This window comes from Nicotiana tomentosiformis, chromosome 10, assembly GCF_000390325.3.
Source record: "Nicotiana tomentosiformis chromosome 10, ASM39032v3, whole genome shotgun sequence".
NCBI lineage: Eukaryota > Viridiplantae > Streptophyta > Magnoliopsida > Solanales > Solanaceae > Nicotiana > Nicotiana tomentosiformis.
The window spans coordinates 44,658,113-44,730,201 of NC_090821.1; the positions used below are offsets into that span (position 1 = coordinate 44,658,113).

General features: G+C 38.9%; 1 protein-coding gene across 1 annotated transcript; it reads left to right on the forward strand.

The window, feature by feature from the left end:
• The first annotated feature begins 33,606 nt into the window (after positions 1–33,606).
• LOC138900099 (uncharacterized) lies at positions 33,607–35,905 on the forward strand. The gene is made up of 2 exons (XM_070186806.1): positions 33,607–34,032; positions 35,828–35,905. Exons 1-2 carry the CDS (start codon positions 33,607–33,609, stop codon positions 35,903–35,905), a joined length of 504 nt encoding a protein of 167 aa, XP_070042907.1.
• The last annotated feature ends 36,184 nt before the right edge of the window (positions 35,906–72,089 follow it).

Sequence of the window (72,089 nt, forward strand, 5' to 3'; positions counted from 1 at the left end):
CTAGCTTTGATTGTGTTTCAATATACACTTATATGGCCGTTTGATTCTTAATACTATAATAACATTTTTTACTTTGTCTTCTAATTTTTTTCAATCTCTAATGCTCTTTTTATGGAATAAATTTATGTACCCTAAGATTTTTATTAGCTTGAAAAATAATTTAACTCATATGATAAATTTAAAAAATAATTAAATTGGATTCTCTTGCTAAATAATTAATTGAAAGATTTAATTATTCAGCCTTAACACAAAAAATAATTTATCTTATATTGATTCAAATTCTTAATATTAGTTCATCTCTTATTTTGAAGATTTAATTTTAATTATAATTTTATCCACCATAAATTTTCTTTTCAAAGAGTAAAAAGATCGATCTGACATTCCACTTTTAGATCTTTATGTTTGCAGAATCATTTGTGGTATTGACTCTTACCAACCATTTTTCTTTCTATTTCTCACACATTTATATTTTTAAATATTTTATTAGTTGTTGTTTAATAATCGAGTATATTTTTCAATATTACACGAAATATTGATTAAAAATATATTATTTGAGAGAGAAAATAGTTTAAATATTAATATAAAAATATATTATGGGGATATTGTTTCTCAATTTCAATGCTTTATGCAATCCATTTAATATTACTTTTATTTTTTCTTAGTATTGGATATTATGAAGTGGTAATGTACTGTCAATATGGAGGATTCTTATAAAATTGATTTTATTAAACCTTCCTACATAATTTTAATAAGAGATTAATAGACAATTTTTTTTTAATTTTAAAATATTAAATATTAAAAAATTAACATAGAAATTCTTGTAGTCCAAAAAAAATATGTTATTTTAGTTATGTACTTTCCTATGAGTTCTTCTATTTAATATTTTAGGACTATTTTGGTCTATCAATATTATATTCGTGCTTTTATAATAATATTGCTCTCCTTTTTCTAAATAAATTTGGATAATATGATACATTCTCAAATTAAATTAGTAATAGCACATTATAATATGTTTTCAAATTAAATTAGTAATAGAAAGTTTTAAGAAGTATATCCTAAAAGTATTAGGATTACATGACTAAAAATATGTATCTATCCCGAAAGTAATCATACTAATAGGAAACCTAACGTGTTCCTAAAGGTATTAGGTTTACATGCTAACATGTAGTATTATATGTCTATGTTCAAAATTAATTATACTAATAGGATTCCTAAAAGTAATCATGTAGGATTCCTAACTCGTAGTATTATTTCCTAAAACTAATAGGACTACAAATATCTAGAATTCCAGTTATGTTTTTTTATTGTGAGTTATTATGCTTAATATTATAAGGTTATTTTTGTAAACCAACATTATATTCATGCTTTTATAATAATATAGATAGTTAAATTTTACGTTCAACTTATAAACTTTATATTAATAGTTGAATTTTACATTGACATAAAGGGCTTCATGTTCTCTTTCTTTAAAGAAAAAAATTGTATTAATAATTGAATTTTGCATGCACTTATTTGTATCAGTAGTTGAATTTTGCATTTACGTATTTGTAAACCTATTATTAGTAGTTGAATTTTGTATTCACGTATTTTATTAGAATTATAAATATAATACCAAAGCAATTTATATTATACGCCGTCTTTAATTTGTATGTGGTGTTTGTAGGCATCTGTTACAAGATTAGTGTGTTGTAAGCCATAATCTGGAAGCTTTCTTATTTATAATGGTTTTGGTATAGAATATAAAGTAATTGAACTTATGTGCTCTTTATCTTACAAAATTCTATTAATTTTTATATACTTCTTTGTTTCATATTTTGGATTTGGCTTGGCTTATTTTATTTTTGACATCTCAAAAACTTCTGTTAATTTTCATATAATTTTTGTTTCATATTTTGGATTTAACGCATTTCATATTTGACTTATTTATACATTTTATACAGGTTGTTTGGACAAATACTGTTCATAACAGAAAATTAGTTAGACATCCGATCTAAGTCTTATTAATTAAATATTATTTTTTCTATGTTGCATAATTGATAAATGCCAGCCAAATTGCTTGTTTTAGAGAAATTATAAATTAGATTGTCTCATGTAATGTCGATTTTACACTAAATAAAGTATCGTTTAAATTATTTTTCCAATATTTAGGAATAGACATCAAATTATTTTGGAGTTTAAAATCAACTAAAGTTTGTGTATTAAATTCATTCTTATTTATACTAAATAATATAAACATATTTGTAATTAAAAAATAACACATGAAAATCACGTTTAAATTTTCTCTCACTTTCAATTTCTTTTAGTTTAGGAGTCCTTTATTTTCCTAAAAGAATGAATAAATATTAGATGTTGGGTCAACTGGAATCCATGAAAAAATAGTGCGTTATCTTGCGTAGATCAAGAGTGCACGTCCATTAGTGATAATTTTGACCTTATTTTTCAAAAATATAGATATAAAAAGGAGGACAAATAAGTAAACATTGAATGGACTTTTTAAATTTGTAGATGTAATTCTTTAGCAATTCAATCAGATATTTTTAAAAATAAATTAATCAACATACAACTTTCTAGATATATCAATTACTTATATCCATCTAAACTATACTCCTTTAAAAGTACAAATCCCTATAAAAGAATATTGATCAACTTTTTACGCTTTGACAATATACACCATTTAAGACAAAATTATAATTATAATTAGTTTAAATGTTTTAAGTTTTTTCTTGAAAAGGCATTTTAATGCTAGCTAATATCTAAGACTTTTAAGTTAGCTAAAAATTGCTACTCTAAGTTTTGATATATTAGCAAAATCTTGGCATTCCTTGCATTTTTGTAAATTAACAACTTTCCTAGAAGTTTGTATCGTATGAGAACATTAAGGTGGTGAGAATTACATATCAATTAATATTTATTCCCCAATAAAAGCAATTATAGCAATAAATAATTAACCCAAATAGCCGCACATCCAGACACCTAAACGAAAAATAGCCAATGGAGGTATAATATATGCATAATTTATGTATTATATGTGTATAATTGTGTATAATTAATGTAGATATGAGTAGAAAAAGTAAATAATGAATATGACTAGCTATTTGACAGGCTATTTATGTAAAGATCCCTATAATTAATCCCAACTCAATGATTGCTTATTAAAAATTTAAATTTATTAAGGTGGTATTACTTTAGAAACAAAATGAAGAATTGTTTTTAAAAACCAAAATCACTTGAATAGGCCGCATATATAAATGTATATCCACAGAAATTGAAAACTATAGATGGAAAATCTAGAGATGAAAATTTTCATACTAAAAATTTTAATATTTAAAAAATAAAAATTATATAGGAATTATCAACCCCCCTCCCCCCCAAAAAAAAAATATTTTTGAACTATTTGGTTTACTTGGCGTGATGATTTAGTTATTTTTTAAAAAAATAATCCATTTAGATAGGATACACGCGCAACGCGCATATGGTAAGACTAGTTCCTTTTAAAAGAACACAATTTCGGGTACGTTTGTGTTGTGCTATGACAATAAGTAAAGCCCAAGCACAATCATTAGATTATGTTGGTAGTTATTTAGGTGAACTAGTTTTTTCCCATGGTCAATTATATGTTGCTTTATCGAGAGCGATAAGTTCCAACTATATAAAAATATTGATTCGGCCATCTATTGCAGATAACAATGAGTTCAATCAACTTATAATGTAGTGTACAATGAAATTATTCGACAACGTTTGTATAAATGTATTCTGCTATGTAACAGTACAGCCCATTAGTGATATTGTCCGCTCTGAACCTAGGCCCGCACTGGTTTAAAACGTGTTATCATGGTCTAAAGTCTGTTTACTTATATACCCAGCATGCATCTCTCACGTGTTTTGTCGATGTGGGATTCGCCTAAGGTGTCACATACACCCTCTTGGGACTCAGCGTCCTCGCTGAGGTTTGCCCCACCATTGTTCAAGGTTGCACGCGGAGTGGCTCTGATACTATATGTAACAGCCCAACCCACTAGTGATATTGTCCGCTCTGGACCTAAGCCCGCACGAATTTAAAACGCGTCACGAGGGTCTAAGGTCTGTTTACTTATATACCCAACATCTCTCCCGTGTTTTGTCAATGTGGGATTCGCCTAAGGTGTCACATTATTCTACTACCATCTGTATACTTAAAAATTTCCTGGCCAAAATATCTTTCACTTGCATGGTAGTGATGTTTGTAGGAGTGCTTGCCCATTTATAATCGGAGGCAATTGCGAGCATGTGATTTTTGATTCAAAATTGTTCCTAAAAATTTTTCAACTAGTAATTTAGTTAGTTTTAATTTTTATAGGACTTTTAGGAATTTTTGTTTATTTGTTTGCATAATTAATTATATTTTTGTATTTTTATTGCATTCTAGTTGCATTTCAAATTATATAAAATCATAAAAAGTATTTATTGTATTTCAAAAGTGTTTAGGGTAATTAATGACATAATTAGAGAGTTAACTAGGTTAATTAGTGAGTTAGGAAGCCAATTGTTCAATTAAATTATTATTTGGCTATTAAGGTAACTGAGCTTCATATGAAATTGGGTTTAATTTGGCTAATAGTTAAAGAGTACGAGATGACCATTAAGGGCCACACATGCAAAATCAGCCTTGCCTATTCTCAGTGGCCCAGACCTTGCAGTCACAATCCATACTCGTCTTCCCCAAAACTGGTCTGTTAACGACCTAAAAAAGGTTTCTCACGACATTTCAAACGACGTCGTCACACTTTCTTTCTCTGTAAAATGACATCTTTTCACTCCATTTCGCTCAATCTCTAAGCGCCCCAAATTCCTTTTCTTCTCACTTTCCTTCCGCCATGAACCACCTCCCTCTGCCACTACCGCCACCGTGCGCCGCTGCCGGTGGTGGTCAAAAACACCCCAAATCGACACCATAGCTCTGTTTTCTTATCCTCTTTCCGAATCGTCACGACCAAAAATCCAACTAGTCGTGATGTCACCTAACCCAACTCGTTAGGTAAACCAATTAATAATAACACAATCCAAATGAGATTAATGAGGACAAGAGGGGTTGCTCTGATGGTAAGCAACCTCCATTTCCAACCAAGAGATTGTGAGTTCGAGTCACCCCAAGAGCAAGGTGGGGAGTTCTTGGAGGGAAGGATGCCGAGTGTCTATTGGAAACAGCCTCTCTACCTCATGGTAGGGGTAAGGTCTGCGTACACACCACCCTCCCCAGACCCCACTAGTGGGATTATACTGGGTTGTTGTTGTTGTTGTTGTAAATGAGATTAATGAGAAATAAATGATGAAATAACGGAACTATTATACAATAATCCAAGTACTGTTAGTACAAGTCATGAGCCACTAATACTTAGATTTACAAAACTGAAATGAAATAATTACAAAATTTGTTTGGAATGTACATGAACAGAATTCGAATCTAAAGCTACCATGGACAAGTGATAATCATAACTGGAACGCGGATATATCTTCAATGCAAGCTCCCACAATACACAACAACATCAACTCCAAGATCTGCACGCAAGGTGCAGAGTGTAGTATGAGTACAACTGACCCCATGTACTCAATAAGTATTGTAACTAACCTCTGCGAGGTAATGGAAGCAAGAATTATAAATGATACTCGCTACCACCTGTACAACTCATAATTTCAACAAGTATAAAGCAGATATATGATCAAATCAGAAAATCTCAGGTAAAACCACCTTGGTGCTCACAGTTCTTTGTTTTGAAGTGTTCTGCTCAGTAAACAATCCAGCATATAAAGAAAGAAGATATACAAGTAAATCAGGTAAATAATCAAGGAAATTACAAGTAAAGATGAAATGTGATAACCACATATCAGTCCGTTGCGGCGTGCAACCCGTTCCAAATAACAATAAGCCAATAACGCCTGTTGCGGCGTGCAACCCGATCCAATAACAGTAACCAGCTCTCCTAGAGCTCATATTAACCAGAAACCCGTCGGTTTCTCATAATCCGCGTGTACACCATCAAGAGAGAAACATAGGAGGGTGGCCCTAGAGGGATAGATCATTATCCACACGCTGCACGGATAACTCACGTGTTGTACGAATAACTCACGTGCTAATAATATCAATCGCACAGACAACTCACGTGCTAATATAACAATCCATCTGGCATGGTCACAGGTACAATATTATAATCCGCCCGGTATGGTCACATGCATAACAAAATAATTCATCCGGCGTGGTCACATGCATAACAATACAATCCTCCCAGCGTGGTCACATGCATAACAACACAATTAACCCGGCATGGTCATAGGCATAACACCACAATTCGCCCGGCGTGGTCATATGCATCCAGTCCAACTCATATCACACAGAAGCAAGTATACAAGAACACATGTCTATGATGAATAAATATCAGATTCCATGCTCCTAGACTGGTATAATAACATGCTTAAGTGTAGACATGTGCAATGTGTGCTATCATAGCTCAAATCAGCAATTTTATCACAAAAATAGCAATTACCAAGTTTATTCAGGAAATTAGCTCTTCATAACCTCAAACATAGCTCAAATAGTTCACAACAATGTTACAAATATGAGAAACATTATAGCTTAAAGCTTAACAGTCAATTCTAGGCATATCATAGCCTAAGCATTACCCCGAGCATAGATAAATACCCTAGTACTCGCACATGGACTCAAACCCCACATATGGACTATTGTTGTAGAAACATTGATATTTGTTGATTAATGGTAAGTTGTAGCATATGGGCACTTGTGGTGCAAATTGTTATTGTGATGTGATATCGATGCGCATGCGGTGGTATAAGGATAGGGGTTAATGTGCATGAGGAGGCATAATGTGGGACTTATGTGCGTGTTTCTATTAAGAGAATTACTTGAAGCCACGCCGCGTCATACGGTGGGTAAAGTACGTGTAGCTATTTTGGGAAAAATATTTTCAAAACTATTTAAATGTAAGGCTCACGTGGCGGTATAAGAAAATATTGTGATTGAAATTGAGAATTGTGCATACGAGGCAGTACCTCGGTTGTGATTCTAGTTGTATACAAGGCGGTACCTCGGTTGTGATTCTTGTTGTATACGAGGCAGTACCTCGGGTGTGATTCTTATTGTATACGAGGCAGTACCTCATTTGTGATTCTTGTTGTTTATTTCATGTTGTAAAGAGTTATTGGTGGAACACTTCTTATTGCTTTTATTCTTCCTTATCTTATTAGTTTGATCCGTATTTAACTATGGTGGTTCTCTTTAATTGCTTCCTTTATGTTATCTCTATGCTTGCAATTTCGGCCTTAGTCTATGTTATTAACTTGTTTCGTATTATTTATTTCTCCGCCTTCCATTACTTCTCGTTATTATGTTTTCATTCTGTTTATTATGTCCTAGTAGGTGTCTTGACCTGGCCTCATCACTACTCTACCTAGGCTATGCTTGATACTTACTGGGTATCGTTGTGGTGTACTCATACTACTTTTGAACATCATTTGTGCAGATCTAGGTATGTATGCTTATGCTGGACGTTAGTGTTTGATTGCATCTGTTATCCTGAGACTTCACGGTATACCTGATCACCGCCCGCAGGCCTCAGAGTCACCTTCCCTTATCTTTCTTTTCTATTTTATTTCTCATTCAGACAGTGTTGTAATAGACATTCTTGTTTGTTCTGTAGAGCTTATGACTCAGTTCCACCTGTTTTGGGAAGTATATTTTTGAGATCCTATTTTTTGAAGTTTATATGAGTTTATCAATCTTGCTTTAGTATTTCTGATGATTATTTATGTCAAGTTATTATTAAATGTTAGGCTTACCTAGCCTTAGAGACAAGGTGCCATCACGACATCTTAAGGAATGAAATTGGGGCGTGACAAGTTGGTATCTGAGCTGTAGGTTCATAGGTGGTACGAGTCATAAGCAGTTTTAATAGAGTCTCGCGGATCGGTACAAAGTCATCTGTACTTATCTTCGAGAGACTACAAAATTGTTAAAAAAAACTCCACTTCTTTGATTCCTTATTGTGTGAATTAGTTGACTTCGAAATGTAGATCTTTGACTTTCTATTCTCTCACAGATGGTGAGGACACGCATTGCTGGGTCCGACGATCAGACACCCACGCCCCCTGTAAGAGCTGCGAGAGGTCGGGGCCGAGGCCGGGGCCGGGGCCGGGGCAGAGGCCGAGGAGGGGCACGTGGTGCAGCTAGAGCATCCGCCTGAGCTGAGACAGAGGAGCCACCAATAGCTCGAGTGGGGGGACAGGCACCCGAGGCGCCTGTTGCCACCCCTACACTTCTGGAGACCCTCGCACAGTTCTTGAGCATGTTCGGTATGCTAGCTCAAGCAGGGTTGATTCCATTTGCATCAGCCACATCTCAGGCTGGGGGAGGAGCTCAAACTCCCGCGGCCCATACTCCAGAGCAGCGAGTCCATGTTGATCAGGTCCTAGAGGTTATACCAGCGTACCCTGTTGTTCCGGTCCAGCCCAAGGTTAGGGAAGTGGCATCTGAGGAGGAGCAACTTAGACTTGATAGGTTCAAGAAGTATCATCCTCCTACTTTCAGTGTCTTAGCTTTAGAGGATGCACAAGATTTACTAGAGAAGTGCCACTGCATTCTCGGCACCATGGGTATTGTGGAGACGAGCGAAGTTGCTTTCACTATAAATCCAGCTGTCGGGGATAGCATATCAGTGGTGACGAGTTTACGAAGAGGGTAGCCCAGCCGATGCAGCTTACTTATATGGACTCAGTTTTCAGAGATGTTCTTGAGAGATTTTGTTCCTCAAACCCTTCGGGACGCATGGCGCGCGGAGTTTGAGCAGCTACACCAGGGTACTATGTCAGTGTCAGAGTATGCTGTCAGATTCAGTGATTTGTCCATACATGCACCTACTTTGGTTTCTATAGTTGGGAGCGAGTCCACCAATTCATTGAGGGGCTCAACTATAGTATTAGGTTCAGCATGGATCGAGAGTTGGAGATAAATACCCCATATCAGCAGGTGGTATACATCGAACGAAGGTTGGAGGGTATGCGGGATCGTGAGAGAGAGAGAGAGAAAGGTCAGAGAGGCCAAAAGGCCTCGAGGTACTGGAGGATTTAGTGGTGGCCGCGCTGCAGCTACAACCCGTCATGATAGAGACTATGCGATCCGTCAAGTTCATTCAACACTACCAGCTTCTAGTGGTGCTCCGATGTTTCCAAGGTCTCAGGTTGCACACTTTGCTCAGCCGCTTTCTAGTGCACCTCCTTGCACGGGGTGCCTTCAGCGGTCTGTCCAGCCGACCAGGCTCGAACTAGTCCCAGCAGCCACGCCCATCGAGGCTTTGAGTGTGGTGATACCCGTCATATGGTGAGAGATTGCCCCAGACTCAGGAGTGGTGCACCTCCATAGACTACTCAAGCTCTACATATTCAGCCAGGTCTACAGACTTCACATGCCATGGTTGCTACTCTAGTTACCACTCCACCCGCACAACCAGATAGTGATAGGGGACGGGCAGGTAGAGGTCATCCTAGAGGGGGAGGCCAGGCCAAATTCTATTCTTTTCTGGGTAGGACAGAGGCAGTCATCACAGGTATGGTTCCGATTTATCATAGAGATGCGTCAGTCTTATTTGATTTGGGATTCACTTATTCATATGTGTCATCTTACTTTGCTCTGTATTTGGATATATCTCATGATTCTTTAATTTCTCCTGTTTATGTGTCCACGCTTGTAGGAGATTCTATTATTGAGGACCGTGTGTATTGGTCGTGTTTAGTTGTTATTGGCGGTTTTAAGACCACAATTGATCTATTGTTGCTCAGTATGGTAGACTTTGATGTGATCTTGGGCATGTGCTGGCTGTCTCCCTATCAATGTATTTTAGATTATCACGCCAAGACTGTGACATTGACTATGCCAGATTTTCCACGGTTAGAGTGGATGGGTGTCACGCCCCGAACCTGGGGGGCGAGACCGGCACCCGATGCCTCACCTATCCTTGCGTACCAACTTGCGACTAAGGGACTCTCACCATATAATGCCGTACTTTGTCCATGGGCCACATTGCAAGACAATTTGCAAATACTGACTAAACATCAATATAAATATGGGCCGACAAGGTTGTCATAACTACTACAGTTGGAAAACCAATCAAAATATACATACAAGGCCTACAAGCTCAACATACTGCACTAACTGACATGATATGTTTACAAGCCTCTACTGATGGATATACTGTGATCTAAATAGGGGCCCAACCTACTCATAATATATATACATATATACATAAGATGTACATAAAGCTCTAAACCCGGCAACTCCAAAGGGCATGGAGCTTACCGATCAAGCTGAACTCGGGCAACACCTAATGAGGAGGTCTACCCGTCTATCTGTCTGAACCTGCATGCATGAAATTCAGCGCCCCCAGAAAAGGTACGTCATACGAAATAATGTACCGAGTATGTAAGGTAATATACTGAAAGCTGAAACTTAACTAATAATATAATAACTGAAAGTAACTGGGAGTCAAAGATAATCTGAAGATATTCTCACCTACTGATAATGACTCAACTCTCTCAATATAGTAAGTAAAATAGTTGTCCGGCCTTATAAGGCTCGGTATATATATAACTGCTCAGCCGTAGTAGGCTCGCTTATAGGCGCTCGACCATACTAGGCTCTGTATCTCGGCTAACTGGGCTCGCTCATAGGCGCTCGACCATAGTAGGCTCGGTATATAACTTACCATCTGATCAGAGGTTTCCCAATAGGGACCTGTCCATCGATTATAGCTCGATGGTAGTGAAAATAATGTAATACTGTATATATAGACTCTCTGCTCTATTGACTAGAAAAAAATAATACTCAATTAAATATAAAGTCCAGATAAGGGAGAATATTGTAACTTATGAGACTAAGATAATGTTTATAAATTTGGGAGTATGAACTTCTCTTTATGCCTCGTTATCAAACACATGTAATTACGAGGTCATGCCAAAATTAAGGAAGGGCTTAGCCTTAACATACCTGAGCCGGTTTTCTGGACAATTCTTTTAACACACGACAATTGCGACAAAATTCGTGACGGCAAAATCGAAGTAGGGAAAAATTCGTATGATATTCTTGAGAAAGATTATACCGGGCTTCTTTAGAGTCACGTTGCTAAGATGCTTAAGGAATATTTTTGCTTAAATTATTGAATTCTTGCGTGAATCTCCATTGCCTAACAATTTGATGTAAGACCTTTCTTTTGAATTAGATATGTTTTGGGATTTAAATGGTATGACTAAGCCATATACTACTTAAATGTGCCACCTTTTCACTCATAGTATGAGTCATAATTTGGACAAGATTTTGCTTCCACGTTAGCTTTCCTTAGTCTTTATCCAAAGATCTTAATTAACCATCCACCAATTTCTTAATCAACTTATTAATTCCCTACTAATCTAATATTTAACCAATTACCCACATAATTAAGAATTATCTCAAATTACTTAAAATATTACTAACTTGACAAACTTTATGTACCCTACTATCATGGTCATGTGGTAGCTTGTATGGTACTAGTCCATAAGTACCAGGTATTTTAGCTCGGGCCGTATTTTATCCCAAAATGTCAAACTCTGACGAAAATTCATTTTCTTCGATTTGCTTACCATCTCATCTTCACGAATTTATTCATCACTTGTTTGAAATAGCATAATGCTTATAATCTCCAAATAATCTTATCTTTGAACTGAGATCAATTATCTTATGACATTTTCACATATAATACTACAAGGTGTAACATCGTCGTAATATAATATTGCGGAGCGTAACATCATCGTAATGTAATACTGTAGGGCGTAATATCGACGTAATACTGCTGGGCGTAATATCATTCCCCCCTTTGGAACATTCGTCCTCGAATATTGACTGATGCACTTATCATTCTCATAACCCATAGCTCTTATGATTACTTTAATATTCTCCTTTCCATTTAGGCAACTGTTCATTGAATAAATCCCAAGGCCATGGCATTCCCCCCTTTTAAGCCTCTTTCTCCCACCACGACTTGTAGTTAGAATCCTTCTAATCTCGTATTTGTTGCTATCTTCTATCATGCAGCCTGTACAACTCTAACTTTGTATGTGCGCCTATGCGACGCTTCTCTCCTCTTTCCTCCAGCTCTTAGCCAATCTCTAGGTCTCACTTTGTGAACATATACAAAATTATGTCAAGTTGTCCCTCTGGGCGTCATTAGCTTTACTACATCAAAGTTGGCCATACTATACCATAACTCTTACTTCGATTTATTGTTACTGAGGCCTGCGACCAAACTCCAGGTTACTCTCGTTTCTTATCCTATATGCATAAAGCTAAGTCTTTTAACGCTTTTTTATTACTGTTCATCTTAAGACTGCTGGCCTAATCGTATCTCGTACTTTGTATCTTTTACCCATCCATCGCCGATTCACCTCAATGTTGATCTACAATCTTCCATTGATAACTTGAAACTTCTTACGTAATACATTGCCACTAGGGCTTATGTTGCATTGAGGAATATTTGAAGTGATTTTCCTGATCCACTTAGGGGTGATAGTGTACTTCAATAATCGTATTTTATAGCATCCCAATGTGATTCACCTTACATTATTTTAATTCCGTACAATCCATCTCTTCAAATCATTACTCAATCGAAGGCTCAAACGTCATCCTTTATCTATTACAATTACACCTTTATTCTACTATCATGGCAACATTCTATCTCTTCTAAATGCTACTAGTCTTAGATTCCTTTGAGTTCATTCAAGCTATACTGAGCTTTCTACAACTTAGAGAAGCCATCAGCTATCTTGTTTTCATGGTCTTAATCCCGAGGACTCATCCGTTTCTCGTTACCTTCTCACTCACACTTTCTTGTCCTTACTTTTGTCTTCCTAAAACCTTATCGCTCTATTATACTTTAGTTTGTGACCTACATATATTCATTTATATTGCTCGCAACCTTGCTTGCACCATAGATATTATTGTATTTTTCTGGAACATCAAGCGAGACATCACATCATCTCTAACTCTTCTTTTACTCCCTTAACTAGACCTCTCGATACCTAGAAACCATAGGCTGGAAGATATGCCACTGCCGACGACGCTATCATTCCTGGGTACTGGATACCTGCCCTTCTAGCCTTCTATCCATAGTATGGACTATTCACAACCTTCTGTATTTGAGTATCTCGTACGTTGTTTACTTTTGCCTTAAAATCTCGCATCATATCTTCTATCTCTTTCATAACCCTCCCTTCCACAGAGGTATCATTCACATCCACCACTTGAAGCTCTATTATAATACTTGCACCTCTGGCGCATACACAATCCGGTGGGAGCTTTATACTGGCATCTTATAAGGCTGGTATTCTTCTAACTAGATTTATTGTAGAGCCATTATAGAATATAACTACTGTACCATCTCTCTTGTACCTATGATATTAAGAGTGATTCTGCAATGTTCTCCATCATGATGTCTATAACATTCTGGGTCCAATAATCACACTCATGATTTACTTAGTTGATGTAATTCTTTAGTTTCCTCTTCCCTCTGATCAACCTTTATGTTGGCTTAAGCTATCTTCCGATCTGCGGCTCATGGTATTACTTTACCCTTTCATGGACGCTATGGAAGATCCAGGATGCAATCTTCTAACAATTCAATTCTTTGTCTATGACCATGACTCAATTCTTTCTTTTAACTTATACCGGAATCTTCTACGGCTGTATGATTGTGAACATATATGGTGCGTGAATAATACTTCGAACTCTTAGGTGCGTTCATAACGTAACTAACTCTGGATCACTAATCGAATAATTCGTTTCGTTCCATCTCAACTTTCTTCAAACGTAAGAAATTACTTTTCCTGGTCTTTCTGTCCCCTTTATGCGTGCATACTTAGCTTATCTTAGTGCCCACGCATATTAGAATTTGTCACAACCCAAACTGATGGGCCGCGACGGGCACCCTGTACCTTACCCAACCGAGTACCAACGTCATATATCATTCTTATCATACTGTCATTTGCAAATGGGCCAAACGGGCCGTCATAGGTTAACCAGAATAAACATAGGGGAATACTCAATATAGGACGACCAAATCTGATATAAAAACTTATACATGTGACAAATGGCCTATAAGACCAAACTTACACTGAACATAGGCCGACAAGGCCGAACAATCTTTCACGTACACGATATATGTCTACAAGCCTCTAAGGATACTTAATGTCATAAGGTTGGGACAGAGCCCCGCCATACCAATCAACACATGTCCTAATCATACTGACCAATAACAACTCCGGAGCAAATGGAGCGCACCAACATCTTCCGCCGAGCTGATAGCCTACTTGGAGGACTCTCGACATGTCTATTGAGACCTGCGGGCATGAAACGCAGTGTCCCTAGAAAAAAGGGGCGTCAGTATAAATAATGTACCGAGTATGTAAGGAATGCAAATAAGTAAATAATAGACATGAGAGAAACATGGAGTAAAAGACTCGACATGTACGTTTTCATAGCTCTGTGAATCATTTCATTTTTTATAATGTCATACATATGCATATAAATGCCATATCATGCATAAGTATGTGTGTTCATAACATCATCAAGCCTCTGAGGGCATCCCATCATATCATTTCGGCCACTATGGGAAAATCATCAACGTATACCAGCTGATCAGGTGGTGGTGCGTATATATCGCCGTAACCTTTTCCCATATCCCATATACATATATATACATATATACCCGTATATACCGCCATCTGGTCATGGGTCAATGTATATGTATAAATGCATGAAATGCATAAGAAATACGTTAATAAAATTTTCTCGGAATGTCATAAAAATAATATGCTTGTCGGATAAATTTTATCAAATACATATTTTTCTGAGACCCATGAACAGAATATATAATAATAATTCACATGGGGAATCAAGAATATAGACACCCCTAATATTTTTATGAATAGTTATTTATGGAAATTGTGCATTTGCTCGTTTCGTTCGTGTCGTATAGATCATGCCAAAAAGAAAGAAGGGATAGCCTTATCATACCTGAACCGGTTCTCTGGACAATCCCTCTAGCACATGGCAATCGCGATAAAACACGTGACGGCAAGACCGGAGTAGGAAAAAAAATCCGTATGATATTCTTGAGAAGATTGCACCGTACTCCCTTATAATTGCAAAATCTCATGTTGCTTTGAATTGTTGAAGATCGTATCTTGCTTATGTGATGTTTGTGATTTACGTTTGTAACACACAAATAATTACGTTTGAATGCATATAAGAATAAGTTTTTTTTGACTTATGATTCTTAAGAATGAATATATATCTCTTTTTTATTAAATAGGTGTGACTCAAGTTATATGTGTCTTTCCTTTATTAAAAGGAAATGTCTCACATTCTTAAGACTTGCCACATAGTATAGTGACTTAAGAGTCACAATTCATGGATTGCTTTGCTGCCAGGTGGGGATGTTTTATCTTAACCACATTCTTTAATTAATCACCCACAACTCCTTAATTAACTAGGTAATATTCCATTACCCAATAATTAACCAATTACCCACATAATTAAGAACTATCTCAATTTACTTAAAATACCGGGTATTTTAGCTCGGGCCGTATTTTATCCCAAAATGTCAACATTTGGCGAAATTCATTTTCTTCGATTTGCTTACCCTCTCTCCTTCACGAATTTACTCATCACTTGTTTGAAATAGCAAAATGCTCATAATCTCAAAATAATCCCATTCCTGAATATACGTCGATTCACTTACGACGAAATTTTAACGTACAAAAATACAGGATGTAACATCTCATTTCCGAGTTTTCATTAATTTACTTATGGCATACTTTTACGTACGAAAACCTGGGGTGTAACATCATTCTCACCTTTGGAACATTCATCCTCGAATGTTGACTAATGCACTATCATTCTCATAACCCATAGCTCTTGCGAATACTTTAATACTCTTCTTGCCATATAGGCAACTGTTCTTTGAATAAATCCAAAGGTCAGGGCATTCCCCCCTTTAGGCCTCTTTCTCACACCACGGTCTATGGTCGGAATTCTTCCAATCTCGTAACTCTTGCTACCTTCTGCCCTGCAGTTTGTATGACTCTGACCTTGTAAGTGCGCCTATGCGACTCTTCTCTCATTTTCCCTCCAGCTTTTAGCCAATATCTAGGCCTCAATTTGTAAACATATACAGAGCTTGACAAGATGTCCCTCTGGGCATCTATAGGTATACTTGAAGTTCTTTGCTCGGTACTTTGTGGAACTTACGAATATTGCTATATCTTATTTCAAAGACCCGGTTATCCATTCGTATGACTTTACTGCATCTAAGTAGGTCATACTATATCATAACTCTTACTTTGATTTATCGTTACTAATGTCTACTACCGAACTTCAGGTTACTTTCGTTGCTTATCCCATATGTATAAATGTAAGTCCTTAAATGCTTCCTCATTACTGTTCATCTTAAGAATGACGGCCTAATCTCATCTCATACTTTGTTGATTCACCTCAATATTGATCTACAATATACCATTGATAACTTGAAACTTTTTATGTAATACCTTGCCATTAGGGCTTACATTGCATCGAGGAATATTTGAAGTGATTTTCCTGACCCACTTAGCGGTGATACTGTACTTCAATAACCGTATTTTATAGCATCCCAATGTGATTCACTTACGTGGGTATTTTAATCCCGTACAATTCATGAAATCCTCTTCAAATCATTACTCAATCGAAGGCCCAATCGTCATCCTTTATCTATCACAATTACACCATCATTGTACTATCAGTGCATCATTCTATCTCTTCTAAATGCCATTAGTCTTAGACTCCTTTGAGTTTATTTAGGCTATACTGAGCTTTGTATAACTTAGAGAAACCATCAGCTCTTCTTGTTTTCATGGGCTTAATCCCGAGGACTTATCCATTCTCATATCCTTCTCACTCGCCCTTTCTTATCCTTACTCCCGTCTTCCTAAAACCTTGACGATTTACCTTACTTTAGCTTGCGACCTACACATATCTCTTTATACTACTCGCAACCTTCCTTCAACTTGATTGCATCATAGGTTTCCTTATGTCATCCTGGAACATCAAGCAAGACATCATATCGTCTCTAACTCTTCTTTACTTTCTTAATTGGACCTCTCGATACTTAGAAACCATACGTTGGAAGATATGCCATTGACGACGTAGCTACCATTCCTGGATACTGAATCCCAGCGCTTCTAACCTTCTATCTGTAGTATGGATTATTCGCAACCTTCTGTATTTGAATATCTCATACGTTGTTTACCTTTACCTTACTTAACTTAAAATATCGCATCGCGACTTCTATCTCTTTCATGACCTTGCTTTAACACAGGTATAATTCGCATCCATAACTTGAAGCTCTATTATAATACTTGCACCTCCGGTGCATACACAATCTGGTGAGAGCTTCATGCTGACTTCTTATGAGGCCGGTACTCTTCTGACTGGCTTTATCGTAGAGCCGTTATAGAATATGGTTGTTGTACTATCTCTCTTGTACCTCTGATATTAAGAGTGATTCTGTAGTGTCCTCAATCACGATTTCTATAATTTTTTGGGTCCAATAATCAGACTCTTGATTTACTTTGTTGATGTAACTCTTTAGTTTCCTCTTCCTTCTGATCAGCCTTTATGTAGGCGTAAGCTATCTTCCGATCTGTGGCTCATGGTATTACTTTAGCCTTCCATTGGCGCTATAAAATATCCATGATACAATCTTCTAACAATTTAATCCTTTGTTTATACTATGGGCTCAATTCTTTCTTTTAAATTATACCGGAGTCTTCTACTGTTGTATGAATGTCAGTATATATGCTTCATGGATAATATTCCAAAATCATAAGTGCGTTCATGACGTAACTAAATCTGGATCACTGATCGAATAATTCCTTTCGTTCCTTCTCAGCTTTTGTTTTAAACACAGGGAATTACTTTTCCTGGTCTTTCTGCCCCTTGTTGCGTGCATACTTAACTTATCTTAGTGCCCATACATATTGGAATTCCATACCACTCATATGATCTTGAATATCACTTCTAATATTTTTTTTTAACTTCATGTCCGTTAGCCACGGTAGGCGCCACTTTCTTATGGAGTGCATACAACGTTGTTGTGAGACTGTAGTTACAAGATCACTTCCTCTTTAGGTCACTAAGCTTAGGTCGAAGCCTTCTTCCTTACTTCCTCAGCTAGTCTTTCATTGTAGTACTTAGGGAAGACCCTTTGACTCTTGTGATGCTGCGAGCTTATTACATCGTATTCCCGATAGAATTTTTGATATCTTTCCTTGCCTATAATTATCCATAGTTACTTATTTCCACGTCCTTGTGCTTGTAGGGTTGCTTCTGAACTGATATTTTGACTGTCTTCCCAATGGCATTCTCTTTTATTTCCGTAACATTCATACGATACCTTTAACTACCCCAACTCCTATCTAAATATTTCTCAAGGATCACGATGTCGTATCTGCGAGATTGAATTCCCCATGTTGGGGTTCACCCTGTTTATCTTGCATGATCTATTGATTTGTCTGTATCCTCTTATCTAGCCATAACTAGGCTCTTTCTGAATCAACTGCTAATTATTCGTTGGTCCATTCTCATATCTATATTCCGCGTAATCTTCTTGGGTTATCTCCTTTATCTTAACTTACGTCTTGCACGTGCTCCTTATCTATCAATAACATCTCAAGCAGGAACCCTTACTTCCTCTACTTGACGTCGTGCTTGCATAATATTCTGGAATCGTAGCACATCTATAGGATTTGAATAAGTGCAATCTCATCCCCTTTTCATTTTTGTCGCACTCTTCCTTTACCATTCTATAGTTACTAGAATTACTTAATTCTGACTTAATGCCACATAACTCCATATTCCCCCCTTTAGGGAAGTACTAAGATTTAGTGCTACGATGATCTACGTATAGATGTTTTACCTCTTCATCTTTGGCATTTTTTTCACCTCATCGATGATCCTTACTTGCCTCGCAGAAATCCTTCTGTACCAAGGATAACAAATCCCTTACTCGCGAGGGTGACACTTAGTGTAACTGGCATATACTATCCCTTAAGCTTAACTTTACTCACCTTGCTTGATTTAGGGAAGCGTCTTCCTGAATGATCTTTAAAGGGTATTCTTCTGTCGTTCATTCCATTAGCGCCGGGACGCAAATCTGAAATTCTCATAATGCCGACTATTATCAAATCACTCAGTCCCTAATTCATGTTTATCTTATCTTGTTCATCAGTCCATGCTGATTTCTTATTACTCTAGGGTCTAGCTTTTCCTTTTGGTAATCACGTTGGACTCACAAACTTATTTCTTGAAATGAGGATATGAATTTACGGCCTATACTCTTTTGTTGTCTCAAGGCATGTCACATTTCGTCTTTTCCTTTACTTGACTATATACTCTATAATACTGTCATCTTTTTGGTCTACCGTTGTCATCCATGTATCACATCTTACTTATAATGGTTCATTAGCTCTCTTCTTATTTCCCTGCTAATATTTATGTCTATCACTTTATTCTGAAAACTTCAACAAGACATTCTTTTGCTTTTAGCTCCCCTTGCTCTATCTACTGGCTCTTCGGGTTGCCTAACATTCTCTCTCTACTAGGGACGGGAGCTACAATAAGATAATATTTATCCCTTCAAGGCTTCTAGTGCCTGTCTTTGTAGTATTCATATCTAGCTGTACTATTTTAGAGTGCACCCTCTGTGTGTCTTACAAGGAGATCTATTAGCACATTTGTAATATTCTTCGGAAATGTCAGCTAACGCTAACAATCCATTCACTATTTTGGGTTACCCTAACCCCAGTTAGATCCTGATATTCCGCCTTCTCTCATACTACTTCTGTTAGCCCCCATAGGGCATAAATGAGATAGGTATAGCCAATTGTACATACCTCTATTATTGTTGAAGGTAACTCAAAAGGCTTATATTCCTCTGCGATAATCTTCATTAGCTGGGTAGCTCATACCCTTTTTCATCTTGCTTCTTTTACTTGCTAAAACTTGTATCTACCTTCCGATTCTCTTATTCCTTTATACCATAAGAGTGGATAGATATTCTTGCCTTAGGGATCCTTATCAAGAAGCTTACACATCTTAGTACACACATGATCTGTAGAATACCTCATATTTATCCATCATAAGCATGATGCAAAAATTTAGTTCTTCTGACTTAACTCTTCCATAGCCACATTCAATCCCTTACCAACCATCTTTCTAGATGTAGGCATCGTCGTATTATGAATAAGATAGAGTTTAGGAAATTGAGTTCTTACAATTGAGCTCTACCACACGATCTAGAGTAAGAAGAAAGAGTGATAGTACTAAATGCCCTGTAGCCTCCTGCTTATAAGTGTGGTTCACAACACACCCATAAACAAGACTTTACTAGACACTGCTTGTAGACTCCCTAGGACAGAACTACTCTGATACCACTTTTGTCACGACCCAAACTGATGGGCCGCGAAGGGCACCCAGTACCTTCCTCAACCGAGTACCAACGTTACATATCATTCTTATTGTACTGTCATTTGCTAATGGGCCAAACGGGCCATCATGGGTTAACCAGAATAAACATAAGGGAATACGCAATATAGGACGACCCAATCTGATATAAAAACTTATACATGTGACAAAGGGCCTATAAGACCAAACTTAGAGTGAACATAGGCCGACAAGGCCGTACAATCTTTCACGTACACGACATATGTCTATAAGCTTCTAAGGATACCTAAATGTCATAAAGGTTGGGACAGAGCCCCGCCAAACCAATCAACACATGTCCTAATCATACTGACCAATAACAACTCCGGAGCAAATGGAGTGCACCAACATCTTCCGCTGAGCTGATAGCCTACTTGGAGGACTCTCGACATGTCTATCGAGACCTGCGGGCATGAAACGCAGCGTCCCCAGGCAAAAGTGACGTCAGTACAAATAATATACCGAGTATGTAAGGAATGCAAATCAGTAAATAATAGACATGAGAGAAACATGGAGTAAAAGACTCGACATGTACATTTGCATAGCTCTGTGAATTATTTCATTTTTTATAATATCATGCATATGCGTATAAATGCCATACCATGCATAGGTATATGTGTTCATAACATCATCAAGCCTCTGAGGCATCCCATCATATCATTTCGGCCACTGTGGGCAAATCATCAACGTATACCAGCTGATCAGGTGGTGGTGCGTACATAAAGCCGTGACCTTTTCCTATATCCCATATACATATATATATATATATATATATATATATATATATATATATATATATATATATATATATATATATATATGTATATGGGATATATAATGTCATCTGGTCATGGGTCAATGTATATGTATAAATGCATGAAATGCATGAGAAATACGTTAATAAGATTTTCTCGGAATGTCATAAAAGTAATATGCCTGTCGGATAAATTTTATCAAATACGTATTTTTCTGAGACCCATGAACAGAAGATATAATAATAATTAACATGGGGAATCAACAATATAGACACCTCTAATATTTCTATGAATAGTCATTTATGAAAATTGTGCATTTGCTCGTTTCGTTCGTGTCGTATAGATCATGCTAAAAAGAAAGAAGGGATAGCCTTAACATACATGAATCGGTTCTCTGGACAATCCCTCTAATACACGGCAATCGCGATAAAAGACGTGATGATAAGACCGGAGTAGAAAAAATAATCCGTATGAAATTCTTGAGAAGATTGTACCGTACTCCCTTATAATTGCAAAATCTCACGTTGCTTTGAATTGTTGAAGATCGTATCTTGCTTATGTGATGTTTGTGATTTACATTTGTAACACACAAATAATTACCTTTGAATGCATATAAGAATGAGTTTTGTCTTATGATTCTTAAGAATGAATATATATCTCTCTTTTATTAAATGGGTATGACTCACGTTATATGTGTCTTTCCTTTATTAAAAGGAAATGTCTCACATTCTTAAGACTTGCCACATAGTATAGTGACTTAAGAGTCATAATTCATGGATTGCTTTGCTTCCACGTGGGGGATGTTTTATCTTAACCATATTCTTTAATTAATCACCCACAACTTCTTAATTAACTAGGTAATGTCCTATTATCCAATAATTAACCAATTTTTCACATAATTAAGAATTATCTCAATTTACTTAAAATACTACTCTCTTTTAACACACTTTATACACCTCACTATCATGTACATGTGGTACCTTGTATGGTATTAGTCCATAAATACCGGGTATTTTAGCTCGAGCCGTATTTTTTTTCCAAAATGTCAAACTTTGACGAAATTCATTTTCTTTGATTTGCTTACCCTCTCTCCTTCACGAATTTACTCATCACTTATTTGAAATAGCAAAATGCTTATAATCTCAAAATAATCCCATTCCCGAACTTACGTTGATTAACTTACGACGAAATTTTAACGCACAAAAATGCGGGATGTAACATCTCATTTCCGAGCTTTTATTAATTTACTTATGGCGTACCTTTACGTACGAAAACATGGGGTGTAACAGAATTCCATACAATGCATATGATCTTGAATATCACTTCTGATTTTTACTTCTCGTTCATTAGCCACGGTATGTGCCATTTTCTTATGGAGTGCATATAATGTTATTGTGAGACTGTTGTTACATGACCATTTCCTATTTAGGTCACTATGCTTAGGTTGAAGCCTTCTTCCTTATTTCCTCAGCAAGTTTTTCATTGTAGTATTTAGGGAGACCTTCTGGCTCTTCTAAAGTTACAAGCTGGTTATATCGTTTACCCGAAGGAATTTTTGATGTTCGTAATCACCTATAATTATCCTTAGTTATTTACCTTCACGCCCTTATGCTTGTAGGGTTGCTTTTGAACTAATATTTTGACTGTCTTCCTAGTGGCATTCTCTTTTATTTCAGTAACACTCATATGGCACCTTTAACTACCCCCAACTCCTATCTGAATATTTCTCAAGGATCACGATGTCATATTTGCGAGACTGAATTCCCCATGTTGGGGTTTACTATGTTTATCTTGCACGACCTATTGATTTGTCTATATCCTCTTATCTAGCCACAACTAGGTTCTTCATGAATCAACTACTAACTAATCGTTCGCCCACTCTCATATCAACATCCCGCGTAATCTTTCTTGGGTTATTTCCTTTGTCTTAACTTACGTCTCGTACTGGCTCCTTATTTATCAATAACATCTCGGGCAGGAACCCTCACTCCCTCTCCTTGATTTCGTGTTTGCATAATGTTCTGGAATCGTAGCCTATCTGTAGGCTTTGAATTAGTGCAATCTCATTCCTTTTTTTTTGGTCGTATTCTTCCTTTACCATTCCATAATTACTAGAACCACTTAATTCTGACTTAATGCCACATCACTCCATATTCCCCCCTTTAGGAAGGTGGTAAGATTTAGTGCTACGATGATCTATGTATATATGCTTTACCTCTTTATCTTTAGCTTCTTTTCACATCATCGATGACCCTTACTCGCCTTGCGGAAATCCTTCTGTACTAAGGATAACGAAATTCCTTATTCACGAGGGTGACACCTAGTGTAACTGGCACATATAGTCCCTTAAGCTTAACTTTGCTCCCATTGCTTGCTTTAGGGAAGCGTCCTCCTGAATAACCTTTAAGGGTTATTCTGTTTTCCATTCTATTATCGTTAGAATGCAATCTCTGAAATTCTCATGATACCGACCATTATCAAATTACTCAGTCCCTAATTCATATTTAGCTTACCTTGTTCACCAGCCCATACTGATTTCTATTACTTTAGGGTCTAACTTTTCCTTCTGGCAGTCGCGTTGGAGTCACGAACTTATTTCTAGAAATGAGGATACAATTTTATCGCCTATACTCTTTTGTTCTCTCTAGGCCTGGCACCTCTCATCTTTTCCTTCCCTCGATTATAGACTATGTAATACTGTCATTTTATCATTGCCTTTCACCATAGGGGTGGATATATATTATTGCCTTAAGGCTCTTTATCAAGAGGCTTACATGTCTTAGTACACACATGATCTACTGAAGACCTTACATTTACTCATCATAAACATCATAAAAAATTGAGTTCCTCTAACTCAACTCTTCCATAGCCACATGCAATCTCTTACCAACTGCCTTTCTAGATGTAGGCATCATCGTATTATGATTAAGATAGAGTTTAGGAAATTGAGTTCTTACAACTGAGCTCTACCACACGATCTAGAGTAAGAAGAAAGAGTAACAGTCCTAAATGCCCTGTAGCCTCCTGCTTATAAGTGTGGTGCACAACACACCCATAAATAAGACTCTACTAGACACAGCTTGTAGACTCCCTAGGATAGAACTGCTCTGATACCACTTCTGTCACGCCCCGAACCTGGGGGGCGAGACCGGCACCCGGTGCCTCACCTATCCTTGCGTACCAATTTGTGACTAAGGGACTCTGAACATATAATGTCATACTTTGGCCATGGGCCACATTGCAAGACAATTTGCAAATGCTGACTAAACATCAATATAAAGCTGGGCTGACAAGGCCGTCATAACTACTACTGTTGGCAAACCAATCAAAATATACATACAAGGCCTACAAGCTCAACATACTGCACTAACTGACAGTATATGTCTACAAGCCTCTAATGATGAATATACTGTGATCGAAACAGGGCCCCGACCTACTCATAACATATATACATAAGATGTACATAAAGCTCTAGATCCGGCAACTCCGTAGGGCATGGAGCTTACCGATCAAGCTAAACTCCGGCAACACCTAATGAGGAGGTCTACCCGTTTGTCTGTATGAACTTGCATGCATGAAATGCAGCGCCCCCAGAAAAGGTACGTCAGCACGAAATAATGTACCGAGTATGTAAGGCAATATACTGAAAGCTGAAACTTAACTAATAATATAATAACTGAAAGTAACTGGGAGTCAAAGATAATTCTAAGATATGCTCACCTGCTGATACTGACTCAACTCTCTCAATATAGTAAGTAAAATAGATACCCGGCCTTATAAGGCTCGATATATATATAACTGCTCAGCCGTAGTGGGCTCGCTCATAGGCGCTCGACCATACTAGGCTCTGTATCTCGGCTATTTGGGCTCGCTCATAGGCACTCGGCCAGAGTAGGCTCAGTATATAACTTACCATCTGATCAGAGGTTGCCCAATAGGGGCCTGCCCATCGATTATAGCTCGATGGTAGTGAAAATAATGTAATACTATATATATAGACTCTCTGCTCTATTGACTGGAAGAAGACAATACTTAATTGAATATAAAGTCTGGATAAGGGAGAATATTATAACTTATGAGACTAAGATAATGTATATAAATTTGGGAGTATGAACTTCTCTTTATGCCTCGTTATCAAACACATGTAATTATGAGGTCATGCCAAAATTAAGGAAGGGCTTAGCCTTAACATACCTGAGCCGGTTTTCTGGACAATCCTTCTAACACACGATAATTGCGATAAAACTCGTGACGGCAAAATCGAAGTAGGGAGAAATTCGTATGATATTCTTGAGAAAGATTATACCGGGCTTCTTTAGAGTCACGTTGCTAAGATGCTTAAGGAATATTTTTGCTTAAATTATTGAATTCTTGCGTGAATCTCCATTGCCTAACAATTTGATGTAAGACCTTTCTTTTGAATTAGATATGTTTTGGGATTTAAATGGTATGACTAAGCCATATACTACTTAAATGTGCCACCTTTTCACTCATAGTATAAGAGTCATAATTTGGACAAGATTTTGCTTCCACGTTAGCTTTCCTTAGTCTTTATCCAAAGATCTTAATTAACCATCCACCAATTCCTTAATCAACTTATTAATTCCCCACTAATCCAATATTTAACCAATTACTCACATAATTAAGAATTATCTCAAATTACTTAAAATACTACTAACTTGACACAATTTATGTACCCTACTATCATGGTCATGTGGTACCTTGTATGGTACTAGTCCATAAGTATCGGGTATTTTAGCTCGGGCCGTATTTTATCCCAAAATGTCAAACTCCGACGAAAATTCATTTTTTTTGATTTGCTTACCATCTCATCTTCACGAATTTATTCATCACTTGTTTGAAATATCATAATGCTTATAATCTCCAAATAATCTTGTCCTTGAACTGAGATCAATTATCTTTCGACATTTTCACATATAATACTACAAGGTGTAACATCATCGTAATATAATACTGCGGAGCGTAACATTATCTTAATGTAATACTACAGGGCGTAATATCGACGTAATACTGTGGGGCGTAACAAGGGGTACATTGGATATCTATTTAGGTATTGACTTGTTGCCGGGCACTCAGCCCATCTCTTTCCCACAACATCTTATGGCCCCAGCAGAGTTGAAGGAGTTAGAGGAGCAGTTGCAAGAGTTGCTTGATAAGAGTTTCATTCGGCCAAGTGTGTCGCCTTGGGGTACTCCGGTCTTGTTTGTGAAGAACAAGGATGGTTATATGCACATGTGTATTGATTATCGGCAGTTGAACAAGGTTACAATGAAGAACAAGTATCCATTGTCGCGTATTGATAACTTATTTGAAGAGTTACATGGTGCCAAAGTGTTCTCGAAGGTTGATTTGCTGTCGGGGTATCATCAACTGAATATTCGGGATTCAGATATTCCGAAGACTGCCTTTAGGACTCGGTATGGTCACTACGGTTCCTTGTGATGCCATTTGGGCTGACCAACGCCCCAGTAGCATTCTTGCAACTCATGAACAGTGTATTCCAGCTATAACTTGATTCATTATTCATTGTTTTTATTGATGACATCTTGGTATACTCCTGCAATCGGGAAGGTCATGAGCAGCATCTGAGGATCATGCTCCAGACTTTGAGAGAGATGAAGTTGTATGCAAAATTCTCAAAGTATAAATTCTGGCTTGATTCAGTGGCATTTGTGGGTCATGTAGTGTCGAGTAAGGCGATAAAGGTAGATCTGAAGAAGATTAAAGCAGTTCAGAGTTGTCCTAAACCTTCTTCAGCTACTGAGCTTCAAAGTTTCCATGGTTTGGTCAGGTATTATCACCATTTCATAGAAGGTTCCCCATCCATTGCTGCACCTATGACTAGATTGACCTAGAAGAGTGCTTCTTTCAGATGGCTAGAGGAGTGTGAGGTGAGCTTTCAAAAGCTCAAAACTGCTTTGACTACAGCCCCAATGTTGGTGTTGCCTATGGGTTCGAGGTCTTACATTATGTACTATGATGTGTCATGTGTTGGCCTTGGCTTGGTGTTGATCCAAGACAGTAGGGTGATTGCCTATGCATCTCGGCAACTGAAGACCCATGAGAATGATTATTCGGTCCACGACTTGGAATTGGCAGCTATTGTTCATGCATTGAAGATTTGGCAACACTATTTGTACGGTGTCCCTTGTGATGTCTATACCGACCACCGAAGTCTTCAACATATGTTCAAACACAAGGCTCATAACATGGGGTAGCGGATATTGTTAGAGTTATTTAAAGACTATGATATCACTATTCTATATCATTCCGAGAAGGCCAATGTGGTGGCTGATGGCTTGAGTCGAAAGGCTGAGAGGCTGGGCAGTTTAACATATCTACCGGCAACATAGAGGCCACTAGCCATAGATGTTCAGGCCTTGGCCAATCAGTTTGTTAGATTGGATGTTTCGGATCCCACTCGAGTTCTTGCTTGTGTGGTTTCTCGATCTTATTTATATGACCATATTAGAGAGCGTCAGTATGGCGACCCCATTTTCTTGTCCTTAAGGACACGGTACAGCATAACAATGTCAAGGAGGTTTCTATTAGATATGACGGTGTGTTATGGATGCAGGGCCGGTTATATGTGCCTAATGTTGATGGTATACGTGAGTTGATCCTTCTGGAGGCCCACAGTTCGCGATACTCCATTCATCCGGGTGCTGCTAAGATGTATCGTGATTTGAGGCAGCACTATTGGAGGAGGTGAATGAAGAAAGACATAGTGGAGTGTGTGGCTCGATGCCTAAATTGTTAGCAGGTGAAGTATGAGCATTAGAGGTCAGGCGGTTTGCTTCAGAGACTTGATATTCCCGAGTGGAAATGGGAAGGTGTTACCATGGACTTCCATGTTGGGCTCCCACGGACTCAGAAGAAATTTGATACAGTATGGGTGATTGTGGACATGTTGACCAAGTCGGCTCATTTCATTCCGGTAGTGACCACCTATTCTTCAGAACGATAGGCTTATATCTATATCTGGGAGATTGTCCGACTTTATGGCATGCCGGTATCCATCATCTCTGACCGGGGTACGTAGTTTACATAAAACTTCTAGAGAGCTGTGCAGCATGAGTTAGGCACACGAGTTGAGTTTAGTACATCATTCCACACCCAGATAGACGAGAAGCCCGAGTGCACCATTTAGATATTAGAGGATATGCTACGTGCTTGTGTTATGGATTTGGTTTGGGGGGGGGGGGTTTCTTGGGATCAGTTCTTACACTTGCAGAATTTACCTACAATAACATCTGTCAATCAAGTATTCAGATGGCTCCTTATGAGGCCCTATATGGGAGACAATGTCATTCACCAGTTGGTTGGTTTGAGCCGGGAGAGGCTAGGTTATTGGGCACAGATTTGGTTCGGGATGCCTTGGAGATAGTCAAGTTGATTCAGGATCGGCTTCGTATAGTCTAGTCTAGACAGAAGAGTTATGCTGATCAAAAGGTTTGTGATGTAGCATTTACGGTTAGGGAGCAAGTGTTGCTCCGGGTTTCTCCCATGAAGGGTTTGATGAGGTTCGGAAAAAAGGGCAAGTTGAGCCCTAGGTATATCGGACCTTTTGAGATCCTTGAGAGGATTGGTGAGGTGGCCTACACACTTGCATTGCCAACTAGTTTATCTGCGGTTCATCCGGTGTTCCATCTTTATATGCTCTGGAAGAAATATGGTGATCCCTCTTATGTTTTTTTAGCAAAGTCCAATTGGACAAGGGTTTGACTTATATTGAGGAGTCGGTGGCTATCTTGGATAGACATGTCCAGAAGTTGAGATCAAAGAACATTTCTTTAGTGAAGGTTCAATGGATGGGTCATTCAGTCGAGGAGGCGACCTGGGAGAGCGAGCACAACATGCGATGTCATTATCATCATCTATGCATCACTTCAGGTATGTCCTTATGCATGTTTGAGGATGATCGTTTGTTTTACGAAGGGGAGAATGTGACGACCCGATCGGTTATTTTGTGTAATTGTGCCATGTTTCCCCTTTTGATGCTTCACACATGTGTGTTTATGGTTTTATGACTTACGGGGTTGATTAGTTTCGTTCCGAAAAGTTTTCGGGTTGATTTGGACCCTTTGATTCTTGACTTAGAAGCTTAAGTTAGAAATATTGACCAAACTCTGACATTTGTGAAGACGACCCTGAAACGGTGTTTTGGTGGCTCCGATAGCTTTGTATCGTGATTTTGGACTTGGGCGTATACCCGAAATCGAATTTGGAAGTCCGGAGGATGATTTGTGTTGTTTTGCCGAAATATGGCAATTAGAAGTTTAGAATTTGACCGTAGGTTGGCTTTTGGCTATCGGGATCGTAATTTGGTTTTTGGACTTGAAATAGGTTTGTTATACTATTTATAACTTGTGTGCAAAATTTGGTATCGTTTGGAGTTGATTTGATAGGATTCGAACGCTTAGTTGCAAATCTAGAAGTTCTTGAAATTTACATTGGAAATCATGCGTTTTAGTGTTTGATTCATAGTTCTAGATGTTATTTTTGTGTTTCGATCATGCGAGCGAGTTCTTATGATGTTTTTAGACGTGCGGGGATGTTTGGTTTGGAGCCCCGAGGGCTCGGATGAGTTTCAGACATGTTTCAGAGAGTTTTGGACTGATCACGAAAAATCTGGTGTGCTGGTGCTCTGATGTCGCAATTGCGAGCACCGGCCTCATATTTGTGAACATAAAAGGGGATATCAGGTGTCGCAATTGCAACACCTTGTTCGCATTTATGAAGATTAGGCCTGAGCTGGGTAGTTCGCATTTGCGACAAAATTGTCTTATTTGTGAAGGGACAGGGTTCGCATTTGCCAACCCATTTGTTGCATTTGCGAACCCATTTGTCGCATTTGTGAATTCCCTGTAGGCTGGGTTGTTGCCACATTTGCAAGGAATCCTTCGCAATTGCGACATTGGGTTCTCAAGGGTTCACAGTTGTGAACCCACATCTGCAGTTGAACAAAATGTTAGAAAATCGGGATTTCATATCATTCTATAATATTTTAGAACCCTAGGCTCAGTAGGAAGCGATTTGGAGAGGGAATATTCATCTACAAACATTTGGTAAGTGATTATAATCGATTTTCAACTATATTTCATCAATATATATAAGATTTAGCATCAAACTCATATGAATCAAAGAGGAAAAATTAGGAAATTTTGTCAAGCTTTTGAAAAATAAGAATTTGAGTTTTGAGAGTCAATTTGGACTCAGATTTTGAAACTAATCATATATATGGATTCGTGGGGTTATGGGTAGTCAGAATCTACCTTTGGACCCGGGTTATGACCGGGCGAGCCCCGTGTTGACTTTTGTTGACTTTTTGAGAAAAGTATAAAGATCATAGCCTTATCTATTGTAATATTTTCCCCTTGCATTGTTTAATGATATTAAGTCAATTTTGGTTAGATTTGAGCTGTGTGGAGGCAAATTTTAGGGGAAAAGCTATTTTCAATGGTTGAGTTAGCCTAGTTGAGGTAAGTATCCTGCCTAATTTTGTGTGTGGGGGGGGGGGGAGGAACTACTCCTTAGGATTTGGGATTAATTGTGTCATTTGTGCTATGTAAAAGCCGTGTACGCAAGGTGACAAGTGGGTACACAGGTTATATGTGGTATTTGACCGGTTTAGGCTACTTACACTCTTTTCATGCCTTAATTAAATTGTCATATCATGATTTAAATTATCATGGCCAATATACTCTTACTAGTGTTAGTCAACCTTTACATGCCTTATTTGACTTTGTTAGCACTTGTTTTACATCTTACTTTGCTCTTATTCTTTAGTTGAAGTTGTTGTCTCTTTTATTATTACATGTTATCTCCTCCATTGTTGACTTATCTTTATTTGAAGTCATTGTTACATGTTATCTTTTTCATTGTTGACTTATCCTTATTTAAAGTCATCGTTGCATGTTATCTCTCTCATTGTAAGTTATTCTTATTTGATATTGTGGTTACACATTATTCTCGTTGTTGAGTTATTGGTGTTGAAGTTGTGAAATTCGTTATCACATTGAGGGGAAGTTGTTAATTGTTGAGATATCTTCTTTGTTGAGAAATTTACGTTCATTGTTATTGCTGATATTCTTATATACATTGTGGTTGAGCCTTGGGCTATTGTTGTGGAAACATTGATATTGTTGATTATTGGCAAGTTGTGGCATATGGGCACTTGTGGTGCGAGTTGTTATTGTGATATGATATCGATGCACATGCGGCGGTACAAGGATATTGATTAATGTCCATGCGGAGACATAAGGTGAGACTTATGTGTATGTTGCTAGTAAGGGAATTACTTGAAGCCACACGGCATCATAAGGTGGGCTAAAGTGCGTGTAGCTATTTCGGGAAAAATATTTTCAAAAATATTTAAATGTAAGGCTCACGCGGCGGTATAAGGAAAGATTGTGATTGAAATTAAGAAGTGTGAGTACGAGGTGGTACCTCGATTGTGATTCTTATTGTATACGAGGCGGTACCTCGGTTGTGATTCTTGTTATGAGGCGGTACCTTGTTTGTGATTCTTGTTGTTTATCCATGTTGTAAAGAGTTATTGGTGGAACACTTCCTGTTGCTTTTATTCTTCCTTGTCTTATCAGTTTGGTCCGTATTTGACTATGGTTGTTCTCTTTAATTGCTTCCTTTATGTTATCTCTATGCTTAGAATTCCGGCATTAGTCTATGTTATTAGCTTGTTTCAAATCATTTATTTATCCGCCTTCCATTACTTCTCGTAGTTATGTTTTCATTCTTTTAATCATGTCCTAGTAGGTGTCTTAACCTGGCCTCGTCACTACTCTACAGAGGTTAGGCTTGATTCTTATTGGGTACCATTATAGTGTACTCATACTATGCTTCTGTACATCTTTTTGTGCAGATCTAGGTACGTTTGCTCATGCTGGACGTTAGTGTTTGATTGCAGCTATTATCCGAAGACTTCAAGGTATACCTGCTCGGCGTCCACAGGCCTCGGAGTCACATTCCCTAATCTTTATTTTCTATTGTATTTCTCTTTCAGACAGTGTTGTAATAGACAATCTAGTTTGTTCTGTAAAGCTTATGACTCAGTTCCACCAGTTTTGGGAAGTGTGTTGTTGAGATCCTATTTTGGGAAGTTTATATAAGTTTATCATTCTTGCTTTAGTATTTCTATTAATTATTTCTGTCAAGTTAGTATTAAATGTTAGACTTACCTAGTCGTAGAGACTAGGTACCATCACGACATCCTAAGGAGTGAAATTGGGGTTGTGACAAAGGCGCGTCAGTATGATGATTCTCTCTTGCTTGTCCTTAAGGAGATGTTGTAGGACGGTGATGCCAAGTAGGTTACTATTGTAGATGATAGAGGTGTTGAGGATGCAGGGTCGGATTTGTGTGCCTAATGTGGATGGATTGCGTGAGTTGATTATGGAGGAGGCCAATAGTTTGCGGTATTCCATTCATCCGGGTGCCGCAGAGATGTCTAGGACTTGAGGCATCACTACTAGTGGAGGAGAATGATGAAATATATTGTGGAGTATGTGGCTTGGTGTTTGAACTGTCAGCGGGTAAAGTACGAGCAACAGAGACTAGGTGGTTTACTCAAAGACTTGATATCCCTAAGTGAAAGTGGGAACGTATCACCATAGATTTTATAGTTGGACTTCCACGTACCTGGAGGAGATTTGATGCAGTGTGGGTCATTGTGGACAGACTGACCAAGTCTGCACACTTCATTCCAGTTATGACTACGTACTCCTCAGAGCAGCTGGCTCAGATTTATCTTTGTGAGATTTTTCGTCTTCATGGTATGTCGGTGTCTATTATCTCTGATCGAGACACGCACTTCACATCGTATTTTTTGGAGAGATGTAGAGCTTGAGTTGGGTACACATGTCGAGCTAAGTATGACATTTCATCCCCAGACATGCAGACAGTCCGAGCGCACTATTCAGATATAAGAGGACAAAATATGTGCTTGTGTTATCGATTTCGGGGGTTCATTAGATCAGTTTCTATCGCTCGCAGAGTTTGCCTAAAACAATAGCTATCAGTCGAGCATCCAGATGGCTTCTTACGAGGCCTTATATGGGAGGCGATTTCATTCTTCAGTTGGATGGTTTGAGCCTAGGTAGGCTAGGTTGTTGGGCACTGATTTGGTTTGAGATGCTTTGGAGAAGGTGATGTTGTTTCGATCGACTTCATACAACACAGTCCAGGCAGAAGAGTTATGCTGATCGGAGGTCTCATGATGCAATATTCATGGTGGGTGAGAGGGTTTTACTCAGAGTTTCACCCATGAAGGGTGTGATGGGATTTGGGAAGAACAACAAGTTGAGCCCTCGGTATAGTGGTCCTTTTGAGATCATTGAGAGAGTGGGTGAGGTGCCCTACAGACTTGCATTTCTACCCAGCTTATCGGGAATTCATCCGGTGTTTTATCTTTCCATGATTCGGAAGTACTATGGTGCTTCATCTCATGTGTTAGATTTCAGCTCAGTTCAATTAGAGAATAATTTGACCTATGTTGAGGAGTCGATGGCTATATTGGACATGCATGTCCGGAAGTTGAGGTCAAAAAATATTGCTTCGGTGAAGGTTCAATGGAGAGGTCAACCAGTCGAGGAGGCATCTTGGGAGACCATGCATGATATATGGAGCCTTATCCCCATCTTTTTGGCACTTCATGTATGTCTCTATTCGAGGACGAACGTTTATTTAAGAGGGGGAGAATGTAACGACTCGATCGGTCATTTTACGTATTTGAGCCTCGTTTCTCTATTTGAAGCTTCCCTTATGTGTGTTTGATGCTTTATAACTTACGGGGATGATTGGTTTCATTTCAAGAAAGTTTTGGAATGATTTGGACCCTTTGGTTCATGGTTTTGAAGCTTAAATTAGAAATGTTGACCGAGGTTTGACTTTTGTAAAAACGACCCCGTAACGATATTCTGATGGTTCCAGTAGGTTTGTATAGTGATTTTGGACTTCAGCGTATTCCCTAAATTGGATTCGGAGGTTCCTAAGTTGATTTGGTTTGTTTTGTCAAAAATTGAGATTTTGAAGGTTTAGTTATATCCTAAGTTTGACCGTAGATTGACTTTATGGCTATTGGGTATGGACTTTGGTTTTAGGACTTGGAATAGGTATGTTTTCTCATTTGGAACTTGTCTGTAAAATTTGCTGTCATTCCGAGTTGGTTTGGTGGGAATCATACGCTTAGTTGTGATTCTAGTGATTCTTGAGTTCATTGTAATTTTCTATATGTTTTGGTGTTCGATTCATGGTTCCAGATATTATTTTAGTATTTTGATCACGCGAGCAAATTCATACGATTTTTAGATGTATGTGAATGTTTGGTGTGGATCCCCGAGTTCTCGGGTGATTTCGAACACATTTCGGATTGATTTGGACAGGTTTCTTAGCAGCTGGTGTGCTGGTGCTGCAGTTATCACAAATGTGAGCACTGGTTCGCATTTGCGGTAACCGATTTTGCGAAATACTTATGAATTTGCGAAGGGGTTAGTGGGATGGCAGGCTTTGCATTGTGAACCAACCTCACAAATGCGAATGGGGACCTGGGCTGGGGCATCTCGCATTTGCGACTGTTTGGGCCGCTTTTGTGAAGGGGCTGACTTCGCAAATACGAAATCGCATTTGTGACATCCCCTGGGATTCGCAGGCATCGCTTTTGTGATGGAGTTACCGCATTTATGGGGTTCGCATTTTCAAACCCCAGGTCGCATTTGCGAGACCTACAACTGAACAATATAATTGGAATTTGGGACTTAGCTTCATTTATCACATTTAGAACCCTAGACTCGGTAGGAGGGGATTTTGAGGAGAGATTTTCATAAACAACTATTAGGTAAGTGATTTTATCCAATTTCAATTATATTACATGATTGTTTATGAGATTTAACATCTAATCCATGGAATTTGAAGAGAACTTTTGGAAAATGTTGACTATGTTTTGAAAAATAAGAATTTGAGATTTTAGAGTCGAATTGGACTCAGAATTGAAAACAAAACACATATATGGATTCGTGGTTTTCTTTTTTAATTATACTACTAGGTTATTCACCTAGTATATATATATATATATATATATATATATATATATATATATATATATATATATATATAAAATAAGTCCCAAATTGGGACAAGGTTACACATTGTTCACGTAAATGAAAAATAATGGAACAAAGAAAGACAATTGCTATTGCTACCAAATACAATGTAGCAGCATCATAATGATAAATGAAAAATACTAAGCTACTAATTTGAACCATCCAATTGTTGCCGACGCCAATGAATTCACACATCAGTTCTAAATTGAAACAAGCATGTTGAAATGATGGCTTCTCGCTTCTTAGAAATATGGTGTAGTGTCTTGTTTTTTGCTGCTGGGAACGGGTGTTTTGTCAATTCATGCTTGCTAAGTTTGGACTCCTGGGACTATTCAGCTGGAACTCTGTAGTGGCTGATTGCTGGAGATGGACCTGCTGCAGCTGAGTTGAGGAGCAAGGTGTTAATTGTCGATGGCTTGGATTTCTGAGTGTTGAGATCCTATGATGTTTCTTGTTGATGAATTCCTTAGTATTTGTGTAGGTGTTATGGCCTTGAACATTGTGGATTCTAGCCGCCGGTTAATGTGCATCTAGGGCTGGGTCAAGAATGAGTTGGCATATCCAATTGCATTGGCCAGTATTCAATAGAATGAGCACACAAGGTGCTAATACCACACATTGAATGTCGTCCAATACTCTGAGTATGCCTAATGTTCCTGCAAAAAGAAGAAACAAGGTTAGTGTAAAAACTGGCCTCCTTTCCTCTCCCTGCTGTGCTTGGTTATGGTGTACGCCTTTTGCTCTGCTGGTGTCATTTCTCCACCACATTAAAGGCTGGATGGAATTTAATGGTTGCATGGTTCATAGGCTGCCCATTCTACTATTCATGTTAGTTTGGACAATTAGGTCTGCTCCACTGAGTTCATATTTTTAAACCATAACCATGTGATGAATTGGAAGTAGAGTCAAGTTATGGTGGTATGATGATGCTGGTGGTTTTCTTGTGTCTAAAAGTAGGTGTGCCAAGAAGATCCTGCTGAACCTGACCTCTGATGTGATTAGGAAGGGATTGAATGGACTGATAATTGATTATGGTTGACAAATTGTGGCTAGGCTTTGACAAAGAATCAGCTGGGCAAATGACTGCTCTGTAGACATGTAAGAAATAGGTTTTCTCACACTATTGGAGTAGGTTTTGCAGGTTCTGTACTTGTATCTATAGTGTCCAAGGTGGCTCACCATCATTGCTGAGCCAATGAATCAATAGTGATGAATCTGCTTCCAAGTGTATTTTGGTAAAACCATTGGCAATACACCATTGAACTCCTAAAATAACTGCTTCTCTTTCTACTTAATTATTGGTGCCTTCACCTAAGGGACATGCTAAGGCATGAATAAACTCACCACAGCTTCCTCTGATAATAACTCCAGCTCCAGTCTGCCCAGGATTTGTTAGAGCACTACTATCACTGTTAATTTTGACAAGTCCAGTGTCAGGTCTTGACCAATCTACCTTTTTGATAGAGGTGTGATGTTGAATATTTTCAATGTAGCCATATAGTTCAGTTTAGTTGAGTGTCTCATTTTATAGTTGGGTAGTTGGTACTCAGTAGAAAATGAGTGTTAGCATCAATATAGTAGAGTACTCTAGTGAGGGAAGAAGTTTTAGCACCATATTTTGCACTGCACCTGTTTTTTCACAAATTCCATGAGACGATGATAGGCAGAGTGTCAATGATCAATTTATGTACTTCATTTGATCTCTTCATGAGCCACCATTTCATGAGGAGTAGCCTTAGAGTTAGGTCTTCTGTTTGGATACCAGCAGGTCCTCCATATTTCTCCAAACCAATTTGGCAAATTTACCATGACTGAACCGAAGCACCCTGTCATCTGTTGGTAGCTTATTTCTGAGGGCTCTCCATACACAAAATGACCATTTAAAGGGTATCTTTTAGTGCCAAGTTAGTTTATTGGTGAGATTAGGTTGCTTCTTTGGTCTGATAACCTCCTAGGCAGATGCGCAGGTGAACTTTCCTGTGACATTGGGTGTCCAAATAGCCTTGTCCAAGGCAGCAGGTCTATAGTGAATAGGAGTGTGCATGATGTCTGAAATTTTGTGAGTAGGAGCAACTCCATTCAATTTCTAAAAACACCATTGTCTGTTATTCCAAAACTGTGAGACTGTGATGTTACCTGGCCTTGGTCCTCCATTTCTAAAACCTGCAAGAGGACCAGTGCCTAACCAGTTGTCCCACCAGAAGCTGCAATTGCCAGAGTAGAGCCTTCATCTGATGTAGTCTTCAGCTTTTTTCCTGTTCATCGTCATTCTTTTCCAAGTTTGTGATTGGCCAGAGTGCTATTTTTTTTTAAATAGGGTTAGATCTCTAATAGTATTTGGCCCTCAAAAAGTTGCTCCACAATGATGGTTTAGTTCTGAACAACCACCATTGTTTGAACTCCCTTGATTTGCAAGTATCTTGTATATACCTAAATGAAATTCCACCTTCCTCCTGTGGGTATGACAGTTTCTGCCATAAAGCCCAATGGTACTTGTTTTTATTTGTTTCCATGCCCCAAAAGAAATTTGCTGCTATCTTTTGTATATGCTTCATTACACTCTTTGGAGGTGAGACAACTGAAAGGAGATGGACAGGAAGAGACTGCATAACATATCTAATCAAAGTTGTTATTCCTCCATAAGATATCATCTTGCTTTGTCAACCTTTGATTCTGCCCACTACTTTGTCCACAAGGTCATTAAAGTGGATAATTCTCTTTTTTCCAGTGTAGAGAGGGCATCCCAAGTAGATAAGAGGGGATTCCTTCTTAGTGAAACCTGTCACATCTTGTACCCTTCTGATAGTAGCTGGGAATGCACAAGGAGAAATCATAAAATGACTTTTGTGCCTGTTGATTTGTTGGCCTAAGATGTCTTCATAATTATCCAAAATCCTCATGATCTTCTGAAGAGATGTTTTGCCTCCAGATGTGAATATTATTATGTCATCTGCAAAGCTCGGATGGTTGATTTGTGGGCCCCTCTTCTCCATGTAGAAGCCATTAAAAATATGATCATGGCTAAGCATATTGAGCATTTTGGATAGGAGTTCTGCTCCTATGATGAAGAGTGTTGGTGCCAATGAATCCCCTTGTTTTAATTTTCTGGTAGATTTGATGAATCCAAACTTGGTTCCATTAACAATAGCTGAGTACCAGTTATTGGACATGGTTCTCCAGATCATATCAATAAAGAGTTCATTGAATCTCATTCTCCTCAGCATGATACAAGTATAGCTCCAGGATACTCTGTCATAGGCCTTTGCCATATCTAACTTGATAACTACATTAGATCCTTCATTTGGCTTTTTGATTCCCTGCACAATTTCTTGAGCAAGCATTATGTTCTCATATATGCTTCTTTTTTTAACAAATCCAGATTGGTTGGCTGAAATGATTCGGGGGAGAATGTGGCTCAATCTTGAACACAAGACCTTAGAAATGACTTTGTTGACAAAGTTTCTTAAGCTGATGGGCCTGAACTCAGTTAAGGAATTAGGGAATTCAACTTTAGGTAGTAATACTAGACATGCACTAGTCATGTATTTGGGCATGGTGCATCCTCCAAAGAAAGCCAGGACCACATTTAGCAGGTTAGTCTTGATCACCTCCCAGCAAACTTGGAAGAACTAGCCATTCATACCACCAGGGCCTGCTGCACTTGTAGGACTCATGGAGAAAACTACTTGCTTCAGTTCAGAGATGGTAGGGTCCTGTGTTAGAGTAGCATTGTCTTCTACATAGATCATATGGGGAATACATGATAGCATGTCTTCCCTGATAACTCCACCAGGATCTGAAAACAGCTGATGATAGTAATCACAAGTTGCATCTCCAATATTTTCATCAACTTGAACCCAATCTCCATCTGCATCTTTGATCTTGTGAATGAACATTTTCCTTCTTCTTCCTATGATTAAGCTGTGGAAATAACTTGTATTCACATCCCCATCCTTGAACCAGTGCAGTTAAGTCTTTTTTTTAGAATAATCTCCTCCAGTTTCAGGTATCTAATGTATTTTGCAGTTAACTCTTGAAGATTTGTTCTATCAGCTGCTTGATTAGATAGAGCCCAAATCATTTCTGCTTGCTTCACTTGTTCATCATATTCCTTGTTTTTTTGAAAACTATCTCCATACTCTTACCAAGACCAAGTACTCAATGCATTTGATAAAGATTTGAGCTTCTGATAGAAAATCAACATAGCATTTCCCTGCACTTCCTTATTCCAGACCTAACTAAAGGCATGAAGCGTTCATGATCGACCCAACAATTGAGAAATTTGAAATACCTCTTGCCAGTGTCTGCCTAATATTTAGTTCCATAAGTAGGGGATTATGGTCTTAACCTGTAGAGGCTAAGTGTGTAATTGTGGTAGTAGGGAAGAAGGAAAGCCGGTGATCATTAACAAGACCCCTGTCAAGTCTCTTCCACACAATAGAACATTGCCCTCTGCCATTAGACCATGTGCATCTTGATCCAGAATAGCCAAGATCATGAGGCCCACAGTCTTCAATCACACTAATAAAGTCCATGCTCTTGTTAATCCGATAGGGAAGGCCACCAATCTTCTCAGCAGCAGAAGTAATGACACCTATAAGACACCATGGTATAGTGCATACCATGGATTTCTGCCTCAAGAAATCCTAGAGAGGTCTTCTAAGGACAATTTTGCATTTGGCATAAACAATAGTGATATGGAGCACATCCCCTGCTTCTACATGCTTCAACTCCATGGTAAGATGTTGTTCATCATGGTCCAAGACAGTACCATTGAACTCATTATCCCAGAAAACCCAGATTTTGTTTTTGATGTTTGAGGCTGAGCGATCCATGGATAATTGGATTCTATATAGGTTGATATGGTTGTTGTGTAGAAAAGGTTCTAGAACAAAAATGAAGGATAATTTATGAAGTTGTTTCAAGGTTTTGAGTCTTTCAAGTGCACCAGCAGTTCTGATGCCTCTAGCATTCCAAATGATTGTATTAATCATTAAAGGACTCGTGGGGTTATGTAGTCGAGTTCTACCCTTGGACTCAGGTTTTGACCGAGCGGGCCTGGAGTGAATTTTGGGGAATTGTGAAAAGATCTTAACTTTGATTATCGGAATTGGTTTCTCTTGCATTGTTTGATGATATTGAGTAGTTTTTGGTTAGATTTGAGCGGTGCGAAGGTGAATTTTAAAGGAAATGCTATTTTTGAGTATTGATTTGGCCTAATTGAGGTAAGTATCTTGCCTAACTTTCTGTGAGAAAAACTACCCCATAGAATTTGATCTGATTGCATCATTTGAATTATGTGAAAGATGTGTACATGATGTGACGAGTGTGTACACAGGCTTATATGTGGTAATTGACTGGTTTAGACTCTTAGGTTATTACCATGATTTTAATTGAAGTTATTGTTATATGGAATATCTTTCATTGTGGTGTTATTTCCCATTTTATTTTATTGTTATTGATATTCTTGTACATATTGTTGTCGAGCCGAGGGTTGTGTATTGCTGTGACAGAGGTATTGTTGTTTTGGCAAATGTTGTGGCATATAGGCACGTGTGGTGAGAGTTGATTATTGTGTTATGATGAGATGCACATGTGGTGGCATAAGTGTGGTGATATTGATGCGCATGCGACGAGATAATGGGGTTTTTATGTTCGTGTTGCTAGTAAGGGGACTTTCTTTATTTTGAGGCACACGCGGCGAAATAAGGAGCCTAAAGTGCGTGAAGCTATTTCGGAAGAAAATATTTTTAAAATAAATGTGAGGCTCATGCAGCGTTATAAGGAAGATTTGTGATTTTTGATTTGTGAAATGTGATTATGAGGTATGGTACCTCGAGGTGATTTATGTTGAAAATTCTGTGTTGGAACGGCTTTATGATTTGAATTGTCATTGTTTTTCCTTAATTTATTTCACTTGTATTTAATTGTATTTTGATTATTTTGTTCTTTGTCATGTGTTTACTCCTTGTTGCCATTTATTATTTTTTAGTTTTCGTTGTTATCTTTATATTAATATTCTGCACAGATTTTCATGTCTAGTGAGTGTTTTGACTTGTACCTCGTCACTACTCCACCGAGGTTATTCTTGATACGTACTAGGTATCGTTGTAGTGTACTCGTACTATGCTTTTGTATATTTTTGTGCAGATCCAGATACCTCTGAGCATGCCGGTCGTTAACTAGCTGCTTTCTGAGATTTGATACGGAGACTTCAAGGTATAACTGCCATTGTGCTCGCATGTCTCGGAGTCACCTTCTTATGTTTACCTTTGCTACTGTTTATTTTCATTCCAAAAATAGTTGATGTATTTGAGATTGTAGCTTACTCTTAGTAGAGTTTAATACCATACTACCGATTTTGGAGATGCATAACTATTGTTCGGATTCAGCTTTATTATATCATTTATCATTTTACTGTAATGGCTAAATCATTTATATATGTTAAATCTTAGCATGTGTTAGGCTTACATAGTCTTAGAGACTAGGTGTCATCACGATCCTAAAGGTGGAATTTGAGGGTCGTGAAAGTGCAAAATAGGATTTAATTAGGAATTAAACTTTAAATGGTTAGTTTTGAAAAAAGAAAGGGGAAAGGAAAAGAGGGCCTGATCATTTTCTTACATGAACTGGGCCAGATATCTAGCGGCCCAGTCAATATTAAAATGCCCACACATATCCAGCCCATACCCGGTCTAACCCATGTCCACAAAAACATCCAAACGACGTAGCTTTGTGACACAACTACATCATTTTGGCCATTGGCCCTTATTAAACAAAAACCCAAACGCTAAAGATTCAATCTTTAGGTTCCGCCCCTCTCCTATCCTAATTTTCTCCTCTCATTGGCGACCTAAAATCGCCTCCGCCGCCCACCTCCACTCAAACCACCCTTGACCACTGGCCAAAAATCGCCTATGCCCGCCGGAGTCGATGAAATCACCTCAAACCACCTTTATTCTCTTACTATCCTCTTCCTCTACACCCTCATGCTAAGATTGGACCCCGTTCTTATTTATCTTTGTAACGACCCGGCCGGTTGTTTTGAGAGTAATAGCCCCGATCCCATATTTTCTGCTTCCCCCGTATCTTTTTCTGCTTATGTGACTTGCCGGGAAGTTTTGTTGTGGTTTCGGAGTTATTTGGGGACACTTAGCCCCTAAAATGAAAGCTTAAGTCTTAGAATTTTGACCGTAGTTGTAACTATATGAAGACAACTCCGGAATGGAGTTTTGTCAATTTTGTTAGCTCCGTTGGGTGATTTTAGACTAAGGAGCGCGTCCAGACTGTGAAATTGAGGTATGTAGCTAATTTGGGCTTGAAATGGTGAAATTCGATTTTTTGAAGATTTTGACCAGAAGTTGACCTTTTGATATCAGGATCGGATTCCGATTCCGAAAGTTGGAGTAGGTCTGTAATGTTGAATATGACTTGTGTGCAAAATTTGGGATCAACCGGATGTGGGTTGGTAGGTCTCGTCATTAGTTATAGATATTTGAAGTTTCAAGTTCATTAAGTTTGGATTGGAGGGTGATCCATATTTTTTAGTGTTGTTTGACATGTTTTGAGGGCTCGACTAAGTTCGTATGGTGATTTAGGACTGGTTATTATATTTGGTTGAGGTCCCGGGGGGCCTCGGGTGTGTTCGGGTGCTTAGCGAATGAAATATTGGACTTATGCAATTGTGGAAGCTTTGCTGGTTTCTGGTGTTTCGCACCTGCGGTGGGGAGACCGCAGGTTCGGGATCGCAACCGCAGGTTCGGGATCGCACGTGCGGAGTAAAGGGCACAGGTGTGCTTTTGGTCAAGAAGGTCTGTGAGCGCAGGTGCAAGAAGGGAGCCGCATCTGTGCATCCGCAGATGCAGAGTGATAGTAGCAGGAGCAGTATTGGCGGCCTGGGCAAGGTTTGCAGATGCGGAAGTCGAACCGCATGAGCGGGTTCGCATGTGCGGCCCAAAGCTCGCAGATGCATTCCCATCCATAAGTCATTTTTGCACATGCGATGGATTTCCCACAGGTGTGGTACTGCAGGTGCGGTTGAAGGCTCGCAGAAACGAGTTTACTGGGCAGAAAATAGGATTTCGAGGGTTGATTTCCTATTTCGATTTTGGGAGTTGGAGAGCTCGGTGTGAGGCGATGTTTTGAGATTTCTTCAAGGAGATTGTTGGGATAAGTGGTTCTAACTCGGATTGGACTATATTTCATGAATCTATTGCTATTTTCATCTTATAATTAGGGATTTGAGTTGGAAAATTGAGGGGAAATGGTAGAAACTTCATAGGCTATAATTTTGAATTTTGGAAGGTCATTTGAGGTCGGATTCGAGTAATTCTTGTATAGTTAGAATCATGAGTGAATGGGTGTTTGTATTTTGTGACTTTTGTTGGATTTCGAGGCGTGGGCCTAGGGGGCGGGTTGAGCCTATTTCGGATTTTGGCTTATAATTTCGAATTTTTCTTGCGGAATTAATTCCTTTAGCCTATATTAATTGTATTGTACTGCTTATGGATAGATTCGGGGCATTTGGAGACTGATTCGAGGGGCAAAGGCATTTCGTAGTAGGATTTTGCACGGTTTGAGGTAAGTAACAATTTTAAATATGGTCCTAAGGGTATGAAACCCTAGATTTTGGTATGATGCGATTATTTTGGAGGTGACGCACATGCTAGGTAACGGGCGTGTGGGCGTGTGCCATGGGGGATTGTGACTTGGTCCATCCCGTGAGACTGTAAAGTCGGATAGCTTATTGTTAATACATGTTTTCTCTGTGTTCTAGAAATTTTACTGTCATTCATGTTAGAAACCATGCTTAGGCCATATGATATCACTGTAGGGATCCTCAGCGGTCAGGTTTTTGTTGAATTAGCTGCTATTTGCTGCCTTGTACTCAGTCATAGTTTGACTGGCGTGTCATATCTCTGTTTCTTCTTGTTTTCTTATTGATACTTGTTATTATCTCTTTTGGCTAATTTGTATGATTTCTGAAAGTCCAAGAAGGCTGGAGAAGTTAGTGACTGAGATAGGGCCTGAGTGCCGAGCTGTGAGCTATATGAGGGTATATGGATCGGGTTGCATGTCGCAACGAGCCTTATGGCTATTTATGGACTGTGGATCAGGCTGCATGCCGCAACGAGCCTTATGGCTACTTATATGATTGGGTCAGGCTGTACGCCGCAACGATATAGCGCTTGGGCTGAAAGGAGCCCCTACGGAGTCTGTACACCCCCAGTGAGTGCATGTACCTATTGAGTGTGAGTACTGAGGGCTGAGAGTCGAGTGATTGAGTTGTTGTGATAAGTTGAGTGACTGTTGCCCTGAGAGGCTGCACTTTCTTTTCATTTGTTGATGTACTTAGTTTCTATCTGTCATTGTTGTGAAATTTCTGAAAGATTTTATATCCGGATTACTTGAACTTGAACTGTATAAAACTGAGTTGACTTAAACTTTCGGATTTGAAAGCATGTCTATTCTTTGCTGGAGTTATTGAAAATGAACTGTATTTGTATAGTTCGTCACTACCTTCTCAGTTCCTTATTTATTTTTGTTACTTACTGAGTTGGTTGTACTCACGCTACACCCTACACTTCGTGTGCAGATCCAGGTATTCCCGGTCATAGCAGAAGTTGATATTTGAGCAGCTGATTCCGGAGACTATCGTGGTAGGTGCATGGCGTTCGCAGGCTTTGACTCTCCTTCATTATCTTTATCGCATTTCAGTTCTTATTCCTTAGATGTTGTATTAGACTGCTCTTAGTATAGATGCTCATGTATTCAGTGACACCCCGATGTCGGGCTATTTTTCCGCACTTATGCTATTGGGTTTTACCCCATTTTTATGAAAAAGTCTTGTCATTTTAAATGTCTTAATTTATTTCTATTAATTTTTGAAAGTGTTTTGGAAATGTTGGCTTGCCTAGTATCGCGAAAGGCACCATCACGACGGGTTAGGTTTCGGGTCGTGACAAGTTGGTCGGGTCGTGACAAGTTGGTATGAGAGCCTAGGTTACATAGCTCTCATGAGTCATGAATAGGTTTAGTAGAGTCTTGTGGATCGGTACGGAGATGTCTGTAGTTATCTTCGAGAGGCTGTCGAACCCTTAGGAAACTTCAAACTCTTGAATTCCTTTCGTGCGAATCTTTTGATTCTGGTAACTAAATTTTTGTTGTTCTAATTCTCTCACAGATGGTGAGGATGCGTACTACGGGGCAGGATGGACAACCACCAGTTAGGGCCGTGAGAGGCCGAGGTCGCGGTAGAGGCCAGGGTAGGGGCAGAGGTGCAGCTCGCACCGCAGCTAGGGCAGCACCTGCAGATCCACCAGTTGCCCCAGTTCAGGATCAGGCTCCAGCTGTGGATGAGCCTGTGGGACCAGCTCAGGCACCACCTGTGCCTATATTAATTCCAGGCCTTCAAGAGGCCTTAGCTCTGATCCTGACCGCATGTACCAGTCTATCTCAGGCGGTTTCTGTTCCGGCTGCAGTAGCCACTTCTCAGGCTGAGGGAGGTGCTCAGACTCCCACCGCCCGCACACCAGAACAGGTGGTACAGGGATTCCAAACACCGGGGGCACCATCAGCCCAACTGGTTGCAGCTGGTCAGGACTATGTGGTTCCTGTCATGCCTGATGATGAGCAGTGTCGATTGGAGAGGTTTGGGAGACTCTAGCCTCCATCTTTCAGTGGTGCCGAGGGAGAGGATGCACAGGACTTCTTGGATATGTGCCAGAGGATACTCCTTAACGCAGGTATTCTAGAGGCCAGTGGGGTCTCGTTCACTACTTTTCCATTCACTGGGGCTGCCTTCAGTTGGTGGGAGGCTTACAAGAGGCGTAGGCCTGTCGGCGCAGCACCCCTTACATGGCAGCAGTTCTCCGGTCTATTCCTGGAGAAGTTCGTGCCACAGTCTCACAGAGAGGAGCTGCACAAGCCATTCAAGTAGCTTCGTGAGGGTGATATGTCCGTGATGCAGTATGAGATGAGATTTTCAGAGTTGGCCCGTCATGCTATTTGGTTGGTTCCCACAGAGAGGGAGAGGATCAGGAGGTTCATAGATGGCCTCACTTTTCAGCTGCGGTTGCTTATGACTAGAGAGAGTTTCTGGTTCTAGTTTTGATGAGGTTGTCGACATTGCTTGTCAGATTGAGATGATTAGAAGCCAAAAGCGGGTCGAGAGGGAGGCGAAGATGTCACGACCCAAGCCGATGGGCCGCGATGGGCACCCGATGCCTTACTCAACCGAGTGCCAACGTAATGTATCTTTCTTATTACATCATCATATACACGTGACATACGGGTCTAATAGGCCAACATGATCATTAATAAACTCAAAACATAGGCCGACAAGGCCATACAATCTTTCATATATCTACAAGCCTCTAAGAATATATAACTGTCATAAAGGTCGGGACAGAGGCCCGCCATACCAAACCATACACATCTAAATCATACTGACCAAACAATAAACTCCGGAGCAAATGGAGTGCACCAATATCTTCTGCTGAGCTGATCGCCTACTTGGAGGACTCTCGACCTGTCTATCGAGACCTGCGGGCATGAAACGCAGCGTCCGCAGGCAAAAGAGACGTTAGTACAAATAATGTACCGAGTATGTAAGGAATGAAAACCAGTAAATAATAGACATGAGAGAAACATGGAGTAAAAGACTCGACATGTACGTCTGTATAGCTCTGTGAATCATTTCATTTTTATAATGTCATGCATATGCATATAAATGTCATACCATGTATGGGTATATGCGTTCATAACATTATCAAGCCTCTGAGGACATTCCATCATATCATTTCAGCCACTGTGGGCAACATCATCAACGTATACCAGCTGATAAGGTGGTGGTGCGTATATAATGCCTTATCCTTTTTCCATATCCCATATACATATAATATATGCATATATAACGCTTTCTGGTCATTGGTCAATGTACATGTATAAATACATGAAATGCATAAGAAATACGTTAATAAGATTTCTCGAAATGTCATAAAAATAATATGCCTGTCGGATAAACTTTATCAAATACATATTTTTCTGAGACCCATGAACAGAAGATATAATAATAATTCACATAGGGAATCAAGAATATAGACACCCCTAGTATTTCTATGAATGGAGTCATTTATGGAAGTTGCGTATTTTGCTCGTTTCATTTGTATTATTTGGATCATGCCAAAAAGAAAAAAGGGATAGCCTTAACATACCTAAGTTGATTCTCTTGAGAAAGATCACAACGTATTTCCTTAATATTGCAAAAGCTCACGTTAATTAAGGTGCTCTGAAATCTCGGGGTTTTGAAGTGTTGAAGATGCTATGGAATATCATACTTTGAATTCCTGAAGAGCCTTGAAATCTCACGTTTTGAAGAAAATATTGAAGCAACCCACGTTGCTAAGATGATAAGGAATTATTTTGGTTGAATTCTTGGAGTCTCATCCGTAAGCTTTAGCATCCAAAAATGAAGCTTAGTACTTTAAAATGAATTCTTCAAAAACGTTAGTTGGTAGACCCCACTAATTTTGATGACTTAGCCCCCTTAGTCTTCCAAATGTGCCTTCTTATTTAAAAAGGAGTTCTTCTAATATTATATTTGTAGCAGTTGCAGAGAAAAGGAAATAGTCTTGCCTTCTTTTCCAAAAGTGTCAAGAAACATGGGATTTGTAACTCTTTCTTGAAAGTGGATGTGTGAGTCATGTTTTAGACTTTGCCACATAATAGTATGACTTTAAGAGTCATCTAAATATTAAGGGAGGGGCTGCCACGTTTTGCCCTCTTAAAGTTATCCAAATTATTGATAATTTATTAATATCCCACTAACCAATAATTATTCAATTATTCACATAATTCCTTAATTAATTAGGTAATATCCCATTGCTCAATAATTAAGAATTATCTCAACTTACTTAAAATACTACTCATTTTTAACATACCTTGTACACCTTACTATCATGGTCATGTGGTACCTTGTATAGTACTAGTCCAAAAATATCGGGTATTTTAGCTCGGGTCATATTTTATCCCAAAATGACAAACTTCGACGAAACTCATTTTATTTGATCTGCTTATCCTTTCTCTTTCACGAATTTACTCATCACGTGTTTGAAATAGCATAATGCTTATAATTTCAAAATAACCTCATTCCCTAATTCACGTCGATTAACTTACGACGAAATTTTTTTTTGAACGTACAAAAATGTGGGATTTAATATCTCATTTTCTAGCTTTCATCAATTTATTTATGGCGGACTTTCACGTACGAAAATATGGGGTGTAACATCATTCCCCTCTTTGGAACATTCGTCCTCAAATGTTGACTGATGCACTTATCATTTTCATAACTTATGTCTTCCGAATACTTTAATATTCTCCTTGTCATTTAGGCAACTGTTTTTTGAATAAATCTAAAGGCCAGGGCATTCCCTCCTTTAGGCCTCTTGCTCACACCACGACTTGTGGTCGAAATTATTCCAATCTCGTAACTGTTGCTACCTTCTGTCATGCAGCCTGTACGACTTTGCCCTAGTATGTGCACCTATACGACTCTTCTCTCCTTTTTGCTTTTATCCAATCTCTGGGCCTCACTTTGTAAGAATATACAGAGCTTGATAAGATGTCTCTTTAGCATCTATAGGTATACTGAAGTTCTTTGCTCGATACTTTGTTGAACTTACAAATATTGCTATATCGTATTTCATAGATCCGGTTATCCATTCGTATGACTTTACTGCATTTAGGTAGGTCATACTATATCATAACTCTTACTTCGATTTATCGTTACTAAGGTCTGCTACCGAACTCCAGGTTACTTTCATTGCTTCTTATCATAGATGTATAAATCCATGTCCTTCATTGCTTCCTTATTATTGTTCATCTAAAGGATGGAATCCTTATCTCCTCTCATACATTGGAACTTTATCCATCTATTATCGATTCACCTTAACGTTGATCCATAATCTACCACTGATAACTTGACCTCTTATGTAACCCTACTGTTAGGGCTCACGTCTCATCGGGGACATATTTGAAGTGATTTTCCCGATCCACTTAGCGACGATACTATACTTCAATAACTGTACTTTATAGCATCCCAATGTGACTCACTTACGTGGGTATGTTAATACTGTACAATTCATGAAATCCTTTCAAATCATCACTTAATCAAAGGTCCAAACGTCTTCCTTCATTTATCACAAGTATACCCCTATTTTACTGAGAGAAACCATTATCTCTCTTGTTTTCATGGTCTTAATCCTTAGGACTTATACATTTCTAGTCACCTCTTCACTCGCCCTTTCTTATCCTTACACCTGTCATTAGACCTTGTCGCTTTACTATACTTTAGCTTGCGACCTATACATATCTATTTATACTACTCGCAACCTTCCTTCAGCTTGCTTGCACCATAGATTTCCTTATGTTATTCTAGAATATCAAGCGAGACATCACATCATCTCTAACTCTTCTTTACTCTCTTAACCAGAATTCTCAATACCTAGAAACCATAGGCTGGAAGACATGCCACTGACGACATTGTTATCATTCCTGGATATTGAATCCCCGTGCTTCTAGCCTTCTATCCAAAGTATGGACTATTCACAACCCTCTATATTTGAGTATCTTGTAAGTTGTTCACCTTTTCCTTACTTGCCTTAAAATATTGCATCACGTATTCTATCTCTTTCATAACTTCCCTTCTGCATAGGTATGATTCACATCCACAACTTGAAGCTCTATTGTAATACTTGCACCTCTGGTGCATACACAATTCTGTGGGAGCTTCATACTGATCCGGTTATAGAATATGGTTATTGTACTATCTCTCTTATACCTCTGATATTAAGGGTGATCCTGCAACGTTTTCAATCATGATTTCTATAATTTTCTGGATCTAATAACCAGACTCCTGATTTACTTGGTTGATGTAACTATTTAGTTTCTTCTTCCTTCTGATCAGCCTTTATGTAGGGTTAAGCTATCTTCTGATCTGTGGCTCACCGTATTAGTTATTACTTTAGCCTTTCATGGGAACTATGGAATATCCATGATACAATCTTCTACAGCTATATGAACGTCAACATATATGGCGCATGGATATCACTCTGAGTTCTTAAGTGCATAATCCCTTTTGTTCCCTCTAAGCTTCCTTTAAACGTAAGCTATTACTTTTCCTGGTCGTTCTGCCACTTGTTGCATGTATACTTGGCTTATCTTAGTTCCCACGCATGCTGAAATTTTCGTGCAACTCATATGATCTCGAATATTACTTCTGACTTTACTTCCCGTTCATTAGCCACAATAGGTGTCATTTTCTTATGGAGTGCATACAATGTTATAGTGAGACTGTTTTTACATGACCATTTCTTCTTTAGGTCACTCAGCTTAGGTTAAAGCTTCCTTCCTTACTTTCTCAGCTAGTCTTTCATTGTAGTATTTAGGGAGGATTCTCTGACTCTTGTAAAGCTGTGAGCTTATTACATTGTATACCCGACGGTCCTTTTGATGTCCTTCCTTGCCTATAATTATCTGTAGTTACTTACTTCCACACCCTTGTGCTTGTAGGGTTGTTACGAACTGATATTTTGACTGTCTTCCTAGTGAGACTCTCTTTTATTTTCGTAACACTCATATGGTACCTTTACTACCCCGACTCCTATCTGAATATTTCTCAAGTATCACAATGTCAGACTGCGAGACTGAAGTCCCCATGTTAGGGTTCACTATGTTCATCTTGCACAATCTGTTGATTTGTCTGTATCCTCTTGTCTAGCCATAACTAGGCTCTTCCTAAATCAATTACTGACTACTCGTTGGCCCATTCTCACATTAATATTACGTGTAATCTTTCTTGGGTTATTTCCTTTGTCTTAACTTACCTCTCGCAATGGCTCCTTCTTAATTACTAACATCTCGGGCAGGAACCCTTACTTCCCCTCCTTGACGTCGTGTTTGCATAATGTTCTGGAATCGTAGCCTATCTGTAGGCTTTGAATAAGTGCAATCTCATCCCTTTCTTATTTTATCGCGTTCTTCCTCTACCATTCCATAATTATTAGAACCACTTAATTCTGACTTAATGCTACATCACTCCATATTCCCTCTTTTAGGGGAGTACCAATATTTAGCGCTACGACGCTCTACCTATAGATGTTTTACCTCTTCATCTTTGGCGTCTTTTCACATCATCAATGACCCTTACTTGCCTTGCGGTAATCCTTCTGTACCAAGGATAACAAAATTCCTTACGCATGAGGGTGACACTTAGTATAACTGGTACATATAGTCCTTTAAGCTTAACTTTGCTCACATTGCTTGTTTTAGGGAAGCGTATTCCTGAATGACCATTCTCTGAATCTCTCATGAATATTCTTCTGTTGTCCATTCTATTATTGCCGGAACGCAATCTGAAGTTCTCATGATGCCGACTATTATCAAATTACTCAGTCCCTAATTCAAGTTTAGTTTATCTTGGTCACTAGCCCATATTGATTTCTATTACTCTGGGGTCTAAATTTTCCTTTTGGTAATCACATTAGAGTCGGGAACTTATTTCTCGAAATGAGGATGTGACTGTATGGCCTATACTCTTTAGTTGTCTTAAGGCCCATCACCTCTCGTCTCTTCCTTCACTTGACTATAGATTCTGTAATACTATCATCTTTTTGACCTACCGTTGTCATCCATGTATCACATCTTACTCTTATTGCTTCATTAGCTCTCTTCTTATTTCCTGCTAGTATTTCTGTCTATCACTTTATTCTAAAAACTTCAACAAGATATTTTTTTGCTTTTAGCTCCCCTTTTCTCTATCCACTGGCTCTTCGGGTTGCCTAGCATTATCTCTCTACTAGGGATGGGAGCCATACTAAAATAATATTTATCCTTTCCAGGCTTCCAGTGCCTATCTTTGTAGTACTCGTATCTAGCTGTACTATTTTAGGGTGCACCATCGAGGTGACTCACAAGGAGATCCATTACCACGTTTGCTCTATCCTTCGGAAACGTCAATTAACTCTACCAATTCATCCACCATTTTGGGTTACTCTATCCCCAGCCGGATCCTGATAACTCGTCCTTCTCTTAAACTATGTCTGTTAGCTCCCATAGGGCATAACTGAGATCGATGTGGCTGATTGTACATATATCTGTCACTGTTGAAGGTAACTCAAAATGCTTATATCTCCCTTCCTGAATAATGATAATCTTTATTAACTGAGTACCTCTTACCCTTCTTCATCTTGCTTCTTTTACTCCTTGAAACTTGTAATTATCTTCTGAATCTCTCATTGTCTTTCACCATAAAGGTGGATAAATATTCCTGCCTTAAGGTTCCTTATCAAGAGGCTTACACGTCTTAGTGTACACATGATCTGCTGAATACCTCATATTTATCCATTATAAGCATGATGCAAAAATTGTTCCTCTGACTCAACTCTTCTACAGCTATATCTCTTACCAACCATCTTTCTGGACGTAGGCATCGTTGTATTGCGAATAAAATAGAGTTTAGAAAATTGAGTTCTTACAACTGAGCTCTACCACATGATCTAGAGTAAGAAGAAAGAATGACAGTCCTAAATGCCATGTAGCCTCATGCTTATAAGTGTGGTGCACAACCCACCCATAAACAAGACTATACTAGACACGACTTGTAGACTTCCTAGGATAGAACTGCTTTGATACCACTTTTATCACGACCCAACCCGATGAGCCGCGACGGGCACCCGGTGCCTTACTCAACCGAGTACCAACGTAACGTATCTTTCTTATTACATCATCATATACACGTGACATACAGGCCTAATAGGCCAACATGATCATTAATAAATTCAAAACATAGGCCAACAAGGTCGTACAATCTTTCATATATATGACATATGTCTACAAGCCTCTAAGAATATATAACTGTCATAAAGGTCGAAATAGAGGCTCGCCATACCAAACCATACACATCTAAATCATACTGACCAAACAAGCAACTTCGGAGAAATGGAGTGCACCAATATCTTCTGCTGAGCTGATCACCTACTTGGAGGACTCTCGACCTGCCTATCGAGACCTGCGAGCATGAAATACAGCGTCCCCAGGCAAAAGAGACGTCAGTACAAATAATGTACCGAGTATGTAAGAAATGAAAACCAGTAAATAATAGACATGAGAGAAACATGGAGTAAAAGACTCGACATGTACGTCTGCATAGCTCTGTGAATCATTTAATTTTTATAATGTCATGCATATGCATAAAAATGTCATACCATGTATGGGTATATGCGTTCATAAATCATCAAGCCTCTGAGGACATCCCATCATATCATTTCAGCCACTGTGGGCAACATCATCAACGTATACCAGCTGATCAGGTGGTGGTGTGTATATAACGCCTTAACCTTTTCCCATATCCCATATACATATAATATACGCGTATATAACGCCTTTTGGTCATTGGTCAATGTTCATGTATAAATACATATAATGCATAAGAAATACGTTAATAAGATTTCTCGAAATGTCATAAAAATAATATGCCTGTCGGATAAACTTTATCAAATATATATTTTTCTGAGACCCATGAACAGAAGATAAAATAATAATTCACATAGGGAATCAAGAATATAGACACCCCTAGTATTTCTATGAATGGAGTCATTTATGGAAGTTGCGTATTTTGCTCGTTTCATTTGTATTATTTGGATCATGCCAAAAAGAAAGAAGGGATAACCTTAATATACCTGAGTCGATTCTCTTGAGAAAGATTACACCGTATTCCCTTAATATTGCAAAAGCTCACGTTAATTAAGGTGCTCTGAAATCTCGGGTTTTTGAAGTGTTGAAGACGCTATGGAATATCATACTTTGAATTCCTGAAGAGCCTTGAAATCTCACGTTTTGAAGGAAATATTGAAGCAACCCACGTTGCTAAGATGATAGGGAATTATTTTGGTTGAATTCTTGGAGTCTCATCCGTAAGCTTTAGCATCCAAAAATAAAGTTTAGCACTTTAAAATGAATTCATCAAAAAAGTTAGTTGGTAGTCCCCATTAATTTTGATAACTTAGCCCCCTTAGTCTTCCAAATGTGCCTTCTTAATTAAAAAGGAGTTCTTCTAATATTATATTTGTAGCAGTTGCAGAGAAAAGGAAATAGTCTTGCCTTCTTTTCCAAAAGTGTCAAGAAACGTGAGATTTGTAACTCTTTCTTGAAAGTGGATATGTGACTCACGTTTTAGACTTTGCCACATAATATTATGACTTTAAGAGTCATCTAAATATTAAGGGAGGGGCTGCCACGTTTTTCCCTCTTAAAGTTATCCAAATTATTGATAATTTATTAATATCCCACTAACCAATAATTACCCAATTATTCACATTATTCCTTAATTAATTAGGTAATATCCCATAACCCAATAATTAAGAATTATCTAAACTTACTTAAAATACTACTCATTTTTAACATACCTTGTACATCTTACTATCATGGTCATGTGGTACCTTGTATGGTACTAGTCCAAAAATACCGGATATTTTAGCTTGGGTCATATTTTATCCCAAAATGTCAAACTTCGACGAAACTCATTTTCTTCAATCTGTTTATCCTTTCTCTTTTACGAATTTACTCATCACGTGTTTGAAATAGCAAAATGCTTATAATTTCAAAATAACCTCATTCCCGAATTCACGTCGATTAACTTACGACGAAATTTTTTTTTTTAACGTACAAAAATGTGGGATGTAACATCTCATTTCCGAGCTTTCATCAATTTATTTATGGCGGACTTTCACGTATGAAAATATGTGGTGTAACAGAAGAGGCCTCGTGGTCAGGGTGGATTTAGCGATATTCCTTCTGGGGATCAGTTCCACCACGGTAGAGGTCGTCCTTTCAGACATGCTCAGACGGCTCGCCCAGTTCTCCGTGGTGCATCAACTGGCCATGGTTCACATAGTTATCAGCAGGGCCATTCATCTCTCAGTGCTCTCCCGGCTCAGAGTTAGTCCAGTTCTCCATTGGGTCATGGCTCATCTATGCCAGGTCCTTCTACTAGTTATCCCTGTGCCCGGGGCTCCCTTCATTCCCCAGCACCAGCACCGGGGAGTTGCTATGAGTGTGGAGAGTTTGGTCACATGAGGATGCAGTGTCCCCGCCTAGTGGGAGGTCCAGCTCAGCAGAGGAGTCAGTCTATGACATCAGCACCAGTTTCTTCACCACCCGCTCAGCCAGCTCGGGGTGGAGCCCCGCTAGCTAGGGGCCACCTGAGAGGGGGAGGCCGATCAGGGGGAGGACAAGCCTGTTTCTATGCTCTTCCTTCCATACCAGATGCCATTGCTTTGGATGTTGTGATTACAGGTATTTTCTTAGTTTTCCATAGAGATGCCTCTGTATTATTTGACCCTGGTTCCACTTATTCATATGTGTCCTCGTATTTCGTTCATTATCTGGATATACCCCGTGAGTCTCTAGTTTCACATGTTCACGTGTCTACGCCGGTGGGTGATACTGTCATTTTGAACCGTATATATCGATCATGTGTGGTGCCTATTAGGAGTCTGGAGACCAGAGTAGATCTCTTGTTGCTTAGTATGCTCGATTTTGACATGATTTTGGGTATGGATTGGCTGTCTCTATGTCATGTTGTTCTAGATTGTCACGCTAAGACCGTGACGTTGACGATGCTAGGGTTGCCGAGGGTTGAGTGGAGCGGCTCTATAAACTATGTTCCCAGTAGGGGATTTCATACTTGAAGGCTCAACGGATGGTTGAGAAGGGTTGTCTATCTTATCTGGCCTTTGTGAGGGATGTTAGTGCAGAGACCCCTGCTATTGATTCTGTTCCGGTGGTGCAAGATTTCCCGGATATGTTTCCTGCAGACCTGCCGGGCATGCCGCCCGACAGGGATATTGATTTCAGTATTGATTTGGTGTCGGGCACTCAGCCCATTTCTATTCCACCGTATCATATGGCACCGGAGGAGTTGAAGGAATTGAAGGAGCAACTTCAGGAACTCCTTGATAAGGGGTTTATTCAGCCTAGCGTGTCACCTTGGGGTGCACCAGTTCTATTTGTAAAGAAGAAGGATGGTACTATGAGAATGTGCATTGATTACCTGCAGTTGAACAAGGTCACAATCAAGAATAAGTATCCTTTGTCGCATATTGATGATCTGTTTGACCAGCTTCAAGGAGCGATGGTGTTCTCCAATATTTATTTGAGGTCAGGGTATCACCAGCTGAAGATTCGAAACTCAGATATTCTTAAGACAGCTTTCAGGACTCGATATAGCCATTATGAGTTCCTTGTGATGTCTTTTGGGCTGACAACGCCCCAGCAACGTTCATGCATCTAATGAACAGTGTGTTTTATCCTTATCTTGACTCATTCGTTATTGTATTCATTGATGACATCCTGGTGTACTCTCGTACCCAAGAGGAGCATGCCCAGCATCTGAGGATTGTGTTACAGCGATTGAGGGAGGAGAAACTATATGCAAAGTTCTCCAAGTGTGAGTTTTGGCTCAGTTCAGTGGCGTTCTTGGGGCACGTGGTGTCCAATGAGTGTATTCAGGTAGACCCAAAGAAGATAGAGGCCGTTCAAAGTTGGCCCAGACCGTCCTCAGCCACGAAGATTCGGAGTTTTCTCGTTTTGGCTGGTTATTACTGCTATTTTGTGAAGGGCTTCTTATCTATTACATTGCCCTTGACTAAATTGACCCAAAAGGGTGCTCTTTTTGGGTGGTTGGAGGAGTGCGAGGAGAGCTTTTAGAAACTCAAGACTGCTTTGACCACGGCTCCAGTTCTAGTTCTACCATCAGCTTTCAGGTTCTTACACAGTGTATTGTGATGCCTCGCAGATCCGTATTGGGTGTGTTCCGATGCAGGAGGGGAGAGTGATTGCTTATGTTTTGATCCAGTTGAAGCCCCATGAGAAGAACTATCCTATCCACGACCTTGCGTTAGCAGCTATTGTTCACGCCTTGAAGATTTGGTGGCACTATTTGTATGGGGTCCATTGTGAGATTTACACTGATCATCGGAGTTTACAGCATCTGTTCAAATAGAAGGATCTTAACTTGCGTCAGCGGAAGTGGTTGGAGCTTCTTAAGGACTATGATATCACAATTTTGTACCATCCCGGGAAGGCCAATGTGGTGGCCGATGCATTGAGATGCCGGGCAGAGAGTTTTGGGGAGCTTAGCATATCTTCCAGCGACAAAGAGGCCATTTGCATTGGATGTTCAGGCCTTAGCCAGCCAGTTTGTTAGATTGGATATTTTTTAGCCGAGTCGAGTATTGGCTTGTATGGTCTTTCGGTCTTCTCTTTATGATCGTATCAGGGAGCGTCAATATGATGACCCCCATCTGCTTGTCCTTAAGGACACGGTCCAATAAAATGATGTTAAGGAGGTCACTATTGGGGTTGATGGTGCATTGAGGATGAAGGGAAGGCTATGTGTGCCAATGTAGATGGTTTGCGCGAGTTGATTCTCTAGGAGGCTCACAGTTTGCAGTATTCTATTCATCCGGGTGCCGCGAAGATGTTTCAGGACTTGAGACAACATTACTGGTGGAGGAGAGAAGGACATATTGGAGTATGCAGCTCGGTGTCTAAATTGCCAGCAGGTGAAGTATGAGCATCAGCGACTAGGTGGGTTGCTTCAGAAGTTAGATATTCCGGAGTGGAAATGGGAGCAGATCACTATGGATTTCTTTGTTGGGCTTCCACGGACTCAACAAAAGTTTGATGCAGTTTGGGTGACTGTGGACCGGCTGACCAAGTCAGCTCATTTCATTCCTGTGATGACTACCTATTCTTCCGAGCAGCTGGCTCGAGTGTATATCCGCTAGATCGTTAGGCTTCATGACGTACCGATATCTATCATCTCTCACCGGGGTACGCAGTTTACATCATGATTCTAGAGGGTTGTACAACATTAGTTGGGTACTCGAGTAGAGTTGAGCACAACATTTCACCCTCAAATGGACGGACAGTCCGAGCGCACTATTTAGATATTAGAGGAAATGCTCCGTGTATGTGTGATGGAGTTTGGGGGTTCGTGGGATCAGTTCTTTCCACTAGTAGAGTTTGCCTACAACAACAGTTATCAGTCGAGCATCCAGATGGCACATATGAGGCTCTGTATGGTAGGCGATGTAGGTCTCCAGTAGGTTGGTTCGAGCCGGGCGAGGCTAGATTATTGGGTACAGACTTGGTTCAGGATGCTCTAGAGAAGGTTAAGGTGATTCAGGATAGACTATGCACAGCCCAGTCCAGACAGAAAAGTTATACGGATCGGAAGGTTCGCGATGTTGCATTCATGGTTGGGGAGCGGGTCTTGCTCCAGGTTTTGCCTATGAAGGGTGTTATGAGGTTCGAGAAGAAGGGCAAGCTGAGCCCAAGGTTCATTGGTCCCTTTGAGGTGTTGCGGCGAGTTCGGGGGGGGGTTACTTATGGTCTTGCTTTACCTCCCAGTCTAGCGGGAGTTCACCCAGTATTCCATATTTCTATGCTCCGGAAGTATCACGGCGATCCGTCTCACGTATTGGATTTCAGCTCAGTCCAGTTGGACAAGGATTTATCTTATGTTGAGGAGCCTGCGGCGATCTTGGATAGGCAGGTTCGAAAGCCGAGGTCGAAGAATATTTCTTCTGTGAAGGTTCAGTTAAGGGGTCAGCCAGTCGAGAAGGCGACTTGGGAGACCAAGCATGATATGCACAACCGTTATCCTCATCGTTTCACCACTTCAGGTTTGTCTCTATGCTCATTCGGGGACGAATGATTATTTTAAGAGGGGGAGGATGTAACGATCCAGTCGGTCGTTTTGAGAGTAATAGCCCCGATCCCCTATTTTCTGCTTCTCCCGTATCGGTTTCTACTTATGTGACTTATCGGGAAGTTTTGTTGTGGTTTCGAAGTGATTGGGGACACTTAGCCCCTAAAATGGAAGCTTAAGTCTTAGGATTTTGATCATAGTCGGAACTGTGTGAAGACGACTCCGGAATGGAGTTCCATTAGCTCCGTTTGATGATTTTGTATCACGCCCCATCCTTAGGAAGCGCGCCCGACACTCAACTGAGTGAACCCAGCCGAGCAAGCCTGTTATATACTTTCTACCCAATTAACCCATGATCAAGAAAAGACGTGATTTCATTACTTATACAGTATGAATCTCATTCATACAATCCTAAATCATTTCATTAATCATTGCGCTTTTAAGTCCCAAAATACACATTCTTAAAGTTCAAGTGGAACAAGTGATCAAACACAACATGACTTGTTTAACATTCCCAATACTCATATACAACCCATATAGTGTCTACGGAGCCTCTAAAGATACAAAAGAGAGTAAAGATGGTGCCGACAACAAGGCCCCGACTATACCTCAAAAAGTGACCATAATATAAATAAAAGTTACAATACATGACCTCGAAATGAAATGGGGCTCACCGAGTCCACTAAGAAGAGGATGCAGCACTATATATGATCCGCATTGTCTACTATGTAACCACCTGCATCCATTTAAAGATGCAGTGCCCCCGGCAAAATGGACGTTAGTGTTACACCCTATATTTTCATACGTAAAAATGCGTCGTAAGCAAACTAATGTAGGACCAAAAATGAGATAATATTTAAAAGTATATAAAGTAAGTTAATTATGTTACCTCTGAGGTTACAAATATTGAAGATCATGAACAACAAGTACAAAGAGAGTTGGACAGTTCAGAAGCTAAAGCAATTGAATAAAACAATGTTTCGTCGAAAGTCGACAAGTTGGGAATGTTATAACATGTACCTTTGGGGTGAGACTAGTGTGATTAACATGATAAGAAGATTATGTTATGATTTATATTAGTCGTATGACATCCGTGTGTTATGTTTTAATGTCAAGCGAGTTGTGGAACAAAAGTCGATGAAAGTCATCACAAGTTACACTCATAAGTTTTACTGAAACTTTGGGTCAAATGTAACTGAAATTTTCTCCCAATATACTTAGAGTTATGGGGTGTTCCATCCATCAAATTAAATATCTATGAGTCTATTTTCCAATGCATTAAACCGTTTGTCAATACGACATTGGAGTAGAGAGATATGGGCATTTTTGCGATACTGCGCAAGCTGCTAGGTGACAAGTAGGTGTGTCACCTACTTGCTTAAATGAAAGCCCAAAAATGGGCCATTTCGGGTCGTCCAAAGAGGCCTTTTAAAGGCCTATTTTCTTCATATATTAGACTTAAAATAGAGCATAATAACCAGACATAAGCTCTGCAAAGAATCCTCCCAAAAATTTCCCACAAACCCTAATTGATTTTCTCTCCCTTTCAAGTTCTAATTGGAGGTAAAACCTAGAGTTTGAAGAACCAAGATAGGAGCTGAGTTATCCAACAAATAAGGTGAGTTTACTGCTCTCTTTCATCCAGTTTTTCTTCTATAAATTCATGGTAAGTCGTTCTATACTTGTGAGAACTCACGGGACGGTGATCGGAAGCCGTGAGTTCGAGTTATTCACTTGTAGCGGACTGTTTTGTGGACTGTTTTGTGTTGCTGTTGGGCTGCATGTTTTACTACTATTTTGTTGAGTTTCGGAGGAGGAAGGGGGTGTAGAAATACCATATAAATGTAGGGTGGTTGGCTGGTCGTTCGTCATAACATTTTCGGGTCGTTTGACACTACTACGGTGGTCATTTTGTGTATGAAGAGATTGGGGTGTGTTGGGCTGTTTTGTAGTATTTGATGGCGTATATAGGGCTGGAAAATGATGTATATATGTTGTTATTGTTCTGTTCTTGTATTGTTGGTGTTATCTTGAATTTGGAGGAAGTAAGGATTATAGGGGAGATGCTGCCCATTTTAATACAAAATAAGTTTGTCGTTCGTTGTGCGATATTTGTACCTTTCGTAACTTAACGATAGTATTATTATCTTTCTTGTAGATTAAGGTGCGAAGAGGTGAGTTCAACTTGGTGATTAGAAAGATTGTGATAAGGTATGTTAAGGCTAAGCCCTTCCTTCATTTTGGCATGATCTCGTAGCTACATGGGTTAATAATGAGACATAAAGAGAAGTTCGTATTCATGAATTTATTCACATTATTCTAGTCTCATAAGTTACAATATTATTCCTTATCGAGACTTCATATTCAGTTTAGTTTTGTCTTTATTCAGTCAAGAGAGAGAGCAGAGGGTCTATATATATATATATATATATATATATATATATATATATATATATATATATATATATATATATACAGTATTACATTATTTTCACCACCATCGAGCTATAATCGGTGGCCAGGCCCTATTGGGCAACCTCTGATCAGATGGTAAGTTATATACCAAGCCTACTGTGGTCGAGCGCCTATGAGCGATCCTAGAATGGCCAAGATACAGAGCCTAGTATGGCCGAGCGCCTATGAGCGAGCATACTATGGCGGAGCAGTTACACATTCTATGCCCTATAGGGCCGGACATTTATTTTACTTAATATATTTAGAGAGTTGAGTCAGTATCAGCAGGTAAGTATATCTCCGGACCATCTTTGACTCCCAGTTAATTTCAGTTATCATATTATCAGTTCAGTTTCAGCTTTCAGTTATTTTATTGCCTTACATACTCGGTACATTATTTCGTACTGACGTCCCTTTTCTGGGGGCGCTGCATTTCATGCGTGCAGGTTCAGACAGACAGACGGGTAGACCTCCTCAGTAGGTGTTTCCCGAGTTCAGCCTGATCGGTAAGCTCCACGTCTTTCGGAGTTGCCAGGTCTAGAGTTTTGTGTACATCTTATGTATATCTGTATATATGTTATGGGTAGGTCGGGGCCCTGTTCCGATCATAGTACATCTATCAGTAGAGGCTTGTAGACATATCCTGTTGGTTAGTGCAGTATGTTGGATTTGTAGGCCTGGTATGTATAATTTGGTGGTTTGTCAGCTGTAGTAGCTATGACGGCATTATCGGCCTAGCTTTATATTGATGTTTAGTTAGCGCTAGTTTCCATTCAGTTTTATATTTTGCTTCGCAAATTATCTTGCAAGGTGGCCCCATGGCCAAAGTATGACATTATATGTTCAAAGTCCCTTAGTCGCAATTTGGTACGCTAGGTTAGGTGAGGCACCGGGTGCTGGTCTTACTCCTAGGTTCGGGGCGTGACAGTTAGTACCGTCGAATAGCGCTAGTATGTATAGCTAAACACCAACTCAATAGAATGAAAATAACACAAGAGGAACAGTCAAGAATTCAATAAGGGCTTCAAATGATAGTAAAACAACAAGTTAAGGATCATATACATTTTCAAGACAATTTCCGTATTACTAGGTTGGGTGACCTTTAGTACCGATATTCCACAATTCACAATACCTCCGTACTCTTACACGGAGTCCGATCTCGGCCCGATCGGCTAGGCCGCCTCATCTGACACATTACCATAATTTCATTATAACTTTCCAGCACAGTACCACCATGTGTGCGGCATGGGTCCGATCACGGCCCGATCGACTAGGCCATCTCATTTGAGACTTTGCCACAATTTCATACACAATACCACTGTGTTCTTACACAGAATTTGATCTCGGCCCGATCGGCTAGGCCATCTCATTTGAGATATTACCACAATTCCATTCACAATACCACTGTATTCTTACACAGAGTCCGATCTTGGCCCGATCGGCTAGGCTATCTCATTGGAGACATTACCACAATTCCATTAACAATACCACCATGTTTTTACACGGAGTACGATTTCGGCCCGACCGGCTAGGCCATCTCATTGGAGATATTGCCATAATTTCATTCACAATTTTCGGCACATAGGGGCCTTTCATACAATTTGGCAAAACAACCTTTATTTCAATCTTGACATGCAGTCTTAACATTCCTAACACATATTAAACATTTTGAACATATTATCAAATGGAAAGATGACATGATGAAGCATTTAGCATACACATTGAACAAACATCCTTCAACATAACCACATTAGGAAATGCCAATTCGATAATGATCAAGAACTTACTCTGATTACACGAACACCTCGGGATTCGATTCTAAGAAGAAGGGGGTTAGCCAACATACTTCAATTGAGCCTCTTAAAACTCTAAGATGTTTCGGAATATTAGCAACTTCAATCTATTTAAGCAATATAACAAAACTGAACCAAAAATTAGGAAGATAAATATGGTTTTAGCTCATTTGAGCATACTATCAAACACTAAGTGTGCATCAATATTTTAAGGCTCTTTTGTGGAAGATTCCATCATTTTCCATCCCACTCTCTACCATTATTAGCTCACAATCTTCTCACAAACTATAAGGATACATACATGCAAGGTAAGCACTTCCATCCCCATGAATTACCTCACTAATGGCCCAATTTAGTTACACTTTGAAATTAAGAGTTTGGGTGATAGAATCTTATCTCTTAGGAAGAAGACCTAGGTTCCTATCTTGATAATCTTTAAGATTTAAGTGAGAATTGAAGAACAGTTTGATGAAGATCACTTCTCCCTCTAGGACCCTCTCTCTCACTCTAATAGTATCAGAAAATATGCTCAAATGGTCCATGGGGTATGTTTTAAAGGAATAGGGTTGGGTTTAAGAACCCCAAAAATGAAACTCCGGAACAAGGTCTGCGATCGCATAATCGATATACGGACCGCATATCGGTCGCATAATCGGTGACCAAACAGTCCAAAAAAATTGTCCGTGTCTACGGTCACTATGCGGCCCGCAGACCTATTCTGCGATCGCATAATGGACCGCAGAATAGTTAGGCGGTCGCATAGTCGACCGCAAAACTTCATCCAAACTGGCCCAATTAGTGCCTCACTCTACGTTCAATATGCGGTCCGCAGAGTGATCTTGCGGTCGCATATTGGACCGCAGAAATGCATAACACTGCCAGATATTTTTCTTTACTTTCCGATGCATTGTTCAACCCAAAAAGTCCGAACCGCGGCTTGAAAACTCGCCGCGAAGAATTTCTATAATACACAACACATAAAACCAATTTGGCACCACGAAATATTATTAGCATTATATATTTTTTTTCTTTTGCAAATTTTTATGTGGCATTACATTTTTCCCAACTTAGGATCATTCGTCCTCGAATGAGGGTAAAAAAAATCTGTTATTAGCATCTTATGCAACTCAATTTTCATACCACACACCAGCAACCCCAAATTTGACAAACTCCCTAAATTCTAAAAAAATTCGCAAAAGTTTTGTTTGTAACTAGGCCTATCCACCTGTATTTGTATAGCTCGCCACTACCTTCTCAGTTCCTTATTTATTTTTGTTACTTACTGAGTTAGTTGTAGCCACGCTGCACCCTGCACTTCGTGTGCAGATCCAGGTGTTCCCGGTTATAGCGGGTGTTGATATTTGAGTAGCTAATTCCGGAGGCTATCGTGGTAGCTGCATGACGTTCGCAGGCTTTGACTCTCCTTCATTATCTTTATCGCATTTCAGTTCTTATTCCTTAGATGTTGTATTAGACTTCTCCTGGTATAAATGCTCATGTATCAGTGACACCCCGATGTCGGGTTATTTTTTCGCACTTATGCTATTGGGTTTTACCCCATTTTTATGAAAAACTCCGATCATTTTAAATGTCTTAATTCATTTTTGTTAAATATGAAAGTATTTTGGAAATGTCGTTTTGCCTAGTATCACGATACGCGTAATCATGACGGGTTAGGTTTTGGATAGGTGACAATCTTGCCACCAAATCAAGACCCAAGTTCCCACTGCCCTTTTGTTAATTCCTCTTCTATCTAACCCTGGCCGGCTTCGAGACTTACACCAGTGACAATCTTGCTACCAAATCAAGACCCAAGACCCCACTGCCCTTTTGTTAATTCCTTTTCTATCTAACCCTGGCCGGCTTCGAGACTTACACCACTGGTAGGTCTTCTCAAGATTTATCAAGTGGTGTTGGTCTCAGGCCACTTCACAACCTCTAGCGTCGGGGAAATCACCTAGAGGAATCTTTAATAACCAATATACAGCTTTAAGGAAAGAGAGTAGGGAGGGACTGATTAGCTAAAAAATATAACACTCTAGTGTTTTTAAGCGGATGAGAAATGATTAAGAGAGTAAATAGAAAAGATTGAGGGGGGGGGGGGGTATAAAAGGAAAAAAAAGGATGAGCAGAAGCCCTAGCAGCTGGCTTATAAATATGACTCCTTTCTCTCTCATTTTAAACAGTCCCAGCAGCCCTCAGTACTAACTGAGATATAGAAATCATTATCCTAAAAAGCAAAGAAATGTAGAAGTTCTTAGAGCGATTTCTAAAGCTGTTTCGATTTTACTGATCTTCAAGTATTCCTTCTGTGTTATCTTGGTTTACAAGGGTCAATTTAGCCTAAAGCTCTGTTGTTTGTTGTTGGGAATTGGCTGCTGAGCTCCAACCAGTTGAATCATTAGCTTTTATTTGGCATTTTTACTGTAATTTTGTACACTAGGTACGCTTTTAATCCCTATTTGATGTAATGATCAAACTTGTTAAATAACATGTTATAAATTGCGGTAGCATATTCTTTTTATATGAAAATGTGGTTTTCTTTAGAATGATTTTTTGATGCTTAAATTATTATTATGACTCAAGGCAAACAAGTAAAAGATTTGATTAAAATTTGTTTGCATTTGCTGTGACTTTTCTGAAAATTGTTTTTTTGCCTGATTGTGCAATTGGATTCGATTGGAAGGTTAGACCTTGCAGATCTTGTATGTAATTGGCCTGGTTTATTTGTTCAAAACATAAGTTTCACAGGTGACTCGTGTGAAGCAGCAGATATGCTTGTAGTAAAGTTGATCTTGAGTTTAGAATCCAGAAGTTCGAGGTTATGTTGTGAAAAGTTGTAGTGTTTAATTCTGCAAAGACAATTGACCTGTAATAATTTATTTTATAGATAGCTATTATTTTAAATTCATATTTCATTGATTGAAGACATTGTAATTTTGATAATGTCCTTGTCTGAATTACAAAAATAACCTGGTAGTTAACATTTACAAATCAAGCTTGGGAATTTGATGATTGTATATTTGAACATTTTATGGACCTAATTGGGCCTGGTCTAGTTGACTCGGCCAGGCCCATGATAATGAAGTTGTGTCCTCTATTATAAAATTGGGCCTTAATTCTTTAGACAGAAGTAGTCCTTTGATTTGGGTCTAATTGACCCAATGATGGTCGACCCTATCACCCTTTGCCTCACATATAATAATTAAATATTTTCTTAAATTAATCGAAGCAAACATCAATCGATATTTAACAGGTGTTCACTTAAAGGGGAACTAATTTCATTAAAGCACGAGTAATTTATGATTCCGTCAAAACACTTTAACAAGCTGTAAAATAATAAACCCAGTGGATTAAAGTATAATTGACTTATTAATAAGCCGTGTGATTTTGAGCAGACCTGGGCTTTGTTAGGTTGGACATTAGGTTTTGCTGGTGAGTTAGAGTTTAAAGAATTGGGCCTAAAAGTAAATCTGCTAGGCCCATTAATAACATAGCTGGCCCATCTTTTGTTAGCTCCTCCCTTTTAAATTAAGAGATATCGAAATATTTTTGAGGTATGGAATGTTATTAATTTATTAAGCTGTAAATAGTTTTAAGGTTGATTAATTTGTTAATCTTAATAGCTAAAATTGTACATCTCTTTCACAAATGGTGTATTATCGATAACTTTAGACATTCACATTTAATCTCAAACTTAAAAAATTAATTAATTCATAAACATCGTTAGTTGCTTTTAGGCACGATTAATAAATTAATTATCATCCATTCCTTAGCCGGAAAGATATGTGGCCGAAATCCATATGTAAACATAGTACTCCCTCCGTTCCAATTTATGTGAACCTGTTTGACAGGGCACGGAGTTTAAGAAAAACTGAAGACTTTTGAAATTTGTGGTCCTAAATAATTCAAAAAAAGCCTTAAGAGTATTTGTGTGGTTATAAAAATTTCTCATTAAGGGTAGAATTGTAAGTTTAAGCAAAATTATTTTTAAATTTAGAAAGGGGTCATTCTTTTTGGAATGGACCAAAAAGAAAATAGGTTCACATAAACTGGAACAGAGATAATATCTATTTAGATAAGCCCGAATGAACCCTCCTCATAATGAGAATGTATATAACCCTAGTCCGCCGGCCTGGTCCGGTATGGAATGAACTTATAATCATGGAATCGACTCGATCATCATATTATAAGTTCATAACCCTAGCCCATTCCCATTTTGGGCGGAACAGATCTACTAATTCTTTGATTCCAGTTAGTAAGAGGGATCTTGAACTAAAAAATAGACCATAGAAGCTAAAAAGGTATGGGTATGGTTACCGTGGCATAACTATAATATGTAATCCCAAATTCGTGTGCGCATTCGTGTGCCTTGATCTTTAACTTTAAATAATAATAAATATTTTGTTAAATAATAGGTACGTATGTGGCACAATTTTCTGACACATATCGAATAACAAGTACGTAACAAAGCGGTATAGAAGCAAAAATGCATAAAAGGTTCTTCTCACGAAAACAAAATCTCACAATACACACCAAAAACTGGTAAAACTGAGTTATAAGCTCTATAGAGTAAAAATTAGGATAACTACTACATCACCGTATGAAATAAATATAATAGTAAACAAAATAAAAAGGAAAGATGACTCCGAGGTCGGCGGACGTGGAGCAGGTATACCTTGAAGTCTCCCAAGCAGCAACTCTATCAACTCTAGTGTAATGACCAGACCGGTCGTTTTGAGCTTTAGTGTTTCATTCGGTGGTTTGAAGTCATGAGTAGCTTAATATGATGTATTATGGCTTGTGTGAATTGTCAATATTGGTTTTCAGGTGATTCAGGATTGATTTAGAAGAATGATTCTAATCTAGGAAGTTTTAAGTTGGAAGAGTTGTCTAAATTTGACTTTTGTCTAATTGACCTCGGATCGGAGTTTTAATAATTTTTGTTAGGTCCTGATGGTGATTTTGGACTTAGACGTATGCCCAGATTTGCTTTCGGATATTTCTAGAAGGTTTCGGCACTAATTGGTAAAAGTTGGAAATTTGAAGGTTTGGAATGTTCATAAGTTTGACCGGAAGTTGGCTTTGATGATATCGGGTTCGGATTATGGTTCTGTGAATTGGAATAGCTTCATTATGTTATTTGGGATATGTGTACAAAGTTTGAGGTCATTCCGAGTTGATTTGATATGGTTCAGCACGAGTTTTAGAAGTTGAAAATTCAAAAGTTCATTAAATTTAATTTGAGGTGCGATTCGTGGTTTTGATATTGTTATGCGTGAATTGAGGCCTCAAGTAAGTCTGTGTTATATTATGGGACTTGTTGGTATATTAGTACGGGATCCATAAGGGCTGGGTGAGTTTGAGATAGGTATGGGTTGTGTTGCAGTTTTTGATATTTCGACGTCGTTTCTTCAAGCATAAATAGTACCACATTATGCAAATGAGCTCCAATTTATGTTTTGATTGAAGCATTAGATCCATATCATAATTTGGAAACCATAACAACTAAAATTATCAAGTTTCGACATTGTACGAGGAATTTATAGTCATTTTACTAAGAATTGGGTTGCCGTATTTTTTAAAATTAATTACAAAATTGCCACTGAATTCGTATTTAAAAATCTGCACTATTTTCAAATATTGAAAGCAATATATCTCTTTTATTATAAGGTCAAATGGAGTGATTCAAAAGCCTAACTTGACTGAAATGTTACGAAAAATCCATTGAAGGCATCAAAAGTGTTATTCAGGATTGTTTGGCACAAGAAACGAGGCAGAACATCTGGGCAGAAGCATATAAAATCAAAGGTTTGTTCATTTGGTCATATTTTGAATTGGGGATCTCGGATTTGGACGGTTTTTGAGGCGATATTCACCACATGGATTGGGGGTAAGTGTTATATACTCGTTTTATGTTATATTTCATGAATTCATCTTCGTTTTTGGCATTTGATTGATGATTTCAAAGAAAAATTTGGGGGGTTTTGTCTGAAATTTCATAAAATGAATTTGAGTTGTGAACATCGATTCAGAGTCGGATTTTAGTGAAACTAGTATTGTTGGACTCGTAATTCAATGAGTTATCAGATTTTTTGAGTTTCGTCGAATTTAGAGGTGCGAGCCCGAGTTTGACCTTTTGGTTGACTTTAGCTTTTGATTAAAGATTCCACCTTTATCGATTGGGTTTGTTCCCTTTGGCATTATTTGATGTTCTTGAGTTGCTTTTGTCTAGGTTCGAGCTATTCAAAGGTCGGTACATGTGGGATGGCATTTTTGGAGTATTGTTAGGCTTGCTCGATATTGGATTCGGCTTGTTCGAGGTAAGTAACACTTCTAAACTTAGTGCTAAGGGTATGAGCCCCTGAATATATGTGTTATGTATTTGGTATTGAGGTGACACACATTCTAGGTGACAGGCGTATGGGCGTGCACCATGTGAATTATGACCTGATTGATTATGTGGTACTGTGTAGTTACCTAATCTTGTTTCTATCCATGAAATTTCTACGTGTGTAACGACCCGGCCAGTCGTTTTGAGAGTAATAGCCCCGACCCCTATTTACTGTTTCCCCCGTATCTTTTGCTACTTAGGTGATTTGCCGGGAGGTTTTGTTTTTTGGTTTTGGAGTATTTTGGGACACTTAGTCCCTAAATGGAGGTTTAAGCCTTAGGATTTGGATCGTAGTTGGAACTGTGTGAAGAGGACTCCGGAATGGAATTACGTTAGCTTTGTTAGGTTATTTTGGGTTTAAGGGCGTGTCCGGATTGTGTTTTGGAGGTCCGTAGCTCATTTAGTCTTGAAATGACGAAAGTTGAATTTTTGAAGTTTTGGGCCGGTAGTGAAATTTTTGATATCGGGGTTGGTTTCGGCATCGGTTGTCGAATTTGAAAGTTTCAAGTTCTTTAAGTTTGAATCGGAGGATAATTTGTGATTTTAGCGTTGTTTGATGTGGTTTGAGGATTCGACTAAGTTTGTATGGTGTTTTAGGACTTGTTGGCATGTTTGGTTGAGGTCCCGGGGGCCTCGGGTGAGTTTCGGATGGTTATTAGACCATTTTTGGACTTGGAAGATTTTTCTGGTGCTGGTTTTGCTGTAATCGTACCTGTGCAAGGCTGCCCGCAGGTGCGAGCAAATTGGCACAGAAGCGGATTTTGGGCAGCCTGAGCTGGGACCGCAGGTGCGCAAAGAATTTTTGCAGACGCGCAAGCGCAAGTGCGGCCCTTTATCGCAGGTGCGGAGGCAGAAGAGGGTAAGTGATTTGCGCAGATGCACACATTTTTCTGCACAAGCGCACCCGCAGGTGCGATCCCTGGCTCCGCAGGTGCTAAAATACCTGGGCAGTGGTTAAAACCGAAGGGTTTCGTGATTTTTGTCATTTTTGACTTTGCAAACTCGATTTAGGGCGAATTTTGAGAGCATTTTCGAGGCATTCTTGAGGTATGTCCCTTGTGCTTATTTTTGATCAATAATCTTGCTTCCCCATTTGTTTTTCCACCTAGGTAGTATGTATTTAAGGTAGAATTTGAGAGTTTGAGGCTAGAGATTTGGAAAGTTTGATTTGTGGATTTGAAGGACCATTTGGTGTCGGATTTTAGTAAATTTGATATGGTTAGACTCGTGAGTGAATGAGCTTTCAAATTTTGTGACTTTTACACGATTCCGAGACGTGGGACCGGGTCGACTTTTTAGGACGAATTTCGAAACTTTTGTTAAAGTATTGATTTCATTAATTAGATGAGTCTATTATGGTTGTATTTATGATATGTAATTACTTTTGGCTAGATTTGGGTCATTCAGAGCCAGATATTTGTGGGAAAGCCATTGTGACGGATTGATTGAGCTTGGTTCGAGGTAAGTGGCTTGCCTAACTTTGTGAGGGAAAAATTTCCTTAAGATTTTAAACTATTGTAATATGTGAGCGTCGTGTACGTGAGGTGACGAGTACATACACATGCTAGTTGTGGAAAAACCGGATTTTCTTACTGAGCAGCAACATGTTTTCCTTTTATTTTTAGTTATACCATTTTAATGAGTATTAATCTATTTTCATTCTTAATTGAGTTATTTCAATATGTGCAACAATCCTGTTTAATCTAATACAACACGTCTACGTGTCGTAATTGCTTATGTGAACTCTATGCACCATGCTTAGTGAATTTCCTGCTTCTTCCTTGACTGGTACTTAGTCTAAATCATAAGATTTCGTGATGTAGTTGTATTTCTATTGTTTGCATTGCATATTTATTTTGGGACTACGGAACGGTATTACAGGAGATCCTCCTATACTGCATATTTTTTTTGGGACTACGGAACGGTATTCTGGGAGATCCCTCTATACTGCATATTTACTTTGGGACTACAGAACGGTATTCCGGGAGATCCCCCCTATACTACATATTTACTTTGGGACTACGGAATGGTACTCCGGGAGTTCCTCCCGTGTCTTGCATATTAACTTTGGGACTACAGAACGGTATTCCGGTAGATCCCCCTGCACATTTACGTTTGGGACTACGGGACGGTATCTCGGGAGATCCCCTGTTGTATTTCTATGTATTTTGTTGTTACCTTATATAAATTCTTTCTTG

Coding starts and splice junctions, on each gene's coding strand:
- LOC138900099 (XM_070186806.1), top strand. CDS start 33,607: ATGGTGGGTGAGAGGGTTTTACTCAGAGTTTCACCCATGAAGGGTGTG. Junction 34,033..35,827: donor CCATCTTTTTGGCACTTCAT/GTATGTCTCTAT, acceptor GGAACTCTGTAG/TGGCTGATTGCTGGAGATGG.